Source organism: Hibiscus syriacus, unplaced genomic scaffold, assembly GCF_006381635.1.
Source record: "Hibiscus syriacus cultivar Baekdansim isolate YM2019G1 unplaced genomic scaffold, ASM638163v2 tig00111338_pilon, whole genome shotgun sequence".
NCBI classification, from domain to species: Eukaryota; Viridiplantae; Streptophyta; class Magnoliopsida; order Malvales; family Malvaceae; genus Hibiscus; species Hibiscus syriacus.
Genome location: NW_024063064.1, coordinates 5,001,082 through 5,073,170, shown reverse-complemented (window position 1 = coordinate 5,073,170; position 72,089 = coordinate 5,001,082). Strand labels below are relative to the sequence as shown.

The window sequence follows — 72,089 nt, the reverse complement described above, 5'->3', positions numbered from 1 at the left end:
TCCAAGAATTGACATAGGAGATGAAAGAACACCAGAATGTCATGGAAGAAGCTGCAGTCCAGACAAGCAATATGGCCCATAAGTTGATAAACTAACTTGGTTTTAGAGAAGAAAATGGGAAAGTTATTCCCTATATGTAAAGTTTTGTTGAAGTTAGGACTGAAAGTTGTCCCCTACATGTAAAAGTTTTGTTTGATGTACTGAAGCTTTTGTGTTCAATGAAATCTGTTCTAAGATGATCACTCTTAAGTAACACCTTTTCATACATGCATTTACATTTTGTATCTGTGCATTTTCATTTTGTATTTTTACTTTTTATATCTTTGAATTGCACATTTTGCATTCTTATTTTTCCATTTATGCATTTTTCACATTTGTATTTAAGTACTGTTATGTACTTTAATTATAAAAACATATAAATAATTCATGAAAGGTTTCTGTAACAGTAAAAACCAAGATCATTCATTTATTTTACTGTACCATCATCATGAAAACAATGGAGCAATCTTATGAGGGACTACAAGACCATTGGCCAGAACCATTGACAGGGTTACCTCGGGATACAAGGAAAGAAGCGTCAGATTCAATACCAGATGGATCAAATCAAATTATTCAGGGAATGGAATCTGATAAAGAAGAGATAACTGCTAAAGAGAAATCATGCTATCAGATTGAAGAGTCAAGAAAGATAGCATACCTTGGGGCATCCCACTTGAACCCAAAGAATAGCCTCATTAATTATTCACAATATGATAAGAGAGTCAAGAAGGCAGATGAAGAAATCAAAAACATGAAAGATATTAGTGCCCACCACAAAGAATTAGAAGCACGAGAGCTCAGCTTGGTTCCAGATTTGATTATTCCCCATGAATTCAAAATGCCTGATTTTGAGAAATATGATGGCACAAGTTGTCCCTTAATCCACCTGAGAATGTTTTGCAGAAAAATGGGAGGATATTTGAGTTCTGATGATCTATTAATTCACTCTTTCCATGATAGTCTTGTTATCCCAACAGTAATCTGGTACAATCAGTTGACCCAAGAACATATCAAGAGATGGGTAGATCTAGCTGATGCATTTTTGGGACAATATCGGCATGTTAAAGGCTTAGTTCCAACACGTATGGATCTTCAAAGAGTAAAGAAAAAAACCAATGAAAGATTTCAAGAATATGCCCTAAGATGGAGAGGAGTGGCAGCACAAGTTCAACCTCCCATGTTAGAAGAAGAAATATCACGTATGTTTCGTGATTCCCTTCCAGCGCCTTTCTTCAAGTTAATGCAAGCAAATCCGACAAACGAATTCAAGAATCTTGTGACAAGTGGAGATTTAATTGAGAAGGTAATCAATGAAGAAAACTCAAAAGTCACATCCAAGAGCCCGATGGATCAAAAAGCAAAAGTCGATCATGTGAATGAATGTTGCATCCAGAGTCCTAGTAATTACAAAAGAAAAAGAGCAAGTAACTGTTCGGATCGACCAAAGAAAGCCATGCGATCAAGAAAAACTTTGGAAGTGTTCCAAACTTCCATTTCAGACTTGTATCCTCATTTGGTTAAAGGTCAATACATCACACCAAGACCAACTAAAGTGACATCAAACCCTTCTGCTCATAGCTATGATCAAGATAGTGTTTGTAACTTCCACTTGGGGGTAAAGGGGCATTCTACAGGCAATTGTAGGCCACTGTTAAAAGAAATTGAGATGCTTGTTGACAAAGGGGTTTTGACACAAGAAATGATCAAGAAATAGGGGGAAAATGAAGAAAAGAACCCTGATCCTATTACATACCATTATAGGAGTAATGAGGCATAATAAAATAAATAAGTGGAAGTGTTATCTACCACTGTAGTACTTTTCTATTTTCAGCATCTTGTTTGAACTTGTTTTTTTCTTCCTCCACCTTTTGTGCAATAAATATGTATTGCTTTTATGGTTATGAGCAATGAATCAAATTTTAATCTTGAAATTATTGAGTATCAAGTAGATTAGATATTCTTTTAATTTTTCAAGAGTTATAGATCTATTGGCAAGTGGTAAAATTATATCTTCAATATCCCATCCAATGCCAATTATTCAAACTAAATCTTGACACTACAAAGTTTCCGAAGTAATGTCTCCACCTGTTTTTGAGACACCTACTCCAGATGTTTATCTTTTCGGGTAGAGTTGATTGATGATACTACATTCCACCATATACATGACTTCAAAAGTCACACATTTGTCTTTTCGAACACAAAACCATCATAAACCAAAAGAACTAAACTTTCAACTATTCGTGAATTTTACTGCAAGAAGATACGAGATGAGGCATCAGGGACCAACTCATTGATGATAATTTCGAGTGATTAGGGCATATTCAAAGAAGAAGGGGAAAGTGATTGATTGAAATAAATATATCATGCATTAATTACATTTTTCATGTAAATAAAGTTAATCTTGAATATTCATCCCCCTGTGGATACCTCTTTTTACAAAGGTTTCTGTGTATGAGATGATGAATGGCATTGTTTCATTTATCCTTTACTATATATATATATATATCCTTGGTTGTCCCCATTTGAGCCTGAATAATGTTTCTTCTAATTCAACCCTAACCAAGGATCACCCTCTACATTGGGGGGCAAGAGTGCTTGAAGACCATTTCAATCAAGAATAATGGAAAACCTCCAAAATGCAAAAGGAAAAGGAGGTGCTCAAAGCAATTGAAGTATTATACTTATCTAACAAAGAAAGAAGAAGAAAAAAAGAGAGAAAAAGAAAAAGGAAAATTGAATCAAGATGGGTGACTTATTGAGCCTCAAGTTACAAGGTTGATCAAGTACGAACAAGAAGAGCAAGAAATGCTGAAGATATGAGAAATTGGAAATGAATCCAAAATTTGGCAGTCTAGAGGGATCCAAATGATGGAAAATCCCCAACAAAGCAGATCCAAGTTAAGCAAGGCAAGATTGATGGCATCAGAAAGAATTGATCCTTGGTTTGATTACCCTTAAACACTTATTTGGGCCTCTTTATCCCTTTCTTTCGTAACCATAAGCCATGGTATACGTTACGTACCTGAAAAGTCCATTCTAATCATACATAGATTTCTAAGTAAAAGATGATATCTTTAGAATTCATTCCGCCTTCCAAGATTGATTTTTATTTGCAAAAATTGTTTTTTTAAAATCTTTAATGCATGTTATGAAAAATGATAAAGGGGGGGTTCAAGATGAAAATTTTTAAATAACATCTTGAAACCAAAGGAGGATTCGAGTTGAAAACCTAAAAAAGGCGGCTCGAATAATGAATGGTGCAACAATGACATAAGAGACGATCTTAAGCTCTTAATAAAGCACCGCACATCCCAAAGACGTTCCTGAGAGTAGGGAAACAAGAAGCATCTCTACAAGATGGGCATAACAACCATTTCTTCAAGTTAGTGTAAGCCAAAACGACATACTGAACCAACTTGAAAAAACCTACTTTATCAGAATCAACCTACACCTCAAATCAGTCAATAATTTTGACACTTGCCATAGGACTATGATTTTTGAATGATTTAAAAGTGTAGTTGATTTATTTGATATTTATTAAATTCATTGTTTATGATCTGATTCTATTGTGAACCTAAGAAGGGCAATACTTTGTAAAAGTCTTTCATTCTTCAATAAACAAAGGAGGAAAAAACATTTTCAAACAGGACAGTCTCAAATGAGGAAGGTCCTTGAAGCAATTATTGCTTATTCTACCTCTTTTGTAGAAAAAGAATAAACAAGGCCAGAGGAATGAAGCACTTCCCATTTTTTGAAGGCAAGTGGTCCAAGAAGCCAGAAAGTCTGGGGAATTGAACTTGTGACACTCCCCTATGACATTATTAGTAGCTCATCAAGAAAGATTATCGTTTATCTCATGTTGAGGTCGATAAGCATCACCAGACAAATTACTTTCCCCAGCCATTGATCCATGTTTCTGGCAGATTACATCACAGAGATATAGGTCCCAGTAAGATGTATTATGGGAATGAACAAGTCACTATCTGCGCTCTGGTTATACTATGATGCTGGCTCAAGTCTTGATACATCATTGCTATTTCTTCTAGGCCGATCATTTTCTTTGTCAAGATGATACCCATTATGTCCTTCAGAAGATTGCTGAATTTGAATTTAAGGACTTATGGCACAGAATAAGACATTGGAACAAATTCTACATTTGTATGCCGTACAGGATTCCAAAAGTTGAGATAACCAGTTTTACCATCAACTAAACCTGTCCATGGTTAGGGAAGAGTATGATATGGCAGTGTGTATTTTGGAGCAGCAGAAGAGATAGTTATCGTAGCAGTCATTGCAAGAAAATGCACCAATAAAAATCTTCTATTTAATCCTGATGATGTTTATTTCTTCCAGTAAGGTTGTTACACTGGATTCAATCGATAACAAGGTCGAATTCGACAAATCTACTCATCAATTGCTCCAACCGATCATCATTCAGTTCTTGCACATCTGTTTTCAAAAGTATGCCAAGACAATAAAAGGCAACTTCTGTATCATTGATCCCAGAGAAAAGAGATAGGACATTGATACCACCATGGAACATGTCTCTATACAGATCATGGTGTATGGTTTTTAGGGAAACCTAGAAGCATTTCCACCTCATCAGATTCAAGTGGAACAATTTTATTCTTTTCAACCCATACCAGATTCCATTTTCAGCACTCATCAAGAACATACTTCTGGACACTCGAAGGAAGGCCATCATCTCTTTGTCAATGGAAAAGCACCAGCACATGGAGGAAGCAGAATAAGAGAAAATTTGTTCTCAATTGGCAGAATTATGAATATAGCCCTTTTTAGTGTAGTAGCATGAAAATGCTTCGAATCTACAAATTCTGACTCTACATCGAATAAGTACTGTGATATTCCAGTCCAAACATTAACTGGAGCAAGTGCCATGTGCTCATAGTAGAAATAAGAAGACTCAATAGCATCTTCTGGAAGTGTTCTTTGAGTTATCTGATCTGGTTTGGTATGAACCCCAAAAACCAATCATTGGATTTTAAAGATGAATTTGCTCATAGTATAAATAAGAAGACTTAATAGCATCTTCTGGAAGTGTTCTTTGAGTTATCTGATCTGGTTTGGTATGAACCCCAAAAACCAATCATTGGATTTTAAAGATAAATTTGCTCATAGTAGAAATAAGAAGACCCAATAGCATCTTCTGGAAGTGTTCTTTGAGTTATCTGATCTGGTTTGGTATGAACCCCAAAAACCAATCATTGGATTTTAAAGATGAATTTTCTCATAGTAGAAATAAGAAGACTCAATAGCATCTTCTGGAAGTGTTCTTTGAGTTATCTGATCTGGTTTGGTATGAACCCCAAAAACCAATCATTGGATTTTAAAGATGAATTTGCTCATAGTAGAAATAAGAAGACTCAATAGCATCTTCTGAAAGTGTTCTTTGAGTTATCTGATCTGGTTTGGTATGAACCCCAAAAACCAATCATTGGATTTTAAAGATGAATTTGCTCATAGTAGAAATAAGAAGACTCAATAGCATCTTCTGGAAGTGTTCTTTGAGTTATCTGATCTAATTTGGTATGAACTCCAAAATCAATCATTGGATTTGAAAGATGAATTTTGCTCATAGTAGAAATAAGGAGACCCAATAGCATCTTCTGGAAGTATTCTTTAAGTTATCTGATCTGATTCGGTAGGAACCCCAGAACCATCATTGGAATTGAAAGATGAACTGCATGATCGTCTTCATTAAGAAGCTTATTTTCAAGCTTCTTCTGCTTATTCCTTTCCCAAAAATCATAGCTTGAGTTTTGCCTTTTCTTGTAATTGGGATCATTATATAATGGCTTCCTATCTTCTACCGGAAGAAGTGTGTCAGTAGTCTTAACCAGTTGATCAGCACATATAAAATCTGTCAATTCTGCAATTGATGAATCTAAACCACATCTCTCCATGGTTATTGAAAACTCAGCCTCTGAGAATCCCATTTTTGTCAAGTATAACAGTTTACTCTCCTCATCAGAATCAGAATTCATGATTTCCTCGATATCAGAAGAACTATCAATATATGTGAAATCATCCTGAAAGATCGCTTCATAATCAGATGAGTTGTTATCAGAATCAACATGTTGCATGGGTGCGGATTTTTGATGAGCTTGTACCACTGTATATGTAGTCTTGTTATTGCATCAGATTACTGTTTGCATAAATTGGTTTCTCTCCCACAGAAAAGTATATTTCAGATATGGCCTTCACTGAAAGATGATAAGCCACTGTGTCAGCCTGGAACGGATTACCAAGCTATTTTTACTTCACTGTCTGACTAAATCCCTCCAGATACAGAAAATGATCACCTCATTCAGAAGACACATATCTCAGACGTTTCTGTCAGAATGATTGAGTACTTCTTAAGTTTGTGACAACATGAAGAAAATTTCTCCAGTTACTTGACAATACTACTGTTTAGTGACACCAGAATAAGAGTATTCAAGATAAACAGATTTGGGGCACGAATAAAGCTACAAGTACCTACAACAATTCATTGTCAAAATTGGACCTCGTGGGGATCATAACATTCCAGTCAAACAGAGATTGAGAGTGAATCAGATAAATCTAGAGGGACATCTTGAGGGCTCATTTCAACCAGAAATAGAATATTGGGGCATTTTGAAGGCTCACAGCAATATGAATATTTGGGCATTCTTGGAGGCTCATCTCAACAAGAAGTAATGTTGAGCACACTTTTAACATCTGTATCAGCAAATATTGGGGCATTTTAAAGCTCACTTCAGACAGATCCATGTGGGGTATTTTGAAGACTCAGATTAACAATAAGCAAATATTGGGGCATGCTGAAGACCCTTTTCAAACAGAATCAGAAATGTTGAAATATTCTGAATATTTATCAAAAAAATGCTGGGGCATGCTGAAAACCCATTTCAATCAGAATCAGAACTGTTGATGCATTTCGAACACTTGTATTAGCCAATGTTGGGGTATGCTGAAGGCCCACAATATCCCGTGTAAAGATCATTGACTTGAACAAATATTTCCAATGAGACAGAAAGATATGAAGAATGAAAATGGTGAAACAGTGACAGTCGAGCTGACTATACATAATTGCTTCGTTCATCAGGCAATTACATTATGATCATGATGTTGAATAAATGTTTACTCAGCAAGTATGTTTTCAAATACCTAATCTTCTTAACCGTATGTCACATGACAGTGTGTTCTTTGATAAACTACATTACGGTTGCATGAATAAAGATGATCCCCAGGTAGACTACTTGATCCAAGGTTCAGTTCCTTAAGATCTCAGCATTGAATTTGGCCTTCTGTGTGTCGGTGATAATTGAAAATATTTCTTTGAGATTCCTAGCAAATAGTTTCAACCATACTATTGAGATTATGAAGCTGTTTTTCACATCAGTTTTTGCTTCCTTGATGACATTGAAAAGGGAGACTCGACTCTCATTTGTATTACTGTTATTCCCGTTGTTATTTGGGATCATCATTGCTAGCCAAGATGAACTGGGTTTTCATCTATTTTGGTTTTATCATTTGTATTTCATCCCCAGCTGCAAAAATTCCACGGATATCTTTCTGTACATTGATCCTACAGTTGATGTGTTTCTACTTCCTACAAAGATCATTATAGAAGAAAATGTGATCAGTATCACATTTGTCTTTGCCTGAGATGATATCAAGATCAGTTAGTGTCTCCTATTCAATTCGACACCAGCATATCTTGTGAATTTGACCAACTTTTTGGTCATACCAACATTACACTTGAATCCCCACTGAGTTTTTGTTCTCAAATGGTCTTGTGACAGCATTCAAAAGCTTTGAACACTAGGCAAAGAGCTTCAATGATTAAGAACATCTGAGCAGAAGCCACAAGAAAGGATGAATGTGTTGTCAAATGTTTTACGAACATCTGAGCAGAAGCCACAAGAAAGGATGAATGCACTGTTAAATGTTTTACGAACCTGCTATTCGGATACTGAACCAATGTTACGATCATATGGTTTCCATTTATTGATCCAAGATGAAATCTGTCTTCTTCAACCCCAAGATATAATGAAGATTTCTTTCCACATAAGGGAAGCAGAAATTTTAACAATAAGAAACTAGTGGAGCCAATTATGGTTGAACTACAAGTTGTTGTTAAGCATCTCGACATTATATGGTCCAAGTTGCCTTATTCGAGATTTGATTATATGTGGAGACATGAAAGGAATTGGAATAAATCTTCCTTGTGATATGTTTCAAGAGTCAAATCAGAACAAACTCTACTCTCCTAATTAATCCCTGCTGAGTCAGGCATATTTACATCTACACTCTTCAAAGATGACAAATTTTCTTTTTTAAAGATGATAGATTCTCTTTTCAAAGATGAAAGCTTTATGGAATTTCTGCACGAGTCCAAGCAAAGAAAACTGGTTTTATCCAAGACAAAATGGGACATCAAGGTCATAGTTCTGACTACAGCAAGAATTCCACAAATGAAACATTACTTTTGAGACTTTCATGAAGAAAAAAAAAGACAGCAAAGATACAAGTTGATCAGATGATTCTACAGAAATGTAAGCTTAATAGCATAAATTGCTACACTGATATCCAGAGGTAACCCTGGCAATAAATGATGAACTGAAGGAAGATCGAGTTCACCACTTTGAAGTCAAATGAAGATTGCATCAACATTCATGCATTCATAAGAATATCATTTACACAATAGACAATGCATTACATTGATACATTTGAGTGCATTCAAACATGAAGTTTTACAGATCTTCGGAATAACAAGAAGATTCATGGTAAGAAATACCTTACAAGAAGAAGGTATTCAAAACCGCAAATACAGGAATCATGCAAATATCTGAAAAAGTGATGGATGCAATCCACAAGAATGAAAATTATCTTGAGATTGGGGCATGTTACCCAATCAACATATTATTTCAAAAAAAATAATGAGAAAACGATTTCCATAGTTTCTCATTCAATATTTTCTGAAAAAGAAATTGTTGAATAGTAAGAAAACGATTTCCATAGTTTCTTACTTAGTAAACTATTTCCCACGTCTGTAAGCCCTTCAGTGCATGATGTTTCCAAAAAGCCTTCGGGAGCTTTTTGATGTTTTCAAAGCCTTCGGGTCATCTGTAAGCCCTTCAGTGCATGATGTTTCCAAAAAGCCTTCGGGAGCTTTTGATGTTTTCAAAGCCTTCGGGTCATCTGTAAGTCCTTCAGTGCATGATGTTTCCAAAAAGCCTTCGGGAGCTTTTTGATGTTTTCAAAGCCTTCGGGTCATCTGTAAGCCCTTCAGTGCATGATGTTTCCAAAAAGCCTTCGGGAGCTTTTTGATGTTTTCAAAGCCTTCGGGTCATCTGTAAGCCCTTCAGTGCATGATGTTTCCAAAAAGCCTTCGGGAGCTTTTTGATGTTTTCAAAGCCTTCGGTCATCTGTAAGCCCTTCAGTGCATGATGTTTCCAAAAAGCCTTCGGGAGCTTTTTGATGTTTTCAAAGCCTTCGGGTCATCTGTAAGTCCTTCAGTGCATGATGTTTCCAAAAAGCCTTCGGGAGCTTTTTGATGTTTTCAAAGCCTTAGGGTCATCTGTAAGTCATGCAGTGCATGATGTTTCCAAAAAGCCTTCGGGAGCTTTTTGATGTTTTTAAAGCCTTCGGGTCATCTGTAAGTCCTTCAGTGCATGATGTTTTCAAACATTTCCATCCTGCTCAAAAGAAGCCAAATGAAAAAATTATTGTCTTTTTCGTCTTTGCTCTATTCTTGTTAACACAAGGATGAGCAAAGAGGGGCAGTTGTAGACATCAATTTTTTTCCATTTAAGTTTATTATTATTATTAAAATTATTATTATTATTATTATTATTATTATATATTATTTATTAAATATTACAAAGCCCATTTACAACCGGTTACATCCAGGCCCAAACATGACCCAAAACCCTTTTAGGGTTTTCGAATCTTCTCTCAGCCGCCTTAGCTCATCACCGTTGGATCTGGCCTTGATCCAACGGTCTCCAGATACTTCCAGCTTGAAACCCTAGGGTATCATAACCCTAGGGACCACGCGGCGCCACCTCTTCCAGGTGTCTCCTCTCGCCATTGCCGACGGTCAGCCGCCCCACGTTGACGCTTCAACTGGCAGGTGACCCAATCCGTTGCAACCACGACGCCGCCGCCTCGAGGAAACTTCCAGAAGAGCCAGTTTCTCCTCCACGTCGCAGCTACCAAGGTGAGTCACCACATAGCCCGGTGACTCACCGAGAAGCCCCTCTGTGACCAGTCCATACCGAGCACCATGGTGGCTATAAAAGCCACCACCGAACCTGCAAAAATAAAAAAACACGACAGCAAGCAAAGAACAGAGAGCAACGGAGAACACGAGAGAAACGAGGACAGAAAACAGAAAAAAAAAACAGAGAGGAAAGAACCGAACAGAGACGAACCCACAACCAGCATAAAACCAAAACAGAAAACAAAGAAAGAAGAAAGAAACTTACCCTTGGAGCCTTGACCATCGTCGGAAGCACTAAACATCGCCGGAGAACAGAAAATACCTTCGGTATTTTCGTAGATTTACTCCGATTAGGAGTCTTTTAGGGAAAACAAAGACCGGAATCGGTCTTAGGGCGTTTAGATCTACGCTTTGGGGGTGTTTTTGGTAAATTCGGTCACCGTTACGGTGGTCGCCGGCGGTGGCCGGCGGCGGAGTACGGTGGCCTATGGCTGCCGGTTTCCCTCCAGCGAGGGAAACTTAGAGACAAGCGAGAGAAAAAAAAATTCTCTCGTTTGAGAGAGAGAAGGGAGAAAGGAGAATGAGAGAGCTGGCCCTTCGGGCCAGCCGTTTGGGGTTAAATGCCCTCTCCCAAACGACGTTGTTTTGGGAGAGGGGTATTTCTGTAATTACCCTCAAGGGTAAAACCCTTTCTGTAGCCATCCAAGTTTTATAATTATTCATTTTAGTCACTGAAATTAATTTCTGAACATTTTAATTCAGTTTTTGAATTTTATTTTATTATGTTTTCGTCCTTACCAGTATTAAATATATTTATTTAAGGTAAATACCTAATTTAGTCCTTTATAGTTTAGTAAAAATCATTTTAATCCGAATTAATTAAATAAGGCTAAATTATATTATTAGCACTTAGATCTTTTTATCATTCGAGTTGGAACCTTTAATTTTAATGATTATTATTTTAATCACCTATTAATAATTAGGATTAATTACATCATTAGTAATTATATTTTTATAATACTATAAATAAGGGCTGTAAATTTTAATTATTTTAATTTTTATTTATTTTAATATGTTTTAGTCCCTATTTAATTACAATTTAATTTGTATTATTATCATTTCAAATCCAATATGTTTAAATGATTACTTTAATTATTATTATATTATTATCTTAGTCATATAAATATATATAATAAATAATATTTATTTATTTATTTATTTGTTTTCTATGAAATAAAAATCCTATTTATGAACTAGATATGTTTAATTTATATTTTAGATATTTATTTATTTTTTAAAAAATATTGAAGGAAAGAGCGTCTTAAAATAACTAGAAACCCTTTTCTAATATTTTTAATTAAATAAATATCTTACTATATTAAAATAATTTTTTTTAGTTATTTATTTATATCAAAGAAAAGAGCTGTCTTAAAGCACCTAGAAGCTCTTTTCTGATATTTCTAAATAAATAAATTTCTTATTTATATATATATTAATATATTTTCTTAAAATTATAAATTTGAAATAAAAGGATTATGAATTAAATATATTTGAAATTTTTTATTCTAATATAAGAGACAATTTATAATTAAAAAGTACCAATTTTGGGCGTTGTAGGGGTGCTAATCCTTCCCTAAACGTAACCGACCACGAATCCCTTTTTATTATTAAAAAGAATGATTTTTTGGTTAAAACGCAGATCAGCTTATCTTTTAATCGATGTTTTCTTAAAAACTCTTTTAAAAGATAATTTTTAGGTATTCGACCTACCTGACCCAAAAGGCCGATGACGACTCTCAAATTATTTTCAAAACCATTTATTCACATCAATTTTCCCGTCAAGTAAAAAAAATTCGTGCCCGGACGAAAACCGGTTACGACAGCAGCAATAAAGAATTAAGCTTGCGGCTTGCCACTTAAGACTTACAAGGAAAGATAATAAGTTTCCCATCTAACAACTCCAAGTACGTATGTGCAAATAAATAAAAGTTGGCAGGAGCATAGGCAAACAAGCAAAGAAAATGTGAACGTCTGAGTGATTATATACTTAAAGCAGACAAAGCTTGCTCCCTAAGAATGACAGGATTAGCACTCTCATCGAAAACACAATGCATGCTGGTGTCCCTTAATCGCATTAGCACTCCATCAACCCCGAAGCTGTTAGAGAAACTAAGTAGCTGAAAGGGGAAATACATTGCAGCGGATTTTATATCAAGGTTTTTGTAGGCAATCACGGGAAACAAGCTCAGCATTTCTTCCAGGATGACAGGAGAGAAAATAAGAAAAGAAGGGGGGGGGGGTTAATGGGGCAAAAACATGACTGCTAGGAAAATGTCAATTGCATATATTTGCCTAATGAAGGCATTTGTAGTATTCCCACTTACCCAAAATCGCAGGAGTAGAAACCAAGAACTTGGCATGACTCTCTAGACAAAAGGCAATAAAGTAATTAGTTCTCTTCCATTATAACCATTATAACATTATACAGATTACAATCCTTTCAAAAACCAACATTTACCACTTTCACAGTTAGAAGTGACACTCCGTTATCAGCCAATTCGTCTTCGTATAAAACTACCTGCATAACAAACATGGTTACTTTTGTAACTCCTTTCTCACTATGTTTTATTACAATCTAAGAAGCTGACCTCATCATAGAACAGAATAGGCTCTCTTAATGTTTCAATGACTATTTATGTAGTTTATTCTCTATATTTTCTAAAGTGGAAGCCAAAGTAGTTGGTCAAAGGGTGTCTACATGGTCAAACAATGTCAATTCAACCGTCCAAACGTACCACACTAGACTTCTGTAATTGTGATAAGGATTATTAATGGTTGAGGGATCGGTTTGCTACGGAACAAAAATGTTATAACCATTTTGTTAGGGACAGAGTCAGAATTGAACTACGAGGAAAACAAGTTGTTTAGTTTTGAAAGAAATAGTCTTTAAAAATCAATAAACCATAGAATTTTTTTTTATAGAAAGTCACTAGTTTTATTAAAAATAGAAAATATCTAGAATTACAATGAAGATTTACAAGTATAACATAAACGTAAACAAAATTATAATTAGGATATTTTCTTATAACCATTGACACAAAAACTAGCCACCTAGATCACACAAGGACCAATTATAAGGAAAAAGTTAAAAAAAACTAACCAAAAAGCTCAAACAAAATAAAGATACGAACAAATTTGACTGCATAGGCAAACGAACCACAAAATGGATGAGGCTACTAAAAGCCACCGATAAATCGCAAATCAGAGTCAAGCAACGTGAAAAAACTATCGATGAACGCAAAATATGTATTCAAATCAATCCGAAGGTCAAAAGCAGGTAAGATCATTATGATAACAAATAAGAGTCATCTTGATCAGTCGTGACGATGTCAAATTCAACCCTAAGAAAAAAAAAGATAAACAGAATCAACAGCAAAAAAACTGTAAGTACCAAAAGGTAGAGAAAAACGTGCCATAAAGATAGAGGATAAACGTGCTATAAAGACAGATAACATGTCTCAAAGACATAATTATTCTTATTAAAAAACTAAAAAGACAAGGAAAAAAGATAACTAGCGGGCGACAACCAGCATCAAAATCAGTATTATCATCGGTTAAACAAAATTAAAGAAGAAAAAATTAGATTGATTAATAAAATTTACACAAGTTGTAAAGAAGAATAAAAAAAGGAATAAAGACAAGGAGGAAGAAAACGGCTAGGTATTTTTTTTTAATAAACAATAGAATTTAAAGGAATTGTGGTTTGATTTCGTTAATTTTAAAATTGAAGAATTTTAAAGAATAATTAAACAAAAAAACATAAGTCAAAATTTTATTTTAAAATTGAAAAGGATATAAAATATACTTAAACCGATAAATTGTAGGAATGACAATAGTTTATTTGTAATGATTTCAAAACATTAATAACCTAAAATTAATTAAACCATCAAAATCATGGAGTAATTGACCCTCTTACCTTCCACATAGATTCGTCTTTATTATTATTTTCTAAAATTTCATTATTAAAAAATTCATGGGTAAAGTACACATATGGTCTTTTGATTATATGATATTGTTTTGTTGGGTCATTTGATTATTAAAAATTATAAAATGGTCCTCCAACTATATGGTATTATTTTGTTAAGTCCCTAAACTATTAAAATTTACAAAATGATCGCTCGACTGTTCGTTATGTTCTAAATTCGTTCTTTTCTATTAAAAAGTTAGTGGTAGTCTGGGCAGGATGTTAATCTGTTGTCTGAGATATGATAATCGTTTGAGATTCTGAGATCAAATTTTATCATATCTCAAACAACATATTAACATCCAATTCAGAATGTCGTTAAATTTTTAATAGAAGATGATGGATTTGGAACATAATGAATAGTCGGGTGACCATTTTGTAACTTTTAATAGTTAGGCGACTGGAAAAAGCAATATCCTATATTCGATGGGTAATTCTGTAATTTTTTATAGTCAGATGAATCAACAAAGTAACAAGTTATAATCAGGAAACCATTTTTGTATTTTACCCACAAATAATTTATATAATTTACTCAAAAATATATAACAACTAACAACTGAATACAATCCCATTTTTATCTCTCACTCGCTAATTCCGCTTGACGGTGAGCCAGAATTAAAGGCCCTTCTTCATTATTACACGCACGCATTCATCCCTCCTCTTTTTCCTTCAATCACCACCACTGCTAGAAAATCTCTCCCCTTTCCATCTTTGCAAAATGCACTATTATTAAAGGTTAATTCCTTTCACACCTTCCTCTCTTTTTTCTTTGTTTTAATGCTAACAAAAAGAAAATAACTAAAACATTAATGGCGAAGAAAGTTTGCCACTATTAATTTCAAATTCTATTGCCATTTGTCGCCGTCTCTTGTTCAGCAAAAAAGTAGCATATTGCCATCTCAGTTGAGTTTATTATTATTATTATTATTATTTCTTTTCTGTCCGGAGCTCATAATTTTAGCTTAGCTTAACCATTTAAGCTGTAGATGAGCAATTTCTTTGTTAAATGGAAATGAAATGATGCAATTACTTTTTCGTAGCATGTTTCAAGTCTCCTTTTTTTCCTCCCTCAACTAAGTAGTAAAACTGGTAATAATTTGATGTTTACAAGTATAATGTGCTATGATTTTGTGTTCTATTCATTGTTATTTCCTTTTGAGCAGCTTGTGACATTAGACTCTCCATAGTTTTTGCTTATTTCGGTTAATTATTTAATTTTGAACCCTGTAATATTTTCTCCTCTCAGAGGTTCATTAGCTAGGTTAGATTGTACACAATTCGCTGCTGGCTCATGGTGATGGAACGCTACACAAAAGCATTCCTATAGACTGTGATCGGGTAAGCCTTGTTTTTGTTGTCAACCTCAGGCTTATATGCATACATTTTTGGGGTTTTATATTGTATGTTTGAATGATTTTACCATCCATTCTGTCCGACCTTATTAGCTGTGTTTTTCTGAAATTGCAGAACTTATTGTGGTAGTATGGTGCAGGGATGGGTCATTGCTAGCCTTATAACCTGTATGATCAACGTTGAACATATGGGTGCATCTCCATCACAGGCAAAGGGTAAAGAGGGAAACCATGTTATTCACGAAGAAAGTACATCAAAAGAGTCGCATGAAATCGGTAGCGAATATTTACTTACAGGACTTTCAGAGAATAAAGACCAATGTGATCGTGCAACGACACAAAATGAATCAGCAGAAATTACCAATGGTGTTTCTTGCTCCAGCATTCACAAACCATCTTCTGAATATGTGGCTAGAGTTTCTTCCCCAGAAAATCGGGGACTGCTTCCTAGAGGTGGCAATGAGCATGATCAGACTCAAAACTTTTGCCCTCAGGAAATTGTAACACTTGAACACAGGCATCAGCATGGGTCTGAAGCTGTTCAAATTGAAGAATCGTGTCCTGTTAAACAATCAACACCATTTTCTAAAGGTTTGTTCGAGAATTCTATTACTGATAGTTTAGGGTTGTCACTAGAAGATGTTGGAAAGGACACTCAAAGTAATAAACTTTCAAGTCCCCAAAAAGATAGTGCAGAGAGAACAGTTGGTTTCGAATCTGGAAACATATGTAAAGAACTTAATGAATCGCCAGAGCAAGGACAACAGCTTGATTCTGAAAGTTTACCGACTAGTATTGAAGAAGGCTCTACTGATGTTTTTAATCAATCATGGCAATCGAATCCTGAAGATACAAACAAGAGCAACCATCGCAAGCTTTTACAGTTACCTTCTGAAGAAATAAACAATGTTATTCAGACCAGTAAAAGTTCACTTATTGATGAAGAAAAAAATGTTATTCAAACTAGTAAAAGTCATCTTGTTGATGAAGCAGCAAACAATGTTATTCAGACAAGTAAAAGTTCTCTTGTTGATGAAGAAGCAAACAATGTTATTCAGACCAGTAAAAATTCTCTTGTTGATGAAGCACTTATTGATGAAGAAGCAGACAATGTTATCCTGACCAGTAAAAGTTCTCTTGTCGATGAAAAAGCAAACAATGGTATTCAAACTAGTAAAACTTCTCCTGTTGATGAAGAAGCAAACAATATTATTATTCATACCAGTAAAAGTTCTCTTGTTGATGAAGAAGCAAACAATGTTATTCAAACTAGTAAAAGTTCTCGTGTTGGTGAAGAAGCAAACAATGTTATCCAGACCAGTAAAAGTTCTCTTGTTGATGAAGAAGCAAATCATGTTATTCAGACCAGTAAAAGGCCTCATGTTGATGAAGAATCACAAGATGTTATTCAGACCAGTAAAAGTTCATTTGTTGATCATTTAGAGTTGCCTCAAGAATTTGCTTTAGGAGATCCTAGCATTCAACAACTAGGGCTCAATTGTGAGGACATGGCCCAAATTTCTGGTGTAGAACAACATAAAACGTCTAATAATTTTGACCAAAGCAAGGATGGACGAACTTCGAAAATGATAAATAAGGAATCTATACTAAGATCTTTGACAAGCAATGACAATGTTTTGGCATTGAATTCACAAGAGAAATCTAAACCTAGTGAGTCGAGCAATAATTTGGCTGATGGTTCTAGTGAGCCGAGAAAAAAGAGAAAAAAGAGGAGGGAAAAAAGAGAAGTTGCTGATGAATATTCAAGAATCAAGGGGCATCTTAGATATTTATTGAGTCGGATAAACTATGAGCGAAGTGTGATTCTTGCATATTCTGCTGATGGCTGGAAGGGTCTAAGGTGTGTTTATTTTATTGTTCTATCTCGTATCTCTCAAGCAATGCTGTTTATGAGTTAATTGTGGTGATAATGTAACAAAAATCCTTTTTATATTGATGTTAAATCTGATATGCTATAGATTAAGATGATGGTCAAAGCAGTGAATGAGTTTTATCCCTACAACTCATTCCAACTTTAAAGATTGTCACTTTTGAGATTTGAAGAGTAGGAAAGACTTTGAAAAAAAAATAAAGTTGAAATGTTGGATAAAATGCAAAGATGTCACTCTTTTGGAACTTAAATCGATTCTTTACACATGTGTATGTCATCAGAGAAGTCTGATAGCTCATTTCCCCATTGATAGCTAACATGTGTTTACTGCTTGTGTAACCTTCAGCCTAGAAAAGTTAAAACCAGAGAAGGAGATTCAACATGCTACATCCGAAATTCTTCGACGCAAATTGAAAATCAGAGACCTATTTCAGCATATTGATTCATTATGTAGTGAAGGAAAGCTTCCCGAATCTTTATTTGATTCTGAAGGACAAATTGACAGTGAGGATGTAGGAGAATCGTAGTGAATATCATTTTTCTTATATCAGTAGCCATTTTCTTTTCGAAGATGTCTCTATTTGTGTCTTAGAATTACAAATGATTGGACATAAACTCTTCTATTTGCAGATATTTTGCGCAAAATGTGGGTCCAAAGACCTGTCTCCTGACAATGACATCATACTCTGTGATGGCGCTTGTGACCGTGGATTCCATCAATATTGCTTGCAACCACCTTTGTTAAAAGAAGACAGTAATACTTTCCATGTCATGTTTTGAGTAATAAATGGGTTTGAATTGTTTTATTGTCATTGTTTCTTTCCTTTTTTCACACCTTACCCTGTTGATATAGTTCCTCCTGATGATGAGGGTTGGTTATGCCCTGGATGCAATTGCAAAGTTGATTGTATTCAATTGCTTAATGAATCTCAAGGAACAAGTTTTTCTCTCACTGAAAATTGGGAGGTCAATTACATATTTTCTTTCTTTTCACTACTGCGACATATATATGTTCCTCACTACCATGCTTCTTCTTCAACAGAAGGTCTTTCCTGAGGCAACACTATCTACAGATGAAGAAAATCTAGACCCTAACTTTGGACTACCATCAGATGATTCTGATGACGATGATTATAATCTCGATGATGATGAAGATTATAATCCAGATGGTTCAGAAACCGATAAGAAGGGTCGGGGAGAGGAGTCAAGTTCTGACGAGTCTGATTTCACTTCTCCATCTGAAGAATTGGAAGTACCAGGTAATGTTGATCCCTATTTTTTTTTTTTTTGGGGGGGGGGCCTTCCATATAATAACTCAAAGGATGATGATTATGATCCTAATGGTTCAGATGATGATAATGTGGCTAACTGTGTAAGCTAAAGTTGGAATTTTACATTTGATTCTGAGAATCTTCATTCTATGTTAGCAGATGACATTTCTTCCCAAAAAGATGAAGAAGACCCCATGTCTTTGAATGATGAGCTGTTATCAATAATGGAATCAGGTTCTGGAGAAGATGGTTCTGTTGTTTCTAAGAAACGGAACAATGAAAGGTTGGACTACAAAAGGTTATATGATGTAAGTGTCATGTAAAGTTATATTATTATACAAGAGACGTAAGTCAAAGTCACTTCCTGTATGATTGAGGGTATATACAGGAGACGTATGGCGATGCTCCTTCTAGTTCCAATGATGATGAAAATTGGATCAACGATGCTGCTGCACCGAGAAAAAGGTTGAAGCGTGCTGCAGAAGCGGCATCAACATCGTCAAATGGAAATGCTTCTGAAAAGGGAGTTGCAACTCTATCTGGTTCAGGTGGTAAAAAACCGAGTTCATCAACACATAGAAGACTAGGGGAAGCTGTAAAGAAGGTAAATGTAATACACTATATGACTTTGATTACTCGTGACAGGATCAAAACATTGGTATACTCCAGCTTTTGCTTTGCGAAAACTGTAGCTTAATTGGGTTAATACTTTTATCTTCTTCTGAAAATCAATCAATTCGATCGATTTTTTTCTTCCATTTATGTAACAGAAACTCTATGAGTCTTTCAAGGAAAACCAGTATCCCGATCGATCTACTAAAGAGAGTTTGGCTAAAGAGCTAGAAATAACTCTCCAGCAGGTTGTAAACTACTCATGATTTTCCTCAAAAAATTTGTTAACCTTTAGTTTTTGGCTCATTACCACAAGTTTTTGCATTGTGCAGGTCAGCAAATGGTTTTGCAATGCTCGTTTCAACTATTCACCATATATTCATGAAACCTCAGCCGACAACGTTTTGGAAAATGATATTCCCGTAGGTCCTAATGAGAATTTGGAAGATCCAGATATACAAGGCAACTCGAAATGATCAACTGAGGGGAATTCTAGATTCAACGTTTTCATGAACTGATTTTTATAGGTAGATTTTTCTGTTTATATATTCATGTCTTGTTTGTATATTTTTATATACATTTTAATAGTTAATGTTTTGTATTATATACAGTTTGATACATTTAAGACTTTTTACTGTGATTTTGTATCTTAAATATATAATATTATTCGACATTTAATTCATCAAGTAACGCTCTGCGTTAGAGTTTCGCTCTGCTAGTTAGCACGACGTCTCTCGGAACGTTGACATGTCTCTTAGTTTTTCTCAGTTCTCTAGCGTTGCTATTTCGTTTTCCTGGTTTCAATCTTTTACTGCTTTAGTGATTCTTTAATGGGGGAAATAGACCAAGAATTGGAGGGACTAAATTTGGGTGAGGAGGAGAAGGAGACGTTGGTCTTGGAACAACCGAACAATGTAACACATATCTCGTTCGATAATTTTTTTGTCGGACGATTTTTCACTGGGAGTACAGTGAATTTTCAAGCCATGAGGATATCTGTTGCGGAAGACGACTATCGGATAGAGCAAAAATACAACTGATAATTTGAGAAAATAAAAATTGAAGATAAAAGAGACACAAAATTTACGTGAAAAACCCCTAAATAATATAGGGTAAAAACCACGGGCAACGGTAGAAGAATTTCACTATGAGAAAAATAGGAATTACAACCTCTCTCGATCTACCAAGGAGAAAACAATGATAATTCTCTCTTGATAAAAAAGAGAAAACAACTCTCAAGAAACTCTCTAAATTCTTTATAGTATTGGAAGAAAGCTAGAATGCTTTGGGATGGTTTTGAAGCTAAATGAGCTAGGGTATTTATAGTTAAAACTTAAGGACTAATCTTGTAAATACCCTAAAGTGAAGGACTAATTTTAATTATCCTTTTAATTTTTTCAACAAAAGTTGGCTGCCTAATTTTGTTCAAAGCAGCCGGCTGCCAACCAACTTATACTTTCAACAATCTCCCACTTGAAGATTTGATTGGAACAATCATATCTTCACACCATTCTTTCTACCTTGTACCATCATGTTGCTTACGTTTCTGACAGGCCACAAGAGGATCGACACCAAGTAAATTTATCAGCGTTGATCGCCTTCGTCATGAAATCTACTATGTTGTCTTTGGTATGGATCTTCTACATATCTACCGTCCCTTCTTCCACATTCTCACAAATGAAATGGTATTGAACTCATATGTGCTTTGTCCTTGAATGAAATGTTGAATTCCTTGCTAGATGCAAGGCGCTTTGACTGTCACAAAACAGAGAAACATGCTCTTGATTATGCCCAAGCTCCTCCAATAGCATCTTCAACCAAATTGCTTCTTTACTGGCTTGTGTAGCTGCTACATATTCTACCTCTGTTGTGGATGTAGCCACAACTGACTGCAATTTTGAAACCCAGCTTACAGCTCCACCAGCAACTTTGAACACATATCCTATAGTAGATTTGCTTTTATCTAAATAATCTGCATAGTCAGAATCTACATAACCATTGATTAGTAAGTTTGATCCTCCGTAACATAATGCAATATTTGAGGTCCCTTTGATGTATCTTAGGATCCTCTTTACAATATTCCAATGCTCTTTGCCTGGATTCGCCATGTACCGACTAACCACTCCCACTGCTTGTGCAATGTCTGGTCTTGTGCATATCATAGAACATTAAACTTCCCACTGCTGATGCATACGGCACTCGAGACATCTCCATCTTCTCTTCTTCACTGCTAGGACTCATACTGGAGGATAATTTGAAGTTAATAGGAAGAGAGGTAGAAATTGGCTTACAATCTTGCATGTTGAATCTTGATAAGATCTTCTTCAAGTAATTCTTTTGTGAAAGCCAAATCTTCCTATTACTTCTATCTCGGTGAATTTGCATCCCTAGAATCTTGTTTGCTGATCCCAAGTCCTTCATTTCAAATTCCCTAGCCAGTTGTGCCTTCAATTCTGCAATATGATCTTTGTTGGGTCCTGTAACCAACATGTCATCTACATACAACAGCAATATAACAAAATCGTTATCACCAGACCTCTTGAAATAAGCACAAGGGTTTGCGTTAAGTATGTTGTATCCAAGGCACATAATGAAGGAATCAAATCTCTTATACCAACACCTCGGAACCTGCTTTAGACCGTACAGAGATTTGTTCAACCTGTAAACCAAGTTCTTCTTTTCTTTTTCTTCAAAACCTTCAGCCTGGAGCATGTAAATCTCTTCTTCAAGATTTCCATGAAGAAAAGCTGTTTTAACATCTAGCTGCTCTAGATGTAAGTTCAATGTAGCACAGATTACCAAAACTACTCGAACTGTTGCTATTCGAACCACAGAGAAAATATTTCATTGAAATCAATACCTTCTTTTTGAGCATATCCTTTGACCACCAGTCTTGCACGATACCTCTCAACTTGATCGTCACCATTTCGCTTGATTTTGAAAACCCATTTGTTACCAATTGGTTTCCTTCCTTGTGGTAGTGGCACAAGGTCCCATGTATTATTTTTATGAAGGGCTTCAATTTCTTCTTGCATCGCCATCATCCACAGTGAAGCATCTGAGTTGTTTATTGCCTCTTGGTATGTTGATGGCTCACCGTCCTCTGTTAAAAGGTAGTATGTAACATTTCCTTCGATAACATAATCTGAGTGCCAATTGGGACGTCTTCTCACACGATCTGATTGACGAGTTGTTGGAGCTTCAGAACTCTTTGGTTCTTGTTCATCATGTGCTGGTTCTGCTTCAGAATAATCTCCTTGTTCAACCTCTTTTTCCACATGTATTTGTGTAGTCTCTGACTTTTCAGTGCTATCATCGTCTTCTTTTCTTTGTAGCTTATCCTCTACAAAGATGACATCCCTGCTGATGATCACTTTGCGGGCAGTGGGATCCCACAAGCGATACCCCTTTACTCCATCAGCATACCTCAAGAATTTGCATTTCCTGGATTTAGATCCAGCTTTGAGATTTCTTGGGAGTTATACATCACGTACACAATACTTCCAAATATATGGAGGTTTGAATAATCAGCTCATTTTACCAGTCCACATCTCCATTGGTGTCTTCAGCTCTATTGCAGTTGATGGAGCTCGATTCACCAAATAACAGGCGGTATTGACTGCTTCTACCCAGAATGATTTTTCTAGGCCTGCATCCCTTAACATTGCTCTTGTTCTTTCTAACAAGGTTCTGTTCATCCGCTCTGCCACTCTATTTTGTTGAGGAGTGTTCGCCACTGTGAACTGTCTTTTGATGTCTTCTTTCCTGCAAAAGTCATCAAATTCTTCGCTTGTGTATTCTCCTCCATTATCTGTTCTGAAACACTTGATCTTATTTCCATAATCAAGTTCCACCCGCGCCTTGAAGTTTTTGAAAGTTGAAAATACGTCTGACTTCTTCTTGATAGGGTACACCCAACATCTCCTGGAGTAGTCATCAATAAATGAGACAAAGTATTTTGCTCCACCTAGGCATGTAACTGGTGCTTGCCATACGTCATAGTGAACCAATTCTAGAACACTTTTGCCTCTAGAATTTGATTTGTTGAATTTCAACCGGTGCTGCTTACTTGTTATGCAATGGTCACACAAAGGAAGTGTTACCTTTGTTAAGCCTGGAAGTAGGTTTTGCTCCACAAGGAATTTTATTCCTTGTTTTGACATGTGTCCAAGTTTCTGATGCCATAGCATTGCATAATTTGAACTACACGAGGCAACAGAGGCTTCTGCTTCTAGCAAAGTCTCTCCCTTCAGCATGTACAAGTTTGCTGCTATTTTTTCGCCTTTCAGCACCACAAGCGCTCCACGGAACACCTTCATGATTTCTTTCCGTGTTTCAATCGTGCTTGCATTATTATCCAACAATCTGTAGGATAATAATTTTTTCTTCAGGTCTTTCACGTGTCGCACATCTCGAACAACTTTAATTGTTGCGTCATACATCTTCAATTTGATGGTTCCCACGCCAACGATCTCTAAGGCATGATCATTGCAACTATACACAGATCCTCCTGAGACAGGTTCATAATGATGGAACCATTCTCTTCTTGAAGTCATGTGATATGTTGCTCCAGAATCAATGAGCCATATATCTGCAAATCGTTTTCTTCCTTCCACGGTGGTTGACACTTCACAGATAGAGCATCTTCATCATCTGAAGTGTTTGCGATATTGCCTTGTGGATTGGAGTTTTTATTTAGACTCCAACAATCCTTCTTCAAGTGACCATTCTTTCCACAGTTGTAACACTTTAAGTTCTTCTTGCTCCTCGACTTCGATCTACCATGTTTGTGACTACTGCTTTGGCCATGTTCTATTGATCTCCCTCTCATCGTTGTCATCGTTGTCAACGCTTCTGCTTGTTGCAGATTTACTTGTCTGTCTTCCTTGTTCTTGCGCTGATTTTCTTCTTGTAGAACAGTAGCTGCAACGTCATTGAAGACTAGACTGGTGACATTACTGTTTGTCAAGTTGAAGATGAGTTGATCATACGAATCTGGCAGACTTTGAAGTAGAAGTTCAGCACGTTCTTGTTCTCCTATTTTACAGCTTAAGGATGTAAGCTGAGAAAATAAAGTGTTCAGTGTATTTAAGTGTTCCGTCACTGAAGTAGATTCTGGCATACGGAGAGTGTACAATTTTCTCTTAAGGAAAATTTTATTGTGCAGCGATGTGGCCTCGTACAGTTTGGTGAGATGATCCCATATCTCCTTAGCTGTCTTTTTCTCTTCGATGCTTGACAATACTTCATCTGCTAATGCTAGATGAAAGTTTTCCATAGCATTCTCGTCCATTTCGATCCATTTGTTGTCATACGTGAAATCTATCGGTCTTTCACTGATAGCTGTTAGACAACTGTCTTTCCTCAGGATAGCCTTCATCTTTAATTTCCACAATGAGAAATTTCTCCCATTAAATTTTTCAATATCAAATTTCGTTGTCATAGCTTCTATTACGGATAGCTCCCACTATTTCACTATCGTGAATAGTTCTTTGGAACCTTCAAAGAATGGGTAATACCTTTTTACTTTCTTATGTTGGAGGATCCACCGTTTGGTGGCAACCACAAAGACAATAAGACAGTTATTACACATTCTAATCTGGCTCGGATACCAATTGTTGCAGAAGACGGCTATCGGATAGAGCAAAAATGCAACTGATAATTTGAGAAAATAAAAATTGAAGATAAAAGAGACACAAAATTTACGTGAAAACCCCCTAAATAATATAGGGTAAAAACCACGGGCAACGGTAGAAGAATTTCACTATGAGAAAAATAGGAATTAAAACCTCTCTCGATCTACAAAGGAGAAAACAATTATAATTCTCTCTTGATAAAAAGGAGAAAACCACTCTCAAGAAACTCTCTAAATTCTCTATAGTATTGGAAGAAAGCTAGAATGCTTTGGGATGGTTTTGAAGCTAAATGAGCTAGGGTATTTATAGTTGAAACTTAAAGACTAATCTTGTAAATACCCTAAAGTGAAGGGCTAATTTTAATTATCCCTTTTAATTTTTTCAACAAAAGTTGGCTGCCTAATTTTGTTCAAAGCAGTCGAGAGGGAATATTTCTTTTTTGGCTTTTCATGAAGAGGATATTGATCGAATAGTCAAGGAGGGTCCGTGGTATTTCAGTTCTCACCTGTTGGTTCTACACCGTTAGAATGAGGGGAAGGATTTGCTGTTAGTTTACCTTAATTGGACTGATTTCTGGGTGTTGGCAAATGATCTGCCTGTAGGGTTTATATCCCGTCAGGTTGCTACACAGTTAGGTAATTTTCTTGGGGCATTCATTGACTACGATATCTCGATTAAATATCTGGGTTATAGAGACAGTCTTCGAATTCGGGTTAGGCTTGATGTTCGTAAATCGTTGAAAAGGAAGAAGAAGATAGCATTGCCTAACGGCCTATCTACATATACCAATTTTCAATATAAAAACTTAACTTTTCTATTTTTTTGTGGAAAGTTGTGTCACGGCGAAAGTTTTTGCCCTCTGCGTGTTTTACAGGAGGAGGAGGAGTTAGTGTTTCAGTGGGATCTTTCGCTAAGAGCGCCAGCAAGGAGGAGATGGATGGGCACAGGCCCGTGGTTACGTGATGACGATACGACTAATGATCATAAGGAGGATTTCTCGAAAACTGGGACATCCTCCAATCTAGGTAGCAATTTGAAGGGATGGTCTATGAAGGCTTGGACGACCAAAGTCAATTCGTCAAAGAGGGTGAAGGATGTAGTGATTACTCAGGTTGAAGAGGAAAATTCAATAGAAAAGGGTGAAAATGCAAAGAGGTAAAAAAGTGTTGGGAAGGATTAGATTTCTAGTGTATCGGCACGCCTGTTGCCCCAGGCCAGTCGGAAGCAATGAAACTTTTAAGTTGGAATGTCCGAGGACTAGGGATGCCTTGGACAGTTCGACATCTCTGGAATATACTGAGAGATGCTAATCATTCTGTAGTTTTCTTTATAGAGACAAAACTACAGTGTTCAAGATGGAGAAAGTGAGGAAGTCTTGTGGCTTCATGAATGGCATTGAAGTAGAGTCGCAGGGCAAGTGGCGGATTGTGTTTCGCTTGGAAATCTACGTTAATGCTACTTTACGTTCGTTTTCTAGTTCACATATTGATTTCATAATTACATCAGACTCTGATGCATTTACCGAGAGATACACGGCGTTTTATGGAACCCTAGTGGAAAATCGTCGATCGAAAACTTAAAATTTACTGTGAAATTTGAATGATAGTCCAAAGGTACTGTGGTTAGTCATTGGCGATTTCAACAAAATTTTGTTTTCTTTTGAAAAGGAGGGGGCTTAATTCGAGGTAAACGACAAATGACGGCTTTTCGTGATACAACTGATGAATGTGCGTTATCAGATGTGGGCTATAATGGTGTCTGGTACACTTGGGAGAAGGGTCGGAGTGTCGCAAATGACATCAGGAAGCGTTTGTATAGGGGTTTGGCGAACGACTCCTGGAAGCAATTATTTTTGTAGTATTCCCTGGTGCACTCGTTTTTGGATCACTATCCTTTACAGCTGGAGACCACTTCTTCCAATATCGAAGAAGCTGGCACTTCCATTTTGAGGCTGCCAGATTGCTAGAAGATTCATGTGAGGAAGAAGTTAAACATCCAAGGGGTCGGTTATTGACAAGCTAAATCAAGTTCGCATTGGGTTAGATGCGTGGTTCAAGCAGATTTGCCATACTAAACGTATAATAAAATCCGACCTTCAACGGAAACTTTTTGATCTTGTTGCGCAACAACCAACGGATGAGGTTTTGGGTGAAATAGTTGACACAAAGTTGCAGATGAACTTCGAGGTAGACAAGGAAGAGTTGTATTGGGAACATAGAGCAAGGGTTAACTGGCTGAAAACGGCGACAATAAAACTGTTTTTTTCTCACCGTTGTCGACTCAGAGGAGGAGGCACAATAAAATCATTTTCTTGGAGTCGGGTTTGGGTGAGTGTGTTGATATTGATTTTGGTCTAGAGGCCCTTGCACGAGATTATTTCAACACTCTTTTCTCTACATATGCGAAGCCGATGGATGGGAGGATCTTAGAAGGTATTAAGCCCATGATTACTAACGATTTGAATCAGGAATTGCTCGCCCTTTTACTTATGAGGAAGTCACTCAAGCAGTTAAAACGATGAATACGTTAAAAGTGGCAGGGGATGGATTAGGGGCCCTTTTCTACCAGAGATTTTGGCACCTAATTGGACATGAAGTGGCTGAATTTTGTTTTGTTCTTGCTCAAGGTCATCTCGAAATGGAGCTGGTAAATCACATGTATATTGTTCTTACTTCGAAGGTGGAGAATCCGAGGATGCTGTCTCACTTCTGGCCAATAAGTCTTTGCAATGTGATTTTTAAAATTGTGTCAAAGATGCATGTCCTTCGTATGCAGTGTTCTCTAAGTTTGTGCATTGATGAGACGCAGAGCGCTTTTGTTTCGGGTAGGCTAATCTCGTATAAAATTATTACTGCATACGGACTATTACATTATTTATGAGAAAGTGCGAGGGCCAAAAGGTATACTTTGCGTTGAAACTCGACATGAGAAAAGCGTATGACAGAGTTGAATGAGGTTTTGTTTGGGCGATAATGAGCAAGATGGGTTATTCTTTTGGATGGATAGACATGTTGAGATGGTGTCTGTTCAGTTTTTTTATTTTTTTTGTCATCAATGGGGTTGTAGGGAACCGTTTTACTCTGGAGCATGGTCTACGATAGGGTGATCCTCTTAGCCTTTACATTTTTCTGATTTGCAGTGAGGGTCTTTCGGCCTTAATTCGTCAAGAGGTATTTTCAGGATACTTCTGAGGTGTTCGAATCAGTTGGTATGCTCCTTACGTATCCCACTTTTTTTCGCTGATGGCAATCTAAATTTTGGGGAAACAATAGTGGCGGTAGCTTTCTGAATTAAGGACGTTCTTCGGGTTTATGGTGGCTGTTCAGGGCAAGTACGAAATTTTGACAAGTTAGGAGTTTTCTTTAGCACTAATGTTACCGATGCAAACAGGTGCGATGTTCACCGTATTCTAGAAGTCTCTGACTTTTCAAATCTAGAGAAGTATCTGGGTCTCCCGACCATAGCGGGACGCAATAAATGGGTTGCCTTCGCTCACCTGCGTGATCGATTTCATTCTCGTATTCGTGGTTGGAGTGTCCGACTACTCTCTCAAGGTGGGAAGAAAGTTTTCATCAAAACGGTGCTTCATGCACTTCCTTTGTATTCAATGAATGTGTTTCTATGGCCAAAGAGTATGTGTGTCGAGTTTGAAAGCATTATGGCTCAATTTTGGTGGCGTAAATCTGTAGATTAAAGGGGCATTCACTGGTGTACCTGGAAGATTCTTAGTCAACACAAAGAATATGGTGGGTTAGGCTTTAGAGACATGTCAAAATTCAACATCGTTTTTTAGCGAAGTAAGGTTGGCAACTGTTAACCAGCCCGTCTTCCCTTGTGCACCGTATCCTTCGAGCTAAATACTACCTTATGGGTAATTTTATGGGTTCCAATCTTGGTTCGACCCCCTTCTTACATTTGGAGAAGTATATAGAACGCGAAGGGGCTTTTGGAAGTTGGCATGAGATGGCAAGTGAGATCGGGCAATTTCATTTCCATTTGAAACGATTCCTGGCTCCCAAATAGGGTGCCTAGTCACGTTGCTTCCCCCACATAATTCGGCGGTAAATAAATTAGTTGATTTAATTGAATCGGGAATGAATGTGTGTGTCGCGTCCATCTTTCGGTTGAGTCCGAATTGGGCTTCGACTTGAATTGATTGGGTTAGAGTCGTCATCGACCATTTTAAAAATATTTAGGCAGACCGAACACCATCTTACATGATCTGTGTTTTACCAGAAATATGTCGGGTTCGGGAGTCAGTTACGGTCAAGAAAGATTAACACCTTTGAACCGCCCTTTCGATACAATTAATTGTCGGTTGTCTTAATTTACGAAAATTAAAATTAAAATTTAAAATACTCGATTCAAATCATTTACCTTTAATTAATTAAAATAGTCCATATAAAAGAAAGTAAAAAATGTTAGATTAAAAAATATAAATACTAAATAAATTAAAGAGACAAGAAAATAAATTAAGCGAAAAATATTAAAGAAATCATTATATGTTGCACATGTTTCTTGGTAGGTCTCTCACGTGAAACTACTATTTTGTACTTGCACAACATATTACTAGTAAAAACACATGCTACAAGAAACTAGTACTCGCAAACACTCATAGCTTCTAGATTTAACAATGTGTGAAGCCCAATTGAACTTCAACCAATAAGAAGAAGAAAATCCTATAAAATCCAAATTAAAGCAGGACATTTTGAAGCAAAATACAAAATAGTTCATATCAAACTTAAAGAACCTTATGCACGAGCAGGAACAACAACTCCAGGACGAAGAGCCCAACCAGGCTTTGGCATTTCATCCTTGCGTCTAATGAAGCACTGAGGTGGGTCACGGTTCCTCCTGTCAGTGCGGGATCGGACCCTCACAACGTGGGAATGGATCGCGCATGAAACACAGTACTGCATCTTCACATACAGCTTGGACAAAGTGTAAGAGTCGTAGACGCAGACTCTTTGGACATCCCTGACAGCAACTCTTTGACCACCGTCAATGGTGTATATGGAAGCGTTAAGGATACTAGCGGCGGCACCAAGACCGAAAGCAACGCGTGCGACGTAGGTCAAAAGAGAGACAGCAGCTTGGTCGCTTCCTCTTTGTCTCTCCCTTTTGCTTACTTTTCAGTTGGGTTTTATGCCTCTCTAGCCCTTTTTTCCTCCCTTGGATCCGAAGTCTCTCATGTAAGAACCAGGAGCTATTGTTGTTCCCATCTTTTCTTTTTTCTTATTGAATCACCCGAAGTCAGATGCAGTTCAAAGCAAGGAAGAAGAAGGGCTGAGTAGCAGTAACTGGAATGGGATAAGAAGATGCCATAGATGAAACCTCCTTAAAACCCCAAATGAATAATAATAAAAATAACCATTTTTTATATAAATCCTAACACTGCACTCACTGCACCAAGATCTTTAGTAACATAGATTTGAGAGAAGCTCTTTCTCCACTTGTTTGGATTTTTTGTTGGCTCAGTTGGCTACTGTTTCGAAAGAGAGATGATTAGCAGAGTGTTTTGAGCTTGAATATGATAAGAATTCAAAAATGCTTCCTCCTTCCAGTTGTTAAGGCCCCTCTAATTATAGGGTGCCATCCGCTACTAATGCGCCGAGGCCGTTGAAGTCTCTTCAGGGTTGAGAAATTTAAGGTCTTCACTTTCATTTTCCACGACATTTGTTCCCTGATGGTTGTATGCAAGTGGTAGTGGAGTAGGTGGGTTGATTTGTTGTTTGTTTTTCAACAGAACGTGGGTGGCTGAAAAAAATAGTAAAAATAATAATAATAATAATAATAATAAATATATTTTTAAAACCCGAACAAAAACGGGTGTCTACAGCTGCCCCTCTTTGCACATTCTTATGTTAACAAGGATAGGGCAAAGACGAAAAAAAGATAACCAGTTTTTTCTGTTTCTTTTTTTCATATTTGATTTGGGGGACGACACTACTCATAGGTGATGAAGAGGTCTGGTCTTCTAAGGGTGATAAAACGGTTCCTGTGACACTAAGTCGATCCATTGGGCACGATATATTTATTCGTGAAGTTGAAATCATGGGTGACTCCTTCGTTGTGAAGTTGAGTTGAACTGTAAAATTCTGAGCACGATATCATTCGTCATGAAGTTGAAATCGTGGACCTCTTGAGTGCGATAACCCTCGTTGTGACGTTGAGACTGAGCTTTAAAGCATTGGGAAGTAGCTCCTGGATTGTCTTCCAACCCAATATACTTTGTTGGGAAGCTGAAATTTAACCTGAATGAATAATGTTTTTTTATTACTGTGTCACAAATGACTCCCTCGTCTTGAAGTGGGGTCAATCTTTTGGGTACGATATCCTTCGTTGTGAAGTTGAAATCTTAGAATGGCTCATTCGTTGTGAAGTTGAGCCTCGAATTGGATATCCTTCGTTGTGAAGTAGAAATCCAATCCAATGATGAATGTTGCTGGTGGGCACGATATCGTTCGTTGTGAAGTTGAAATCGTGGATGGCCCATTCGTTGTGAAGTTGAGCCTCGAATTGGATATCATTCATTGTGAAGTTGAAATCCAATCTAAGGATGAATATTGCTGGTGGACATGGTATCCTTCGTCGTGAAGTTGAAATCGTGGATGGCCCATTTGTTGTGAAGTTGAGCCTTGAATTGGATATCCTTCGTCGTGAAATTGAAATCCAATTTAAAGATGAATGTCACGATATCTTTCATCGTGAAGTTGAAATCGTGGATGACCCATTCGTTGGGAAGTTAAGCCTCGAATTGGATATCCTTCATCGTGAAGTTAAAATCCAATCTAAAGATGCTTGACACGATATCCTTCATCGTGAAGTTGAAATCGTGGATGACCCCTTCGTTATAAAGTTGAGCCTTGAATTGGATATCATTTGTCATGAATTTAAAATCCAATCTAAAGATGAATGGCAGATATCCTTCATCGTGAAGTTAAAATCGTGTATGGCCCCTTAGTTGTGAAGTTGAGCCTTGAATTGGATATCCTTCGTCGTGAAGTTGAAATCCAATTTTAAGATTAATGTCACGATATCCTTCGTCGTGAAGTTGAAATCGTAGATGGCCCCTTCGTTGTGAAGTTGAGCCTCGAATTGGATATCCTTCATCGTAAAGTTGAAATCCAATCTAATGATGAATGGCATGATATCCTTCGTCGTGAAGTTAAAATCGTGGATAGCCCCTTCGTTGTGAAGTTGAGCCTTAAATTGGATATCCTTTGTCGTGAATTTGAAATCCAATATAAAGATGAATGACACAATATCATTCGTCATGAAGTTGAAATCGTGGATGGCCCCTTCGTTGTGAAGTTGAGCCTTGAATTGGATATCCTTTGTCGTGAAGTTGAAATCCAATCTAAGGATGGATGTTACTGGTGGACACGATATCCTTCGTCGTGAAGTTGAAATCGTGGATGACCTCTTCGTTGTGAAGTTGAGCCTCGAATTGGATATCATTCATCGTGAAGTTGAAATCCAATCTAAAGATGAATGTTGTTGGTGGACACGATATCCTTCGTCGTGAAGTTGAAATCGTGGATGGCCCTTTCATTGTGAAGTTGAGCCTCGAATTGGATATCCTTCGTCGTGAAGTTGAAATCCAAAGTTGCATTGTTTAAAGTCCGATATCTTTTGTGTGAAGTTGAACTTGACTCTGAATAAAACTGGAAAGTTATTTGTTGAGTCCAATATCCTTCGCTTTGAAGTTAAAATTGACTCTGAATGAAACTGAAAGGTTGTTTGTTGAGTTCAATATTCTTCACTGTGAAGTTGAAATTGACTCTAAATGAAACTGGAAAGTTGTTTATTGAGTTCAATATACTTATCTGTGAAGTTGAAATTGACTCTGAATGAAACTGGAAAGTTGTTTATTGAGTCCAATATCCTTCTTTGTGAAGTTAAAATTGACTCTAAAAGCTACAAAATTATGTATGCAAAAAATCATTATTGTGATGCTCTTAAATATGTCTAAGATACATGCAACATGAATTAATTTTGTTTTATCTCTTGGATGGAGCCTCATTCTTGTCTGCTTGCTCCTACATGCGGAGGAAAAGCCTTCAGAAGATATAGTCATTCACATCTGGATGTTGAATCCCCAAAGATGCCCCAATATTCGATTTTGATCTCCAAAGATGCCTCAACATTTGATGATTCAAAGATGCCCTCATCGTTACTCATCTATTGCTTCAGCACTGACTCTAAGGATAAGCTTTATGTCGGAGAGTCACATGTCAAATCCGAAGATCCACTTTAGAAAGATTGTCTTATTTGAAAAGTGTTTTTATTCTTCTTTTATTTTCAAGATATGAAAATATCAAACAGAAGATTTTGAAAAAAATGTTTAACCAAAGATTTGAAAATATTGCCCCTTTCTAGGTTTTACAATTGACAAATCATAAAACAAGAGTTCATTGGATATCAAAGAATTAATTACACTGTTAACCCTTCAATAAATTATAGCTATTTGAAAAATGTCAAGATCAAAGCTATCTTTGGGAAATGGTAAGGAAATGATAAAAAAGTCTCAAGTTACTTTGTTTGGTCAAAAGTTTGACATTCATGTTTCTTTGATGCTCACTGATTTGATGGGGTAGCTTGTATGCTCCTCTACTGCAAGTATTCTTCGATTCCCAGCTCTCATGGTTACACTCGGATTGTGTCAAGGAATTTGTGCGATCGCCTCAGTTGCACAATTTTTTTATTCGAGCCGTCTTTTCAGGTTTTCAACTCGATTCCTCCTTTGGTTTCAAGACATCATTCAAAATTTACGTCTTGAACCCCCATTTTTTATTTTTCTCTATCATGCATTAAAGATTTTAGAAAACTTTTTGCAAATAAAGATTAATCCTGATGGGCGGGATGAAATCTGAAGATAATCTCTTCTGTTTAGAAATCCATGTATGATTAGAAGGGACTTTTAAGGCACATAATGTAGGTCATGGTTCATGGTTATGAAAGAAAAGGATAAATAGGTCCAAACAAGTGTTTTAGGGTATTGAACCAAGGATCAATTTATTCTGATGCCTTCAATCCTGTCTTGATCAATTTGAATCTGCTCGTATGTGTTCCTCTTGATTTTCTCTGGATGCTCCATGATCTTCGAGTGAAGTGATTCTAGAATGATTGTGCTTGATCAATCTCATAATTTGAATCTCGACGCGACATTTGAATATAGATAATCTTTGCATATGCGTCTTGTTTTCTTTTTTACTTCACTTTTCCTTTGTTTTTCTCTTTTTTGCTTCATTTCTCTTTTTGTTCTGATTGGATCTTCGCACTTGGCATTTAGTTTACCTTTTGGTATCTCCTCTGGATTGATGTCTTCACTCATGTGAGCAGATTTCTTCCACCTTGCCCCCCAGTGTAGAGGGTGATCCTTGGTTAGGGTTTAATTAGAGAAAAAAATAATATATGCTCAAAAAGGGACAACAAGGGATATATATATATACATATATGGATAAATACAACAAATTTGTTCATCATATCATACACAAAAGTCCTCACATAAGAGGTATCCTCAGGGGGATAGATTTTCAGGATTAATTATATTCACATGAAAACAACGTAATTAATGCATGATAGAATTATTTCGAATGAATCCTTCTTTATGCTTCTTGCTCCCAACATGTCTCAATGTTTAGACTCATTGTGAGATGCCCCAAGTTGTGTCTTAGAAGAATGCTCAGATGAACAACTCAATGCCTTAGGTTTTATTGGAAAAAATATTGGTTTTACGTCTAAAAAGACGATGGTGTGACTTTATTAACTCAAAGGTATGGGTATGACTCTTTGTATCTTCATGAATTATTATGGGTAAAGAATAGAGGGATTTTTTAGACAGGATAAGAAATGTCTGATCTTGTCATATGTCAAAAATCTATAATTCTTGAAGAATTAAAAGAATCCTTAATTTATTCGATATTCAAAGAACTAAAGATTAAAATTTGTTCAATTATTCCACCTTAGAAGGTAACATAAATTCACTCGTTTAAAAGATTAAGCTAATATGAAAGATCAAAACGTGTTCAAACAAAACAATGCTCTCAGTGCAATGGTAGATGCAATGCTCCCTTCTTTGATTGTCCATGCCCTTAAATCTATCAGGTTTTGGATCTTGTGCTTCAGTGCCTTACAGTTCTCATAGAAATATATGGAGCTTCCTATGTGGTAATTGCACACAGCTTCAACATCATAATCCGTAGGAAATGGGAACTCTTCTCTTATATCATCCTAGAAGGCTCAATCCTCCAACCTATTGAACAAACTTCCACCGTACTGATTTTAGTTTTTTTAATTGTTCAAATCTTGCTTCCATGTGGTGTCACATGATTAGGACCACTTCATCGAATCCTCCATGAATTAATTTCATGTTTATGAAAATGTTTAAAAATGAAATGTAGATGCAAAATGTAAAAAAAACATGAAATGTTCGAAGCATTGATCCGAAAACATGTCTGTTATTATAAATAATCTTTATTGGGACAAAAGTGTTATTTCTTAAGAGACAAAAAACCACCAAGCCTTCTAGACCCCGAACAGCTTCTGACAGTTTGACTCGTCTTCTGTCTTCTTCTATCACCGGTTGAATACCCTGTCCAACCGCTTCGGATTCCCTGGCCAAACAATGCAAGTGATGAGCTACTTTTTGCACTTTTTTCTGAAGTATCGAATGATTTCACCTTTGTTGAACATGTTCCCTAACAGAAACACCATTAGAGCCTTCCATCGATAGGAGTTATCCGAAGTTTATTTGCTTGTTTCTTGAATTTGTCAATAATGACCTCTAATTTCAGCTATCGTTTTTCTCTTGTTGTCTTTGAAGGGACTCTCCAGGTCAGTAACCTTTTTCTCATCTTGCTTCTGCAACCTTTGCCAACCTATGTTTGGAAAGTTGGCTTTTGATGTATTTGATTGTGGGCACCACGTCTTGAATGTGACACATAATTGCCTTGCAGATTGTCCTCTTTTTCCTTTTGATTCTTTTCTGACCATAGCCGAACATTTTTTGTTTTTCATCTCTTGTATTACAACACTTTGTCCATTAACGCAAACTATTTACATTTAACGAACATGTTTTTGTGGATCAACACCTCTTTTGAATTATGTAAATGATAAAAATGAAATGAAAAAGAACAAAATGAAGGAAAAAGTCCTACCCCAAATGCTTATTATTCCTTACCCGACATGATCTCTATCCCGCAAGTTAGTTTTGAACAAGTCCTAACCGCAAAAATTTCTAGTTCTCATGCTTTGAACAGAAAATAAAGCAGGAAATAATCTCAAAATAGCCTAGGGTTTGAAGTGAGATTTTGGGGTGGGCTCTAATTACATGTAGTCTTCCGGTTTAGGTTCTAAAAAGGGTACTCAAGTTCTCCTTGCTGGTGCCCCTTAGGCTTGCAAGACCTTTAGTCCTAAGCCCATTACAAGCTTATGTGGACTAAGTTAAACTCGAGAGGATACATTCACTTATGCCCGCACGATGAATAAATTCACACGAAGACATAAGGAATATGAATCCCGAAGGCTACTTGCTAGGCTCGCATGGAGAATAAATTCTCACGAAGGCGTCGCTTTCACCCCCACTTAAACAGGGTTCAGAGCTCGGGTATAGAGCCTTAGATGAAAAACACGTTTGACAAGCTAAAACCACTCAAAGAAATCATCAGTACAACTATTTATTTGAAAAATAATAAAAGATAAATAATTGGAATCGAATAAATAAATTAAAATTTAAACTTGCAATTTTCGCTCAAAAAGACAACTGAAAATTAATTTCAGCCTGACTCACTTACTTGTCCCCAGCAAAGTCGCCAAGCTATCGCGACCGTCTTTCGGTTGGGCCCAGAATTGGGCTTCGACTTGAATTGATTGGGTTAGAGTCGCCACTGACCTTTTTAAAAATATTTTGACAGCTCGGACACTATCTTACTTGATCTGTGTTTTACCAGAAATATATCGGGTTCGGAAGTCGGTTACGGTCAACGAAGGATTAGCACCCTTGAACCGCCCTTTCGGTACCAATTAATTTGTTGGTTGTCTTAATTTGCGAAAATTAAAATTTAAAATACTCGAATCAAATCATTTACCTTTGATTAGTTAAAATTGTCCCTAACAAATAAAAAATGTTAGATTAAAAAAAAATACTAAATAAATTAAAGAGACAAAAAAAATAAATTAAGAGAAAAAATGTCATGTTTCTTGGCAGGTCCCTCACGTGAAACTACTATTTTTTTACTTGCACAGCATATTACTAGTAAAAACACATGCTACAAGAAACTAGTATTCGCAAGCACTCAGAGCTTCTGGATTTAACAATGTGTGGAGCCCAATTGAACTTCAACCAATAAGAAGAAGAAAAATCCTACAAAATTCAAATTCAAGCAGGACATATTTTGAAGCAAAATAAAAAATAATTCATATCAAACCAGTGTTTTGAAAGCCGGACAGACCGGTTCAATTGGTTCAATTGGGAACCGCTGTCTGATCCGGTTCATTCTACACCGGTTAAACTGCTATTAGTGAACCGGAAGGAACCGTTGAAACGGCTTTGAACCGTTCAAACCGGACCGGACCGTGAAGCGATCAATCAGTTCTGTTTTTTTCTAAAAAAATTAAATCAAACGTCGTTTGTTAAACGAGCCGAGTAGAACTCGAAAACTTTAAAAGCAAGTTCAACTTGACTCAAAAACTCATGAGCTAAAAATTATCAAGTTCAACTCGAACTTGAAATATAATATTGAAACTTGAACTCAAAAAGCTCGAACTCAAAAAAAAATTAGAAGCTCGATTGAAGCCTGAAATTCGAGCTCGATTGAAGAGAAAGAATAGTTCGCTCTGTGCTCACCAAAAGGCTCCATGATTTTGAATGTCAAATTACCTCTATTATTTATAGAAGTCAGTTGGGATGCTCTTCTATGTTTCTTAGCAATGTGGGATTGTTTTGTTTTCATATTTTTACTCTTTATACTTTTGTGATGTTCTTCTATGTTTCTTAGCCATGTGAGATTTTTTAATAAAAAAATTAAACCAAAAGATATCATTTTTTATGATTTTTTAGCCCTAAATTTATTTTTTGATTATAGTTATATAATTATATTTATTATTTAATATGTTTTACCTTAAATATTATGTCGTAGTTGATTTGAATCATTTTGTTTCACTTGATTTTATGGGTTTTAACTTATATATATGTTATAACTTGCTTTGAATATGACTTGTGATATAAAAAATTGTTTTTTATTAAATGTTTTTTATATTTTTATTTAATTTTTTAAATAATTAATTAATTATGACATCGTCCTGTTCTTTCGATCGGTCTGACCGGTTCTTCCGACCGATCTGACCGGTTCGACCGATTGAACCAGTGAACCGGTAGCACGGCCGGTTCGTTGACCGGTCTGGTTCTGAAAACCATGTATCAAACTTAAAAGAACCTTATGCACGAGCAGGAACAACAACTCCAGGACGAGGACCCCGACCAGGCTGGCCAGGCTTTGGCATTTCATCCCTGCGTCTGATGAAGTGTTGAGGTGGGTCACGGTTCCTCCTGTCAGTGCCGGATCGGACCCTCACATCGTGGGAATGGATCGCGCATGAAACACAGTACTGCATCTTCACATACAGCTTGGGCAAAGTGTAAGAGTCGTAGACGAAGGCTCTTTGGACATCCCTTACAACAGCTCTTTGACCACCGTCAACGGTGTATATGGAAGCGTTGAGGAACTGGCAGGAGTACCGAGTATGAAAGCAGCGCGTGCGACGTTGGTCAAAAGAGAGACAGCAGCTTGGTCGCTTCCTCTTTGTCTCTCCCTTTTGCTTACTTTTCAGCTAGGTTTTTATGCCTCTCCAGCCCTTTTTTCCTCCCTTGGATCCGAAGTCTCTCATGTAAGAACCAGGAGCTGTTGTTGTTCCCATCTATTCTTTTTTCTCATTGTATCAACTGAAGTCAGATGCAGTTCAAATAGGAAGAAGAAGAGCTGAGTAGCAGTAACTGGAATGGGGTAACGAGATGCATTGACGAAATCTCCTTAAAACCCCAAATGAATAATAATAAAAAATAACCCTTTTTTATATAGATCCTAACACTGCACTCACTGCACCAAGATCTTTAGTAACATAGATTTGAGAGAAGCTCTTTCTCTATTGTGTTTGGATTTTTTGTTAGCTCAGTTGGCTACTGTTTCGAAAGAGAGATGATTAGCAGAGTGTTTTGAGCTTGAATCTAACTCCTTCCAGTCGTTAAGGCCCCTCTAATTAGGGTGACAACCGCTTATAATGCGTCGGGGCCGTTGAAGTCTCTCCAGGGTTGAGAAATTTAAGGTCTTCACTTCCGTTTTCGACGCCATTTTTTCCCTGATGGTTGTATGCATGTGGTAGTGGAGTAGGTGGGTTGATTTGTTGTTAGTTTTTTAACAGAACGTGGGTGGCTGAAAAAATATTAAATAATAATAATAATAATAAATAAATATATTTTTAAAATCCCGATAAAAACGGGTGTCTACAGTGTAAAACGAAGTTCTAGTTACAAGTGTGTTCAATGAGGTGGAGGTGGAACAAATACTTAGTATTCCTTTATTCAGTTTTCCATTAGATCATCGAGAATGGATTACGGAGAAGTCAGGTTTGTTTACTGTTTGAAGTGCTTATGGACTCTTGTTATGGGATGGTAATTTTTCACAAAATGCTATAGCTTCCTGTAGATAAGTCTGGGCGAGTACTTGTCAACGAAAAATCAAACTGAAGTTGTGGAAATTCATCCATAATTGCATTCCATCGTTAGAGAATCTATATGAAAAATGGATTATAGTGGTAATTGTGTTGAATCTGGGCCACATTATTTGTGATTGCGATTTACCTCAACAAGTATGGATTAATTTGCAATTTCGATGGCCTTTGGAAGTCTTAGTGATGAATTGCACAGATTGGTTACTTTGGCTCTTTTGTCATTACAATGCAAATAGGAATGCTGAGATTTTAACTACCATATGGGCGTTATGGTACGCTAGGAATATTCGTTTTCATCAAGGTAGAGTTTTGAGAAGAGAAAATTACCTATTTGTTTCAAGCCCAATGTAATGACTTTACCACGGCAAATGCTCGATTGATTACTCAGAACACGGGCACGACCAATTGTTGGAAATCCCCTGATGCATCCACGGTGAAGGTGAACTTCGATACCCGTTTCTTGCAGTCACAAAACAAATTCTGGTCAGGGATTGTAATCCGTAATTCTGAAGGGCAAATCCTAGGAGCTGGTAGAAGATGGGTAGCAATAATTACCTCGGCTTTTTTGGCGTAGGTGAAGGCAGGCGAACCATGTGGTCCAACTAGATTTGGATCTGGGTTTCATGCATGTCACAATAGAAGGGGACTCGAGAACTGTTATAGAGAAACTCTCATCCCCCGAGCCATATTTATCAGAAATCGGTCCCCTGGTCTGGGGTGTTCAACAACGTGCTCATCGCTTCCCTGCATGTCGCTTTTGATTTACCCCGAGAGAAAGTAACAGGGCAGCTCATATCTTTGTAGTAGAGGAGAGGTTCGGTATCTATCTTTTGTTCAAGTTTATTTGGTCAGGTTTTTTAACCATTTCTTTGTATGGTCCTTGTATGATATTAATTGTTTAATTTTTTTACCTTAATGATTATAGAAAAATGTCTATTATGTGTTTAGGTAGCACCCTGAAACCTGAGTTAGAAGTTTTGGGCTAACCCAAGATAGGCCTCAGATTAATTTCTAGCTTATTGGAAGGTTTAACCCAAAATAAAGTGGATTTGGGCTTGAGATAAGCCCAATAAAAGAAATGATTTTTTTAGGTAGCAGCTAAAATCAGGATGACCCATAATGTAATTAGACTCTTGTTCAAAATAAAGGTTGATCATCATTTATGAAATAGTGATCTCACGTCTGATCCCTGCTTCTCTTTTTTCTTCACCTTTGTCTTCTTCTCTCAAGCTCCCTTCTTCTTCATCATCTTCTTTTATCGTTTTCTAAGTAAAAGGTGAAAGATTTAGTTCACTTCAAGCATTTTTTTCAGCAACACCAAGGTAAGAAACGAAAGCAACATTCCTTGAGCTTTCTTTAAAGCTTTCAACTTCATCTTTCCATCTTGGTTTCAAAATATGGGTTTAGTAGGGTTTTAGGAACCCAAGCACTACCAGTTCAATTTAGGGAGTTAAACCTCCATGAGCATTTTAAATACTCCTCTGAGCTTTCTAGCAAAGTTAGTAATCCTTGCTTAGATTTTTGATAGAGAGGGAAATTGGAGAAATCTCCAAAGCTAAGGGGAAGGACAAGCTTGTTCTAGGTTGAGCCTTGGACTCTCCCAACAGCCTAGGATCATCATGTAACTCATTTCTAACTCACCTATACCATGTAGCTCATTTAGATGAGAATTGGTAGGTTGCATAGGCTTGAAGCATTTTAATGGTAGATTCATAATTTTGATGTTTCAGCATGTGTTAAGACCTATTTATGACCCTAATATCAACAAATACTTAAACATCAGTTGGGGACCTCAATGGGGCATTTGGGTATTGAAAGATAGAATTTTGCTTGCCAAGAAAGAGCACCCAGTAGCGATAATATCGATATGTATGAACAATATTGATACTATTCTGCAGTCAGGCATAAATTGGGTAGATTTATAAGAGTAGTATCGATACTCATTTATTGAGTATCGATACTCCCCATATGGGTATTGATATTGGGCTATTTTTTAAAACATCTTACCGAAATTTGGTATCGATACTCAGTTAAGTATCAATACCCCATCACCATAGTATCGATGCTCATACTAGGTATCGATACTACCTTAATCCAAAAGTCACGTCAGTCAGAGAGTATCGATATCAATAAGTGGTATTGATACCAAAGGGTTAGCATCGATACTGAAGGGTCAGTATCGATACCCATGAATAGATTTGGATAAATAAACAAATGATTAAGGGATCAGACTTGAGGTACCTCAAATACACTTGAATAATAGAAAAAAAACTTCAAGCAATAACAGTAATTAATATCAAAACATTAGAAACAATAACAGCTAGGTACATAAAACTAGCCTTGTTTGACGCTCGAGAACAATCAGAACACCCGAGTTACTCTTAGCAAAAATACGACAATTAGTGGATCCAAGTCAGTGCCACAACACTTCAGTAGCCGACTGGCGCCAGATACCGTAAAACTTGATAGAGTGGTTGGCTGGTGTAAGTTTTTGATGACAAAATTCTATATTCCCACCTGATAGACTAGAGAGTGTGAGCTCCAAGATGACAGAATCCCTCCATCACACCATGATGTCTGCCACAGTTTAGTAGATTAGGTTTCAGTATCCTATGTCGTCACATGTTTCAGACATGTGCCGCTAGTTAGCTCTTTAAATGACTACATATAGTATAATACAGTTATTACTGAGACACTGAGCTCATAAGCTCGGCGTTCAAAATGTGTTTCTGTATGCCAGTTCTTAAGGGCAGATCATAAGTAGATATCGTCAACAGATATTCCAGTGCAATAGGCCAGATCAACAGTGACTGCCAGAGTACGTCTTGAGAATTCTCTAGAGGGCATATACTATTTATGGACCCTTTTTGTATATTTAGTTGTAACTTTGATTTGTATTGGTACTGTATTTATTTTGGATATACTTTGGGAGCTCCCCATTATTCTGTAAACTCAGATTATTACTATAGTTTGTTTTAATATTATGAATGAGCTATTTCAGTGAATTTAAAAGCTGTTTTAAAGAAAAATGTTTGGGTCACTATTTCGATAGTCTCGTATGACATTATAATCCCTGGATCTTCGGGTCAAACTTGATAAGGGTGTTACATTTAGTGGTATCAAAGCATCCAGCTTTAATCGTTCATAGGACTCACGGGTTAGAGTCAGTCAGCGTCTATATATGTACATGTCTCTTAGCAGTCAAGAGTATTGTAATAACTGAAATGAGGATAATAACCCTTTTTCTTTCCAATTTTAGATAGACCCTATGGCAGACGACCCAACTTATAACCAGGATGGCAGAGACGAGGGTCATGCCTCACTGCCACCGAATATTAGTGAGGGATTTATCCCGGATACCTATGACCGAGGTGCCCCAGTAGATGTGGGAGTTGAGGAGGCGACCTTTCTCAGGGACCTTACCTCCGAGCTTAGACAGATAGCTAGGTCCTTACCTAGTTCTTCAGCTGCACCACCTCCCCTACCAGTACCCCTAGCGCAGCTAGTAGCTATACCCTAAGAGCCCCCGGTAGAGCGACTCCGTAGATACACGACCACTGAGTTCTTCAATACTGAGGATAATAGATCCTATAACCTGCGACCAGTGGCTCAGAGATATGCTCTGCACCCTCTGACAGCTACACCTCACCCCAAAGGGTATTCTTGAGTGTGCCACCGCCTTACTCAAGAGTGACGCCATAGATTGGTAGGAGATAATTGAGGTGAATATAGAGCCAGAGAGGCCAACATAGGAGAAGTTCCTCTCGGAGTTCAGGTAGAAGCACATCGGGCAGACTCACACCGATGACTTGATAGAGTAGTTCATGCACCTAAATTAAGGTGACCACTCAATGATGTAGTATGTGCGGGAGTTTCTCAGGCTCAACAAATATATTGTATAATTGATTCTGACAGAGGAGCGTCGATGTTACCAGTTCAGAGAGGGCCTTCGTGGTGATATATTATCACATCTTGCAGTCGATCCTCCTAGAGTCTTCTCCCAACTGACCCACCAGGCGAAGGCAGTTGAGAGAGCTTTGGATATGCAAGCTAGGCAGTCTAGTAAGACTTCAAGGAAGATCAGGAGAGGCTCTGAGCTAGTGAGGCCATCATAGACTCTGGCAAAAAGGCCAGAGATAGTCAGGGTTCGTCGAGACCCCCAACGCAACAGATGAGGAGGATTGGGCAGAGTTTGGACAGAGAGGGTAGATTCGAGACCCATAGGAGACTTTTAACACTTGATTCAGAAGTTAGTACCCACGTCCCATCCAAAGGTTTCACTCGTCCTGTTTGTGTGTAGTGTGGGAAAGAGGAACGTGGGGACTTGTCAGTAGGGTTTTGATGATTGCTATAGTTACGAATCTTTGGGTCACTTTGCACATGATTTTTGAGAGTTCAAAGAGTGACTTCAACTCATAGTCAGAGATCCACACCATCAGTACAGGGGCCGAAAACCATCTATGAGAGGTAGTACTGCATTGGGATAGCAGAATAATGGGATAGCTAGACCAGTGGTCGGTGCAGAGCCTAGAGTGGCCTCCAGACAGTATGCAGTATGAGCCCGAGAAGAGGTTGATGCGACAGATGTGATATCAAGTACATTTACCATATTTTCCTTTCCAGTTACCACATTGATAGACCCCGATTTCACCCATTCTTATATCTACTCTAACCTAGTTCAAGAAATAGAAATTCCAGTTAAGAACCTAGATATAGGTATTCGAGTCTCAAGCCCCCTATGTTTAGACGTCCTGGTGGATAGAATTTTTAGACGATGCCCAATAAGGATTCATGATCAGACTTTTTTAGCGGACTTGATGGAGTTACCCTTTAGGGAGTTTGACTTGATCTTGGAGATGGATTGGCTAAATGAGAATGATGCCAGTTTAAGGTGTAAAGCCAGGCAGCTTAAGCTCAAAAAGTAGTCGATGGAGCCAAGTTTGTGATGATAAGTGAGAGATCCCATCAGGCAAGGATAGTATCAGTTTTGAAAGCCCAAAAGATGACCGACCGTGGGTATGAGTCTTTCTTGGTTGACGTGGTCAACACCCGAATTTTAGTACTTACACTCAAGGATATCTTAACAATGCAAGATTTTCCCGATGTGTTACCAGAAGATTTACCGGGTTTGCCACCACGAGCATGAGTTGGAGTTCAACATTGAGGTAATGCCAGGTTCAGCTCCAGTGTCCATTGCTCCCTATCGCATGGCACCGACTAAACTAAAGGAGTTAACGGCTCATATTTAGGAGTTGCTAGAGAAAGGCTTCAACAAACCGAGAATCTCTCCTTGGGGGGCGTCAGTCTTATTCGTTAAGAAGAAAGATGGGTCGATGAGGTTGTTCATTGACTATCTACAGTTGAATAAGTTAACCACTAAGAATCGTTACCCATTCCCCATGATATATGACCTCTTCGACCAGCTTAGAGGAACATGCGCCTTTTAAAAGATTGACATAGGATCAGGCTACTACCATTTGAAAGTCAAGGATGAGGATGTGCGAAAGATAATCTTCAGAATAAGGTATGATCATTATGAGTTCTTAGTGATGCCGTTTGGACTCACCAACACTCCGGCGACATTCATGGACCTAATGAACCGCGTTTTCCACCCATACTTGGATCAGTTTGTGGTGGTGTTTATAGAAGACATCTTGGTGTACTCTAGATCAGAGGATGAGCATGATCAACATCTTCGTATCGTTCTTCAGATCCTTAGAGACAGACATTTGTATGCCAAATTCGGTAAGTGTGAATTTTGGTTATCGAAGGTTTTCTTCTTGGGCCATATCGTGTCAGCAAATGGCATTAGAGTTGACCCTCAGAAAATACAGGCTATAGTTGAGTGGAAGCCACCTAAGAATAGGTCAGAGGTGCGTAGTTTCTTTAAGTTAGCCAGGTACTATTATCGGTTTGTTCAAGGTTTCTCGATAATAGCATCCTTGTTAACCAAACTGCTTCAAAAAGGAGTTCCCTTCATTTGGAATGAGAAGCAACAGGACAAATTCGAATAGTTGAAGGTCATCTTGACCCAAGCAACAGTGTTGACCCAACTAGAGTCGAGTAAGGACTTTATAGTTTACAGTGATGCTTCATTGAATAGACTTGGATGCGTTCGGATGCAGCAGGGTAAAGTTGTAGCTTACGTATCCTGTCAGCTTAAGCATCATGAGCATAATTACCCTACTCATGACCTGGAACTAGCAGCAGTGGTGTTCACTTTGAATATTTGGTGACACTATATTTTCGGTGAGAAGTGTCACATTTTCACCAATCACAAGAACCTCAAGTATCTTCTCACTCAGAAAGAGTTGAACCTCAGAAAGCGTAGATGGGTTGAGTTGCTTAAGGACTGTGACTGTATGATAGATTATCATCTGTGAAAGGTGAATGTGGTGGCAGATGCCTTGAGCAGGAAATTAATGACTGAGTTACGAGCTCTCCTAGGACGTTTGAGTTTGTCCAGTGATGGTGGATTGCTAGCCGAGTTACAAGTCGAACCAGAGTAGGTAGCAAAAGTCAAGAGGCTATAGAGCTAAGATGACTGATTGAGAGCTCGGATGTTTAAGACATGTGTCGTTAGTCAGCTCTTTAAATGCCTACATATAGTATAATACAGTTATTAATGAGACATTGAACTCGTAAGCTCAGTGTTCAGAATGTGTTTCTGTGTATAGGTTCTTAAGGGCATGTCGTAAAGAGATATCGTCAGCAGATATTCCAGTGCAACAGATCAGATCAGTAGTGACTGTAAAAGTACGTCTTGAGTCTTCTATAGAGGGCATATACTATTTATGCCTTTTTTGTATATTCAGTTGTACCTTTGATTTATACTGGTACTGTATTTATTTTGGATATACTTTGGGTTCTCCCCATTATTCTGTAAACTCATATTATTACTATGGTTTGTTTTAATATTATAACTGAGCTATTTCAGTGAATTTAAAAGCAGTTTTTAAAGAAAAAATTTTGGGTCACTATTTCGGTAGTCCCGTATGACATTATAATCCCTAGAACTTCGGGTCAAACTAGATTAGAGTGTACATTTAGTAGTATCAGAGTATCCAGGTTTATTCATTCTTAGGACCCACAGTTAGAGTCAGTCAGCGTCTGTATATGTACATATCTCCAGGGAGTTAAGAGTACTGTAATAACTTGAACAACGATAATGACCTCTTTTCTTTCTAATTTCAGATAGACCCTATGGTAAACGACCCATCTTATAGCTAGGATGGCAAAGACGAGAGTCATTCCTCATTGGCACTGAATATTAATGAGGAGGCGAGAGTTGAGGAGGCGACCTTTTTCAGGAACCTCATCTCCGTGCTTAAATAGATAGCTAGGTCCCTCCCTAGTTCTTCAGTTGCACCACCTCCCTCTCTAGTACCTCCAGCGCAGCCAGTAGTCATACCCCATGAGCCCTCGATTGAGCGACTCCACAAATACAAGACCACTAAGTTCTTAGGTACTGAGGATGATGATCATATAGCCCGCGACCAATGGCTCAAAGATACACTCTGTACCCTCCGACAGTTGCACCTTACCCAGAGGGTAATCTTGAGTGTGTCACCGCCCTACTCAAGGGTGACGCCATAGATTGGTGAGAGAAAATCAAGGCGGCTATAAAACCAGAGAGGCAGACATGGAGCAATTGCTCTCGGAGTTCAGGCAGAAGTACATCGGGCATGCTCACATTCATGACTTGATGGAGTAGTTCCTACACCTAACTTAGGGTGACCACTCAGTGATGGAGTATGAATGAAAGTTTCTCAGGCTCAATAAGTATGTTGTAGAATTGATTCTGACAGAGGAGCGTCGATGTTGCTGGTTTAAAGAGGCCTTCGCGGTGATATATTATTGTGTCTTATAGTCGATCCTCCTAGATTCTTCTCCTAACAGACCCACCAGTCGAAGGCAGTTAAGAGAACTTTGGATATGAAAGCTAGGCAGTCCAACGAGACTTCAGGGTAGATCAAGAGAGCCTTGTGCCGGCCATCATAGACTCTAGCCAAGAGGGCCAGAGATAGTCAGGGTTCATCGAGACCCCTAATGATACAGATGAGGAGGACTGGGCAGATTTCAAACAGAGAGGGTTGATATGAGACCCAGAGGAGACCTTTAGCGCTTGATTCAGGAGTTAGTATATGCGTCTTGTTCGGAGGTTTCACTTGTTATGTTTGTGTGCAGTGTGGGAAAAGGCACATAGGGACTTGTCAGTAGGTTTTGAAGGTTGCTACAGTTGAGGCTCTTTGGGTCACTTTGCCCGTGATTGTTCGAGAGTTCAGAGATCGACTCTGGCTACTACTCAGAGATCTGCATCGTCAATACAGGGGGCTGAGGACCAGCTGTCACAACCATTTTTGAAATTTTTAGATTTTAAAAAATAATTATGACTTATTTTTAGAAAATTGAGATTTTGAATTAGTTTGAATTATTTTGGATTAGAGTAGCCATCAACCTTTGGGTTATGTAGGTTGAATACCTAAAAACGTCTTTTAAACAATTTTAAGAAAACTCATTTTTAAGACAAAAAACTAGTATACTCTTATCAAAGATTCATTTTAGGTTCGAGAGTCGATTACGCGTGGGGAATGGTAAGCACCCCCAACGAGCCCAAAATTGGTACCTAGTCGCTTATACGTTGTCGTAATAGTGGAAATTGAAATTTGAATAGAAAATTAAATTATGATCCATTTATTGAACATTATTAATTTAAAATTAATTATTAGGGAACATTCCTTAATTTGAGAAGAAATCACGGGATTTGCACATCCTTCAATGGGAAGACTATCCTATCTATTTCTCCTATATATAAGAAATGTCTGCTCATCAATATTATCAAGAAAATCATCAATAGAATATAAATTGAACATCAATAATTTCAAGAAATAAAATAACATATCATTTTAAGAATGAATTAATTATTAGTATAAAAATAAATTTGATATGTTCAAGTTCACCTATCGTTCGAATGTCGTCTTGAATCGTACTACCTCTGTAAAGTAATGCTTTTCACGCCCATTATATGAATGATGTTCTCGAAAATAAATACGAATAAGAAAATATTTTATAAATTAAAATAAATAAATAGATAAATAAAAAAATTAAACAAGATAAAATAAAATGATAATATATATATAAATAAATACCTAAAGGTTAATATATATTAGCTAAATATATAAATTTAATGAATAAATAAAAAAAAGGTTGTTTAGCAATGCGTAAAACCATGTTGTATAAATATATATTGCATAGTAAAAAATATATAACTACATGCACGCAAAATATAAATGTATGAATACATAAAAAAAAAGCATGAATTATACTAATAAAATTTTTTGCAGTGGACAAACATGAAAAAAACAGTAAACATTAACTAGGTCACTAGATTAGATTAGCAGAAATAGTAGGACTTATATATGCAATAATTCCATACAATCTCACATGTTAGACTGAAGGGACCAAAATGAAATAGTTCAAGACAAGGGGCCAAATCAAGCTTAACCCAAAATTAAAATGATTACATGAGTAATATGATCAACATTAATAAATGTGTGTACAAATACAAAATCTAAAAACACTTGAAACGTGTTTTAAGTTTCAGAAAGTTAACAGAGAGGAAAAGAGTGTTTCATCACCTCACAGGGAGAGGAGGATCGTCGTCCACTGCCACCCTCTGGTGGTCGTTCGACCTCAAACTTCACAGAGAGGTTCGTCTCAACACTGAGAACTTGGATTTGGCCTTGGTTTGTCCGAAGAATACATCGATATGGAAAATCAACACCGAAACTTGTCAATTTTTCACTCTATGATATATGTTATCGGACCGTCAGATCGACTTGGTTTCAAGATATGTTACTCCCCCTCAATCTTCTCTTTTAACTGACTTGTATTCACTCGCTCCTCTCGTTGTTCAAATCCCCCTCTCATCTTCTCTGATTTTTCGTTTCTTTTTTCTAAACTTGATCTCCCTTTTAATCCATCTATGTTGTATTGTTTATATGATGCTTCTTGTGTCAGAACGTTTGGTGGAACATGAAGCCTCAAACATAGGGCATGATTTTCCTAGATTAACACTTAATACTTCCGGACTTTTCGGGATTTTCAGTGTTATTTTAATGATTTTTTTATTTATAATTTTATGTTTTTTGGTTGAATTGACTTGCTTTCTTGATGTCGGCTGCGTGATTAGAACAAGCGACAGTTTTGGTGGCGCGGCAGCTAAGATCTCTATATAGGGTTTCTTTAGTTTACCCTAATATGAAGCAATATGGACCCTCAATAGTTATCAGATCTAAATATTGAGAGCTTGGTGGCTGGAGGGTTAATGATAAAACCTTAATTTATCATAGATGCCTCTCAGTTGGGCTTTGGTTCTTGGGCCTCGATTTTGGGCCTAAAAAATGTAAAATAAAATATTCTTAATGAAATAAAAATAATAATAAAATAATAATAAATGATAATAATAAATAATAACAAAAATAACTCGGACGAAAACGGGTGTCAACACCAGCTAGGAGTGGTGGTACTACATCGGGATAGCAGAGTCGTGGGACAGCTAGACCAGTGGCCGATGCAGAGCCTAAAGTGGCCTTCAGACAATATGAGTACGAGGAAGAGAGGAGGTTGATGCTACAGATGTGATATCATATACATTTACCGTATTTTTCTTTCCAGTTATCGCATTGATAGACCCCGGTTCCACCCATTCTTGCATTTGCTCTGACCTAGTTCAAGAAATATAAATTCTAGTAGAGAACCTAGAGATAGGTATTCGAGTCTCAAGCCCTCTAGGTTTAGACGTTCTGATGGACAAATTTTCAAATGATGCCCAGTGAGGATTTAGGATCATACTTTTTCAGCGGACTTGATGGAGTTACCCTTTAGGGAGTTCGACTTGATCTTGGGGATAGATTTTCTAACCAAGCACGATACCAGTTTAAGGTGTAAAGCCAGGCGGCTTAAGCTCAGAGCATTCGATGGAACCAAATTGGTGATGACCAGTGAGAGATCCCGTCAGACAAGGATAGTATCAGTTTTGAAAGCCCATAGGATGATCGACCGTGGGTGTGAGGCCTTCTTTGCCCACGTGGACGACACCTAAATTATAACACCTACACTCGAGGATATTCGAACATTATGATATTTTTCAGATGTGTTACCAGAAGAGTTACCAGGTTTTCCACCCGAGCTTGAGTTGGAGTTCGACATTGAGGTAATGTTAGGTTCGGTTTCGGTGTCCATTGCCCACTATCAAATGGCACTGGCTAAACTAAAGAAGTTAAAGGCTCATATTCAAGAGTTGTTAGAAAAGGGTTTCATCTGACCGAGCATCTCTCCTTAGAGAGCGTTGATATTATTTGTTAAGAAGAAAGATGGGTCGATGAGGATGTGCATCGATTATAGGCAGTTGAGTAACTTAACTATCTAGAACCGTTACCCACTCCCTAAGATAGACGACCTCTTCGACCAATTTAGAGGTGTGTGCGTCTTTTCAAAGATTGACCTACGATCAGGCTACTATCAGTTGAAAGTCAGGGATGAGTATGTGGCAAAGACAGCTTTTAGAACAAGGTATAGTCATTATAAGTTCTTGGTGATGTCGTTAGGACTCACCAACGCTCCGGTGGAATTCATGGACCTAATGAACCGTGTTTTCTACTCATACTTGGATCAATTTGGTGGTGTTTATAGACAACATCATAGTGTACTACCAATCAGAGGACAAGCATGATCAACATCTTCGTATCATTCTTTAGACCCTCAGAGACAGACAGTTGTATTCCAAATTTGGGAAGTATGATTTTTAGTTATCGGAGGTTTCCTTATTGGTCCATGTTGTGTCAGCATTAAAGTTAACTCTAAAAAAAATACAGGTTATAGTTGAGTGGGAGCCATATTAGAATGTGTTAGAGGTGCGCAGTTTCTTTAGGTTAGCTGGGTACTATCATCGGTTTGTTCAGAGCTTCTCGATGATAGCAACCCCATTAATCAAACTGATTCAGAAAGGAGTTACCTTAGTTTGGAATGAGAAGTAACATGAGAGCTTCGAATAGTTGAAGGTCATATTGACCTAAGCACCAGTGTTGACCCAACCAAAGTCGGGTAAGGACTTCACAGTTTACAGCAATGCTTCATTGAATGGACTTGGATGCGTTCTGATACAAAAGGGTAAAGTTGTAGCTTACACGTCCCATCATTTTAAGTTTCATGATCGTAATTAACCTACACATGACTTGGAGATAGCAACAGTGGTTTTTGCTTTCAAGATTTGGTGGCACTAGCTTTTCAGTGAAAAGTGTCACATATTCACCGAATCACAAGAGCCTCCAGTATCTTCTCACTCAGAATGAGTTGAACCTCAGACAGTGTAGATGGGTTGAGTTGCTTCAGGACTACGACTATGTGATAGATTATCATCCGAAAAAGGCTAATGTGGTAGCAGATGCCTTGAGCTTGAAATCAATGACCGATTTGTGAGCTCTCCTAGCACGTTTGAGTTTTTCTAGTGATGGTGGATTGCTAGCTAAGTTATGAGTCAAGCCAGAGTAGATAGGAGAAGTCAAGAGGCTATAGAGTTCAAATGACAGGTTGAGAGCTCGGATCGAGCATATTCGATAGGGCGAGGCCTCGGGTTTTGAGCTTCGTGATGGAGATGTGTTATACTTTAGGGGCTGGTTGTGCTTACCCGTAGACTCTCAATTGTGCAATAAGATTCTCCATGAAGCACACTGCAGTACAATCTCCGTACACCCAGGAAATAAGAGAATGTATCAGGAACTCCGCCGATTATTCTATTGGTCGTGCATGAAAATACTATTAATAATATTTCCTCTCTAGAACTCTAATAGTAGCTTAACTTTTCTTCAACTTTAGTTGATAGCGACAACACCAGTCTTAATGCTGGTTGTCGTCAACAACTTTTTTGCTTCATATTTTTATATCATGTCTTTGATTTTTCTTTTGTTTTTCTAGTTTTTAATAACTTTTCCTTTATGTAACATTATTATATGCCTTTTTGACACGTTTTCATCTTCCTTTTCGCACGTTTTCAATCATTTGACCATTTTATGGTCCATCATTTTTATCAAGGTTGAATTTGACATCGCCACGATTGATCAATATGACACTTATTATGATGATCTTTCCTGGTTTGGACCCTCATATTGGATTTAGATACGTGATTTACATTTGTTGATTGTTTTATCAAGTCGCTCGACTCTGATTAACAATTTATCAATGGTCTTTCAATATCTTAATCTCTTTTTATTGCTCGTTTGTCGATGTGGTCAAATATGTTCGGTATCTATCTTTCGTTCAAGTTTATTTGGTTAAGGTTTTTAACATTTTCTTTGTATGAACCTTGCGTGATATTAAGTGTTTAATTTTTTACGTTAATGTATATAGAAAAATCTCTATTATGTGTTTGGTATAGAGTCCCGAATCTCGGGTTAGAAGTTTTAGGCTAACCCGAGATAGGCCTCAGATTAATAGCTTATAGGAAGGTTTAACCCAAAATAAAGTGGACTTGGGTTGAGATAAGCCCAATAGAGGGTAAAAAGGATGTTTTTAAGTTGCAGCTAAAATCAGGAGGACCCAGAATGTAATTAGACCGTTGTTCAAAATAAAGATTGATCATCATTTATGAAATAGTGATCAAGTCTATTCCTTGCTTCTATTTTTTCTTCACATTTGTCTTTTTGTCTCAAGCTCCCTTCTTCTTCTACACTTATTCTATAGTTTTCTAAGTAAAAGGTGAAAGCTTTAGTTCCCTTCAAGCATTTTTTCAGCAACACCAAGGTAAAAAACAAAAGCAGCATTCCCTGAGCTTTCTTTTAAGCTCTCAACTTCATCTTTCCATCTTGGTTTCAAAATATTGGGTTTAGTGGGGGTTTTAGGAACCCAAGCACTTCCAGTTTGGTTTAGGGAGATTTAAACCTCTAGGAGCATTTTAAATACTCTTCTGAGATTTTTAGCAACGTTAGTAATCTTTGCTATGATTTTAGATAGAAAGGGAGATTGAAGAGAGCTTCAAAGCTAAGGGGAAGGAAAACTTGTTCTAGGTTGAGCCTTGGACACTCCCAACAACCTAGAATCATCAGGTAACTCCTTTGTAACTAACATATATATCATGTGTAGCTCATTTAGATGAGAATTGGTAGGTTGCATAAGCTTGAAGCATTTTCATGGTAGATTCATATTGTTGATGTTTGAACATGTGTTAAGACCTATTTATGACTCCTAATATCAATAAAATACTTAAACATCAGTTTGGGACCTCAATGGGGCATTTAAGTATGGGAAGATAGATTTTTCGTGCCAAAACAAAGCACCAGTAGCCATAGTATCGATACTGTATAAACAATATCGATGCTCTATGAACAATATTGATACTACTCTTAAGTAAGGCATAAATTAAGCAGTTTTATAAGGGTAGTATCGATACTCATTCATTGAGTATCGATACCAGGGCAGGAGTTTTGATACTCCCTATAGGGTATTGATGCAAGCTATTTTTCAAAACATCAAATCAAAATTTGGTATCGATACTCAGTCAAGCATCGATACCCCAGCACCATAGTATCGATAATGTCTTAATCCAAAAGCCACGTCAGTCAGGGAGTATCGATATCAACATGTGGGTATCAATACCAAAGGGTTAGTATCGATATTGAAGGGTCAATATTGGTACCCATGAATAGATTTGGATAAATAATCCAAGGATTAAGGGATCAGACTCGAGGTACCCCAAATACACTTGAATAATAACAAATAAAACTTCAAACGATAATAATAATTAATATCAAAACATTAGAAACAATAATAGTTTGGTTTACATAAAACTAGCCTTGTTTGACGCTCGGGAACAGTTAGGACACCCGAGTTACTCCTAGCAGAAATATAATTGTCAGTGGATCCAAGTAATTGTCACTTTACTTCAGCAGTCGACTAGGCGCCAGATGCCCCAAGACTCGATGAAATGGTTGCCGGGTGTAAGTTTCCGATGACAGAATTCCAGATTTTTACCCGATAAGCTAGAGTGGTGTGGGCTCCGAGATGACAGAATCCCTCTGCCGCACCATGATGTCTGCCACAGTTTAGCATATTAGGTTTCAGTATCCTATGTCTTCGCATGTTTCAGACATGTGCTGCTAGCCAGGTCTTTAAATGATTGCATATGGTATAGTACAATTATTAGTGAGGCATTGAGCTTGTAATCTCAGCGTTCGGAATGTGTTTCTGTGTGTAGGTTCTTAGGGGTAGATCATGGGTAGTTCTCGTCAGCAGATATTCCAGTGCAGCAGACCTGATCAGCAGTGACTATCAAAGTACGTCTTGAGTCTTCGTTAGAGGCCATGTACTATTTATGGACCTTTTTGTATATTTAGTCGTAACTTTGATTTGTAATGGTATTGGACAAAATATACTTTGGGAGCTGCCCATTATTATGTAAACCCTAGATTATTATTATGGTTTGTTTTAATATTATGAATGAGCTATTTCAGTGATTTTAAAAGCATTTTTTAATGAAAAATTTTGGGCCACTATTTCGGTAGTCCCATGTGACATTATAATCCCTGGATCTTCGGGTCAAACTAGATTAGGGTATTACATTTAGTTTATTGTTATAATGATAAACATTTATTCTAATTCTGGATATTTCATATTTTTAATAAAATTAGTGACTTCCATTTGTAAAAAATTGAAAATACTATTAAAACTTTAAAAATAATTTCAAACCCATATGTAGTCGTTGTCGGGTCATCTCCAACCAACATCTTTGTCATCAAAATATCACCTACCATCACTAGGGGTGAGCGTTTGAACGAGTCGAGCAGAGTAACAAATTTTGAGTTATTCGAGTTGATGAGTAACCTCTTTTACAACTCGGAGTTGACTTAAAATTTTTTCGAGTCGAGTCGAGTTTATAAAATTGGAGTCGATATGATTTTTCGAGTTTTTTTAAATTTAATTGTAAATATTTATAATAGTATAATATCATTTGATTCTAATTTAAGTGGCTTTCTATAACCATATATACAATACAAATATATTTCTTTATATTTTTTTCATATGTAATATACATATATCATACAAAGTCCAAGGACTCGACTCAAACTTGAAAATAAATCCACTAATTACTAAAAATTTTGAGTTATTCGAGTTATTCGAGTTGCATTTTACAATTCGATTTGAACTTGAAATTTTTTCGAGTCGAGTCGAGTTTTTTTGAGTAAAAAAATTCGATTTTTCGAGTCGGGTAGAATTTTGCTCACCCCTAATCATCCCAGCGCACCCATTGATATGTCATTGCCCTTGCTTTTGCCTCAAACCCCTAAATACTTAACCATTAATTTAATGAGTATAGGATTTACTTGAGATTTAACTCTTATAATCCGAATTTATCATTAAGATTTTTGAAAGGTAATTAGGAGGGCGAGGTGCGCTGCGGCTTAGTGGATTTAAATTTGGGTTTCACACAAGATTTTGCCGTTAGATTATGCAGGGGAGATTGGGTGTGCATAAGGGGTGCGGTGCGCAGGGTTGGGAAATTTAGATTTTTTTAATACTTTTTTTTTGTAAAAAAAATATAACTTTAATTATCATTATATTTTAAGAACTTAAAAATGTAAAGTTGAAAAATATTAAACTCTTATTTTTGATGAAAAATTCTTTAAGAACTAAAAATTAACATTCGATATTTATTTTTGCATTAAGCTTAAAGATAATTAATGGAAGGTATATGATCGGCCACTTATATTTGTGTTTTGTCCATTTTTCGTCATCGATTTAAAAAAACATAATATATTGTCACTCTTGTTTTTATTTAACTAGAATAAAGTCACTTTATTTTTTATTTAATTAAGATGTGGTCACCATGAGTTTTTTTTTGAATGAGAGGAGTTTTGTATATTAATGATCAATATCATATATAAAACACAACTAAGACGAGGATCTCATTAAAAAATCTCCCTAATTCTAAATGAAAAAAAAGTTCCCAAATCAAGTCTCAAATACAATAACTGTTACTCGATATAAGAACTGCTTCAAACTATCACCCTTATCACACAAGTAGCATAAATACTACTTAAGCCCGCTTGAGAGCAAAATCAAACATGAGAACAGAGAAGAATCAAGCCAGAATATAACAATTAACATATTATGTGATATGGTATTTTTGTATAATCATACATTTGTTCTCTGTTATTTATATATTCTCTCAACTTACTCATACTTTTAATAAATTAAAATAAATTTAATAATTCAATCGAATAATGTCATATGTCACTGGTGCACGTGTCGTGCCACATGTCATCATTCAGTTAGAGAACTAACTTTATTTTAATTTAAAAATAAATATATTAAATTAAAATAAAGTTAGTTCTCCAATCGAATAATGACATGTGACATGAAACGTGGTACCAGTGACACGTGACATCATTCGATTAAAGGATTAAATTTATTTTAATTTATTAAAAGGATTAAATTTATTTTAATTTATTAAAAGTATGACTAAGTTGATAGAATATGTAAATAACAATGACCAAATGTGTTATTATATTAAAATATTTAAAGGTAGTAAACTTGTGGTAATCATATCTTAATTAAATAAAAATGAAAACAACTATATATTATGTTTTTTGAAAACAATGAGAAAAATAGACAAAACACAAATATAATGATCAATCATGTAGTTAACCTGTAAACTCCACAGGTAACCACTAAACTATTGCCTATTTTCATTTTGACCACTGACGTTTCGATTTGATCAATTAGATCACCTAACTATTTAAATGCTTCAATCAAGCCATTGACCGTTAATTTTAACGGAGGTTGTGACATGTCAGTTAATAAAATTGGCATAATTATATATTCGCTCTTTAATATTTACACATTATATCAATTTAGTCACTATTTTAATTCAATTAAATAAATTTAACCCTCCATCTGGAGGTGTCGCGTGTCAACGGATTATTGTGACATATTTCTAAGTGACACATGTTACTATATGATTAGAGGATTAATTTAATTAATTTTAATATTTTAATTAAAAATATTTTCACCAATCAGGTATACATGTCACCACATGTGTAAAGGAAAATAATTATAATAAATTAATTGTTGCAAACCAATGACCCTTTTGCCAATAAGCCAAACAATCCATTTGATTTCAAGTTGCACAATTTTTAATATATTGTGTTTGAGATTATTACACATACACATATAATATGTTGACACATGACACCTTTAGATGGTGAGTAGTCTCCTTTGAAATTCTCACTAAAGTTAAGAGGGTTTTTCACGAACCAGATTCTTCTGAAATTCTGAACAGTCTCATCTTTCCCCAAGGTGAAGAGCAATTCATTTGGGAACATCACAATAGGTGGGTTTACTCCACCAAGTCGGGCTATAACTGGTTGTTATATCAATCACCTATATGGAGAGTTCTCTCTAAGCTCCGTACCCTTCCAAAGGTTAAGTTCTTTGGTTGGAGGGCGTGTCATGATGCCATTCCCTCGGGCCACAAGCTCGCGGCTATAGGAATTGGGAATGGAACTTGCTCCTTATACAATCAAGAATGTAAAACTACTATTCATGCACTCAAAGACTGCCCTTTTTCAAATGAGGTGGTGTTGTTTTCGGGTTTGAAACAGAATTTCATTGATTTTGATGTCCCTCCTGCAAGGTTTGGTTCAAAAATATCGCATCCTCCCTTGATAATGACACTCTTGTTTCTTTCCTCCTCCTTTGGAATATTTGGAATAGGAGAAATAGATGGATCCATGACAAGTAATGGAAACCGGCTAGGGATGTCGTTCAGGTAGCATGTTTACTTGGTGGTGAGTACAGGGAGTTTCACCATTCCTCCGCAATTGAACTCCCACCCAAAAGCCAAGGAATAAATGGGTAAAACCGGCGACTTGAATGATTAAAATTAATGTGGATGGCGCTTTCTCCCCCCCCCCCCCATTCTAAAGAAGTTGCTATCGGCCTGGTTACCCGAGACCATCACGGCCTGGTGATGGGAGGAGTTGCTCGTAAGTTGATCGGTGTGCACACTGCTGAATCAACTAAGGCAGTGGCCTTCATTGAGGGTTTGAATTTTAATATTGAAAATGGGTGGGATTGAGCAATCATCAAGGCGACGCACGTTCCATCATTAATTGTCTTGTAAATCCGAATAACGACATCTCTATAATAGGACTATGGCTCAATAGAGCCCGAGAGGTTCTGGGAAATTTGCCGTCTTTAAAAGATTCAGTATGTCAATCACGAGGCTAACCAAACTGCCCACACTCTAGCCAATTGGGCTTTGTCGAGGAATAGTCCTTATTAGTTTTATTATGATAAACTGGATTGTATCAAACAAAATGTTTTCACCAATGCTATTGGCATTTGATTTAATGATATCTTTATTTCAAAAAACAATTATAGTTAATGTAAGATTTAAAAATAAAAACGAATTTAATGTTTTTATTTAAATTATTTTTAAAATTTTTTTAAATAATAATATATAAATTATATTAAAAATTATTTAGAGAATCTAAATCAAAAAATAAAAAAATTTAATTAAGAAATAAAAATATTAAACTTTTTTATTTTTAAATCTTGCATTATTATAATTTAAATATATATGAAATATAACTTTTTATTTATTTCAATAATTTAATATATATATCACGTGCGAAATAATCTCAAATACAATATATAAAAAATTGTGCAAATTGAATTCAAATGGATTACTTGGCCTAGTGGCAAAGGTGAGCCCAAGAACTAGGGGTGCTTAATGAGTTGAGTTACTCGAACTCGACTCGGTCAAAGCTTGACTCGGTCAAAGCTCGACTCGAGATCTTAACGAACTGAATTTAGAAAAGTCTAATTCGACTCGATAAGTTTACAGCAGCTCGTTAATTTTTTATATTTTTTTAGTAGTTACTTTAAAAAAATTATTTCATTCGAAAATTATTAATTTACTAATAGATAATAAAAACATAATAAATAATTAATCTATTAATTTATAATATTAATATATTTTACCTATATTTTAAAAAATAAGATAAAATTTTCAGTGAACTTAATGAGCAACGAGCTAAGAACGGGCTTAACGAGTAACGAACTTAACGAGCACGAGTCGAGCAACAAATTTTTTTAATGAGCATAAGTCAAGTAAAATTTTAACAAGCTTAACGAGCACAACTCGAGCAACAAAATTTTAACGAGCACGAGTCGAGTAAAATTTTAAAGGGCTTAATGAGCAATGAGTCGAGCACTACCCAACTCAAGATCGACTCGCTCGATAAGCACCCCTACTAAAGACCCTCTTAGCCCCTGGTTTGAATCCCTAAACAACAATTAATTTATTCTAATTGTTTTCCCTTTACACATGTGGTGTCACATGTCACCATCTAATTGGTGAAAATATTTATTTAATTAAAATATTAAAATTAATTAAATTAACCTCAAATCATATAGTATCACGTGTCACTTAAAAATATGTCATAATAAACCATTGACACATGACACCTTCGGATTGGAGGGTTAAAAATATTTAAATGAATTAAAATATTTTATTAACCTCGTTAAAACTTAACAATTAGTGGTTTGATTGAAACATTTAAATAATTTGGTGTCTGATTGATCAAATTGAAACATTGATGGTCAAAATCAAAATAGGCAATAATTTAGTGGTCACACGTGAAGTTTAACCTAAACAAATCGAACACTCTTCACCTTCTCTATGGAGGCTTGGGGTGGGTTTGTAAATTACATGTGTATAAACAGAAACCATTAAGTGTCGAAGAGAGCCCGTTTATTTTGCTCCATAGCTCCGCGCTTTCACTGTCTCGCTCCATGAAGGAAGTTCACTCCTCTCTTTCCCTACTGTAAACGCTTTTTTTTTCAATCCCCTTCTTTCTTCAACCAAACAACCTCTCTCTTTGGTGAAAAATCTCATCGCCAATGGAGAAAAAGCAAGGCTTCTTCTCTGCTCTCAAAGAAGAAGTAGTTCGCGGGCTTTCCCCTTCGCGCTCCAGGTCCAAAAGCCCTGCCAGAGCCCGTTCACCCATGGCCACTCTGTTTCGGAGAAACAAAAACAACCACGGAGTCGCTTACGTGGCGCAACCGGAGTCCTTGATCGTGAGATCCGGGAGTTTCAGGCCAGTCGGGGAAGCGTTAGCGCCGCTCAAGGAAGGTCCGGATCCGGATGGAGGGGAAGTCGGGGATTCGAAACGGGTCGGGTCGGGGCTAGGACATTGGGTTAAAGGCCAGTTATCGAGGACTCCATCGGTTGCTTCGATGAGTTGTAGGAGGTCCGATCTAAGGCTGTTGCTTGGTGTCTTGGGTGCTCCTTTGGCCCCCGTTCATGTTAGCTCCACTGATCCTTTGCCGCTTTTGAGCATCAAAGACACGCCCATTGTTAGTCCCCTTTTTTCCCTCTCCCCCTGCTTCATTTTTAGCTTATAGCATTGCTTCATTTCCTCAGAAAATGGAAATCAAAACAACTTACGAGTTTTCTTTTTTTAGCAGAAAGTGAAAGTTTGGTTGGATTTTAAATTACCCATAATAGTATATTCTACTAGGTTTCTTGTTTTTATATGTTATTGTTGTTTCCGTGTGGCAGAAGGAGTTGTGTAGAGTGTTTCTTACGAGTTTCGTTGATTTAGATTCTGGACTAATTCTGTGATTTGCTTTAGATTTGATGACGTTAATGAATATATAGCAATAGGATTTTTATTTGTATTTTGCTTTAAGCTTCTTCCACTGGTGATATGATACATACCCGTATAAATAAATCTCCGGTGACTCACTGTTTGCTTAACAAGAAACTGAAGGAAAATTCCACGGAGAAATATAGTATAATTTTCTTGGCTCCAAATAGATTATTTACTACTTATAAGACAAAAATGTATAACTAGAACTGCTGAGTAGAAATTGGGTGTTAATGGCTGTTTGGATTCTGTTTGTGGAAATACGGACACACTAAACTACATGTTGGTGAAGTTTATTAGGATCTCTAATGCTAAAATTCAGAGATTTAGTAAGGCATAGTGTTAAATTTGGAATTGTGCAGGAAACTTCCTCTGCTCAGTACATATTGCAGCAATATAAAGCAGCTTCTGGCGGGCAGAAGCTGCAAAACTCCATTCGGAATAAGTATGCAATGGGAAAGCTCAAAATGGTAGCTTGTGAATATGAAACTGCAACGAGGACAGTTAAGAACCGAAATGTCTCCAGAGGTGCAGAGTCTGGTGGGTTTGTACTCTGGCAAATGAACCCGAACATGTGGTATGTTGAACTTGCGGTTGGGGGCAGCAAGGTTCATGCTGGCTGTAATGGGAAACTTGTGTGGAGGCACACACCCTGGCTTGGTGCGCACACTGCAAAGGGGCCTGTTAGACCCTTGCGTCGTGCACTGCAGGTGAGATTCCATCTTCTTACTCAACTGTTTAATATTGGTTCTCACGTTATACTAGTATTATTATTTTCTCTGATATTTTCTTTGGGTTTTGTTGTTCTTTCTTCAGGGTCTTGATCCTAGAACTACGGCTAGTATGTTTGCTGATGCACGATGCATAGGAGAAAAAAGGATCAATGGTGAGGATTGCTTCATTCTCAAGCTTTGTACTGATCCACAGACACTGAAGGCAAGAAGTGAGGGCCCTGCAGAGATCATCAGGCATGTTTTATTTGGCTACTTTAATCAGAAGACTGGACTCCTTATTCAAATGGAAGATTCACATCTGACTCGCGTCCAATCCAATGGTGGTGATGCTGTTTACTGGGAAACAACAATAAATTCGTTTCTTGAAGATTACCGTCCCGTTGACGGTATCATGATAGCACATTCTGGGCGTTCTGTTGTTACACTTTTCAGGTTTGGAGAAGTTGCAATGAGCCACACAAAAACAAAGATGGAAGAAGCATGGACAATTGAAGAGGTTGCCTTTAACATACCAGGTCTTTCTATTGATTGTTTTATCCCTCCAGGTGATTTGAGATCCAGATCCATCAGTGAAACCAGCGAACTCCCCCAGGATGAAAGAGGAAAAAGTACAAATGCATTAGCAGCACACCGTGCAAAAGTAGCTGCCCTACAAAAAGCACAAGATGGCAATGCTGACAGCATGGTTTGGAGAATGGAAGCCTGATTGAGTGACAGGCAGTTGTTCATATCGGTAGCTAGTGCAGACCAGTTGACTAATCCATCAGAGAGGTTACAAGGTAGAAGTCATTTTTTGGACTTTTGTTTATATGCCTCTATTAATCTGTAAATAGAGCATAATCATTCACAGGTTCCAACTTTCAGCAGACCTGCATGAATCCTTATACTCTCAAAGCAGAATCCAACTATGGAGTTGGAGCTCGGTTTTCCAGTTAGGGATAGAGCTAATGGAGGTTTGATTTTTAGGTTACTTTCCTTGTTTGCTTCAAGGTAGATGGTAAACCAGTTTAATTAACCATTTCATAATCTTACTAACTAATGATTATTGAATATAATGTAGCAGTATAAAGGGTACTGCTACTGATTAGCTTGAGTTTAACAGTAAATGTCTAGTTTTTAATGTTACTGTTTCTTATATGTTCATTGATGCTGAATGCAAAGTACAGCAGAAAGATCATGTTCATGTATTATTTCATGCTCATGATAATGAAACATCTGAACTACCATCTTCTTTGAATGAAGCGTTGACCGTTACACCGTTTTTGAAAATTGAATGACCTATACTATTATTTTATTATTAATAATAATAAATTAATCTTATGTTAACGTTTCTTTTTCATCCATGTTATGCATATCAAATGTTTAAAAACCTTGAGATGAGCACCTAGGCTAGTTTTATAGTTTGTTAATGGGGGTGGGGTCTTCATGTGTGTGAACTTGCTTTATGTTGCTGGTGCATGACAGCAAGCATTTAGGCTTTACCGTTTAAAAGTTGACCACCAAACCTTGACCACCATGTTCCCTGGTGGGGTCAACCACTACTTAAAAGCATCCATTTCATTCCGACAAGGAACAATATGTTTGACCAATGGGTGGGGCTTGCTTGTGTATGAAAATATCCATCTTTATTCATTACAAGTTGGCACGAGTTGAAACCTCAGCTCTGCTGAACTCAGTTTCCCCACATGTGATATTTTAACAACTAGCATCTGATCTTTTTACAGGCTTTGTTTTTCAAGTCTTTCAACAACCTTCAACTTTTTGGGCTGCCCTTTTCTTTTTGGCTAAATTACGTATTTAGTCATCTTATTCCCGCAGTTTTGTTAAGATAACTCATTTTTTTTAATTGTATCTAACGTTATATTTTGGTCATCAGTCGTTAAAAAATTAACAGTAATATTTATGTGTCTTCGTAAAGTAATATTACATTATTATTAAAAAAGATTTGCAAGATCAACAGTTATGTTTATTTTTTAACGACAAGTGATCAAAATGTAATGTTCGATATAATTTTAGTTGGATCATCAAAACGGAAATATAAATAAGTGGATGACTAAGTTTGTCGTCAGTAATTTACCTGGATTTGGACGTACATGGTTCAAAATAACATTTTAAAATATATTTATATTTGTATTTTAGTAATCAAATTTAAATATTTTTATCATTAATTAAATCATTAGGATCACCTCCTATTATATGATTATGGATGATAGTACAAGCTAACACTACATCTACTTTGTGTTTGAAAATCTCAAAATGGTTCAACATCCAACACACGAAAAAGTTTCTTTAAAATTCTAAATACTCGCTCAACAATGGTTTGCAATGATGAATTAAAAATGCATTAACACCATTGTTGAACTCTTTTTGATATTAACACCATGATATGGAGAAATAATCATTTCGTATATCTTTTAAATTATTATTACTTAATATATTATGAATTTAATTTAATTATTTTTTATTATTAAAGTTAAGTATTACCTTATGAAATACTAAATCCTCTTCGGCGTGTAAGTGCATTATTTAAAACACAAGAATCATGCACACTACCTTCTCAACCAGCTAGAACATAAGTAAATTTCAAATCAAAAGTAATGGCAGCCAATACAGTCTGTGTCGTTCCCCCTTTACGGCTACGAAATCTTCATTGAATGTTAGGTGGAACAGATGCATGAATATGAGTTCCATCTAATGCTCCCATGCAATCTTTAAAATATGGGTAAAACCTTGAATTGTTTCTTATCTCAAGAGGAGTTGACTCATCGGGTAATCTAATGGCTAATTGATATAATTTCAAAATAGCTCTCAACACAATCCTAAAGTAACGGTGAATTGTTTCAATTGATCTATAATATCTTTATCCAATCACTCGAAATCTTACATTATGACCAATTATATGTAAAAATATGATAACTTGCTCTTTAACATTCACTGATCTTATCGACCACAAAAAATTGTTCCTAGTAAGGATGTCACACATATTAAAAAATGCTATTGATTGCATCCGTATTATGTCGATACAATTCTGGTCACCTCTGTATAAAATATTATTGATGTAGTTTTCTCTTTCATAATCTCGATTCAAATGACGTTCATGAGTTATTTGCTTTATAGATTTTATTATGTGAATCCAAAAAGCCCCAAAAGCCAATGTTGAAGCAGCGACTCCCACTATTGTTTTATGAATAGAATTACGTTCCATCTACAAAGAAATTAGACGTAACTATTTATGAATTCTTGAACTTAATAATAAATTATAACCACTATTGTTTTATGAATAGAATTACGTTCAATCTTGTTGAAATTTAAGTGCTCTTTCTTTATTTTATCTCATTTTGGGTCAAGTCTACTATATCTCAATATTATGTATAAGTTTCATATGAAGTATTAAGAATTTATGCCATATATCATATGGATTTGATCCAAATATATTTATACCAAACAAAAATATAGTATAAAAAACTAGATTCATATTACGTTTAAACTTTTACCTAAGCTAAAGTTCATATTACGTTTAAGCTTTTACCTAAGCTAAAGTGGATGTAATTTATGTCGATATACTATTAAGAATTTATGTCATATATCATATATTTGAAAAACGTTCCTCATTTCTTTTTTTGATCAATGAAATATTGTAAATTCCTTAGCTTTTGAATCAGTTTAGTTGCTGCAATAATAATAGTAAAAATCGTTAACTTGTATATTTCTTATCGTAAAGAAATAATAATAAGAAACCATAGCTAGTCTAAAAATTACCACATCCAAACTATTACTCCAGAAGAAATAAACCATTACATAGTGCAACATGTAAAACTGGAAATTTAATGATGATTTGTAATCGATCTAGGCTAGTGCAAACTCATAAATGTGGTTTTCAGGGTGAAAAACAAGCAACATATTTTATAAAGCATTAACTATAATAGAAACAAGAATCACATGAAATGTTAGTATATAAATTGAATTAAAACTAAATATAGGGGATCCTAGAGCGTGAGTGCCCATGAAAAGATACATATTGCGCGCCACTCGCCAGGGAATTTTCAGTGAAGGCATTTCATCTGTCACTCATTCACGAAAGGGTTGGTACCCACAACTTGTGGGTCCCGAAAAAAATTTATGTCACAGACTCCTTGCCTGGTCCTGGACTGGGGTTTGGACCTTGGCCTGGCCAAATCATCTGATGAGAAGATATTCATCATCCAGCCTATCAAACACTTTTGGAAGCAAAAATGACCTCACAGCAATGTGAAAACACTGTAAAAAAACTCTGAATTTTATGTTGCGGCCTTGTAAAGTATTTTTTTAAGAGAAAATAACATCGGTGACTAAAAATGCCTTATAATATACGATTTTAACCAATTTTTTTGGATTTGTCAAAATGACCAACTAAATCGCAATGTGATCGATAATTCGCAACGCGATCTCCGGTATCGCAAATCAGTTTCCAGATTCGCAACGCGATTCTAACTATCGCATTGTGATTTTCTAAATTCGCGTTGCGATTTTCCGACTATCGCAATGCGAATATGTAAATCGCAATGCGAATATGTAAATCGCAATGCGAATATGTAAATCGCAATGCGATTATGACTGTCGCAACGCGATTCTGACTGCCGCAACGCGATTTTGACTGTCGCAACACTGAAATTCAAATTCGCAACAGGTTTTAGTTTCGCAACACAAATGTTTTGGGTATATAACTACGCAGCAGAAGCAACTCATAACCTAAATCCCTAAATCGCAACTTATTTCATCTCCATCTATCACTCTCTCCGGCGACATCTGTTCCTATATCCAACGACATCCTTCCCCATCCGGCAACATGTTTTAGTTTCGCAGCTCGTTTGTTTAGTAAATTAATTTACAATAATGAAATCATCTAATGTTGATCATGTTTGGATAGATTTGTGTTTTGGAGGGTCATGGGATAATGTTCATGGTGTTTTACAATATATGCCTTTACCCATGTATCTTCAACTAAAACTGTCATTAAAAAAGTTAACTTATAAAACTCTAATGTTACGTGTTGCAAATAAATTGAATTTAGAGCCCTTAAGTGGATTTAGACTATCTTATCAGAGAAAAGGTAAAGTTTATTTGTTAACCGACAATGAAGATGTTGAACGATTCATTGCTTACATTAGTGTTTCGCAAGAAGATGTTACATTGTATGTTGTTGAACCTAGAAGTAGTGAAGTTGGGTCAGTAGCGGGTAGTAATCAACTAAGTTTTTCAACCCCATTTTATGGTCCTCAAAATTTAATGGTTTCACCACAATTTCATAACCAAGCAAATTTTGTTTCACCACATTTCCAATACCAAACACAATCTCAAAACCCACAACCTTTCCCTAATCTAAATCCCAATCAACTTTCAGCACCAAATTCCGATTTTCGTATTAACTAGTTAGACGATGATGAGCCAACAGAAAAAATTGTGAGTATTAGTCGGTATTCGAAATTTGATCTTAGTCAATACCCGGACTTTGATCTTGGTCAATACTCGGATTTTGATGATGTTTCAGAAAAAGAAACAGACCCTGCGTGTAATGATTTTGATATTGATCAATACCCAAATTTTGATGATGAAACAGCCACTGCCGAGGAAGATGTTATTGATGATAATGAGGAGGAAGTTACGATTGTGAATGAACATATTGAACATCCATTCTGTAATTCATATAACCCTGAAGAAGAAAAAGAAGAAGAAGAAATCCCCGAAGAAAAGTCCCCGAAGAAAATGCCACAGGAGTATAACTGGAATATGCCAGAATTACTTCAGATACCGGAAGAAGAGTTGGTAAAAATAGCAGTTGATTGTTACACAAAAATTATTCGTATCACGAAAGATGATTGTTTTGATACAAAGGAAGACTTGAAGATAGCTTTGTATACGAAATATGTCGAAGATAGCTATCAACTAAAAGTTAACAAATCAAGCAACGATCGTTTCGAAACAAGGTGTATGATTGACAAAAACTGTACATGGCGTATGATTGTAAAGAGGATAAAAGATTGCGAAATGTTTCAAGTTAGGACTTTTATTGATAAACATACATGTTCAAGAACCCAAGTTTTTCCTCACCATAGACAGGCAAACAAAAAGGTGTTGGGTGGTTTTCTGGCTGAGTTAATGTTTTTGAATGGCATGGTATATCGGGGACATGAAATTATGACTGACATGAATGCTCGGTTCATGATTAGTATCTCATATTTTCAAGCTTGGAGAGCCAAATGTTATGCATTGGAATTGTTGAGGGGGTCGCCAGAAGCATCGTTTGCCCAACTGCCGGCTTATTGTCACAATTTAAAACTGAAAAATCCTGGGTCGGTAACTCATATCAAAACAGATAGAGATGGACGCTTTGAGTTGCTGTTTATCGCCATTGGTGTTGCGGTTAGTAAATCAATATAATTTTTTTGACTCATTTTTGTTAGTTACATGCATTTCACATTTAAATGATTATATTTCTTGTGTATATGATTTTGTAGATTCGTTCGTTTATTACTTGCATGCGCCCAGTTATTATAGTTGACAGAGCATATTTAAAAGGTCGATACCTTGGAGTAAACTTATTAGCAGTAGCCATGTATGCTAACAATGGGATACTGCCAATAGTTTACGGGTTGGTAAATCTGAAACCTCTGATTCATGGACATGGTTTATGGGGCATCTTAGGGATTGCATAGGTCCTATTAGCAATCTGACAATCATATCCGATAGGGCAAACTCAATTGACAACGCTGTTAGAAGGTGTTTCCCAGATGCTTTTCATGGACTTTGTGGTGTTCATTTATATAGAAATCTAAAATCAAGGTCTGCTGGTATAAAAAATACAAATGGACATACTAGAAGGCTGTAAAAGCTTATCGGGAAGTGGATTTTAATAAGCATATAAATTGTTTAAGACGTGTTTTGCCTCAGTGTGCTCAAACACTAGAAGATGTCGGGTTTGAAAGATGGTCAAGAGTACATCAACTTGGAGCAAGATATGGTTTCATGAAGTCTAATAGTGCAGAATCAATCAACGCTCTAAGTCGCCATTCTCGAAAATTACCCATTACTATGTTAATGGAGTTTTTTCGAGCCTCTATTCAACAGTGGTACTACAAGAAAAGAAACCATGCAAGTATTATTTCTTTAAATTCGTAACTTATCATATATTTTACTAAGTATTATTTATTTAAATTTATAGGAACATTGGAACATCGTGTTACACCATGGACTGAAAAAAAGATAACGAAACGTGTTCTGAAGTCAACGTCATGGAGAGTTGAACCATGTTCAAACACTTTGTTTGAAGTACTGAAAATAACTTAAATGGGCTTGTCGATCTAAATGCAAAGACGTGTAGTTGTATGAAATGACAAACATCTGGTTATCCGTGTGGGCATGTTATAAAATTTGCTCTTCATCTAAACGAAGATGATTCAAGCACATACGCTATGGATTGCTACACTACAGAAGTATATCGACAGACTTATGCCGAGATTATCTACCATATTCCACATCATTCTGAGTGGGACATACCAGATGACTTACAAACAGTTTTGCTACTAGCCATGGACAGAAGGCTACCTGGCCGACCAAAAAGTCACGATCGTATACCGTCTAAGGGTGAAGAGAAGAAGATATCGACATGTAGTCGGTGCAAGGAAAGTGGTCATACAAGGTTGACATGTGGATCACCATTGCCATCACAATCATATTTTCCTCTACCAAAATATGGATCATCATCAAAATCCAAAGCTCATATGGTGTCAAGAAAAAGGCAATTAAAATCGCAATCAAAATCAAAATCTCAATCACAACCGGCTTCACTTTTTGGGACTATTAACTTAAGTGATTTTTAAATGCAAACGTTATATTATGTGTAAACTTTTAATATTTTCAGTTAGGCATGTATTAGTAACTTGAGTTTGAACATTGCTATGATATGTTCAATTGTTATCACTTATTACACATTCATTTGAATATCGCAACGCAAATTTGACTATTATGTGTATTTTATGTGTAAACTTTTAATATTTTCAGTTAGGCATGTATTAGTAACTTGAGTTTGAACATTGCTATGATATGTTCAGTTGTTATCACTTATTACACATTCATTTGAATATCGCAACTCAAAAATCGCAACGCGGATTTGACTATCGCAACGCAAAAATCGCAACACGAATTTGTCTATCGCAACGCGAATTTGATTATCGCAACGAAAAAATCACAACGCGAATTTGACTATCGCAACGCGAATTTGAGTATCGCAACGCGAATTTGATTATCGCAACGGGTATTTGACTATCACACCGAGAAAATCGCAAAGTATTAGACTATCGCAACGCGAATTGACTTTCTCATTGCGATTTTGTCTTTCGCATTGTAATTTTGAGTTTAGTGTTGCGAAAGTGTACCTCCAACAAGTCTTTTGCGTTCAATATGGTGCAGATTGAAATCAATAAATCAACTTTTACATTTCAATCAATTAAACAAGCACAAATAAGAATTATTTACACATCAATATTAAACAAATCAACTTTTACAAATCAATTTTTATAAATCAATTAAACAAGCAAAAAATGATAATAATTCTTAGTTTCCTCATTAATTAAACAAATCAGACTTTTAAGAATCAATTAAACAATAAAAAAAAGTATACCCCTGACAGTTGTTTATGTACCCATACATCAATTTCACGCAGTTCACTTCAGGATTAACCTGCAGAAACCAAACATTTGCTCAAATAACACTTTCTACACATCTAAAACCAGCAAACAACAAATTATTATTGAATTCTAGGTACTTAACAACACTTGCATTTGACTTACAAATTGTTTATGGACACTTTCATAACACGGATGTAGGTAGGCAGCGTCTCGAATATATCACTCTAGCCATAAAATACCGAAACCACAAACCTACTGCACCTCTATCTCTATCGGTGGGAGGTAGAAACTGTGTACTTCCTGTCGTCAAACGCTCCAAGCACATGCATACGAGAGGACCATAATCCCCTCTGGCTTCCGACGTTTGTTGTGGCGCGATCTCGTATCTGATAACTGTAACATTGAACTTCTTTGACTTTTGTTTCCAGAATAAGTCCAATAATTAATCGCATCCAAGAATTTAGCCAAATGAGAGCTCATCCCTTAATAATATCTCTCAAATCAGACAATGATATGCAATTTATCATGCTGTCATATACTATTGTATTCAGGGATAGGAGCTGAAGCTCGACGAGAAGCTAATGAATATGTTCCAAAATAGGGATAAACACCTGCAATCATAAATAATAATTCAAATTGCGCACTTATTTATGAACACTTTAAAATATTTTAAAAAAATAAATACTAACCTTATCGACCTCCCACCATGCAGGATAAAGTTTAGCTTGTCCATTATCCAACACATATGATTCCTGTCGTTGATTCTTCAAGTAAACTACATTAAAAGACGTCGGCATAATTGTATATCGCGTATTTTTTTATTTTTATTTTTCTTCAATTTCCTTACTATTAGAAGACGTGACACCCATGCATCAATATGTTGTTTTACAAAAAAAGACATATATTAGTGAATTACATAAATTTAAAAAAAATTAATCAAAATAAAATATAAGAAGAAATATAAGACTTACCCCCATCGAAATAGCCATTGTCTTCAACCCCTAATAACACATCCCACCAAGACCGTTCAATCAACAAATGCATATCATCGTTGAGTTTGTATATGTCAGCGTAACACCTTGGCTCCGCTCATGTAAATAAAAATCAACTGCGGTCTTAGCCCAAAGGGTATTATCCAGAATTATTTCCGGTAGTTATTTCCTCTCCACTTTATCTGCCGGAATGGTACTTGCCGATAA

General features: G+C 36.5%; 3 protein-coding genes, 1 long non-coding RNA gene and 1 pseudogene across 5 annotated transcripts; 2 read left to right on the top strand and 3 right to left on the bottom strand.

Annotated features, from left to right (window-relative positions):
* Positions 1 to 12,334: 12,334 nt before the first annotated feature.
* Positions 12,335 to 12,949, bottom strand: LOC120158998. Its single transcript, XR_005519303.1, has 4 exons — positions 12,916 to 12,949; positions 12,786 to 12,845; positions 12,652 to 12,693; positions 12,335 to 12,424 (listed from the first exon to the last, which is right to left on the bottom strand). It is a non-coding gene; the product is annotated as an uncharacterized LOC120158998 (long non-coding RNA).
* A 2,864-nt stretch (positions 12,950 to 15,813) lies between these two features.
* On the top strand, positions 15,814 to 19,914 carry LOC120158996 (annotated as a pseudogene).
* Positions 19,915 to 29,804: 9,890 nt separating this feature from the next.
* On the bottom strand, positions 29,805 to 35,785 carry LOC120159027. Its single transcript, XM_039169709.1, has 3 exons — positions 35,739 to 35,785; positions 35,607 to 35,672; positions 29,805 to 30,171 (listed from the first exon to the last, which is right to left on the bottom strand). Exons 1-3 carry the CDS (start codon positions 35,783 to 35,785, stop codon positions 29,805 to 29,807), a joined length of 480 nt encoding a protein of 159 aa, XP_039025640.1.
* A 2,708-nt stretch (positions 35,786 to 38,493) lies between these two features.
* On the bottom strand, positions 38,494 to 39,404 carry LOC120159025. The gene is made up of 3 exons (XM_039169708.1): positions 39,326 to 39,404; positions 38,952 to 39,085; positions 38,494 to 38,781 (listed from the first exon to the last, which is right to left on the bottom strand). Exons 1-3 carry the CDS (start codon positions 39,402 to 39,404, stop codon positions 38,494 to 38,496), a joined length of 501 nt encoding a protein of 166 aa, XP_039025639.1.
* Positions 39,405 to 60,603: 21,199 nt separating this feature from the next.
* LOC120158960 lies at positions 60,604 to 63,330 on the top strand. 2 transcript variants are annotated; one of them, XM_039169670.1, is made up of 4 exons: positions 60,606 to 60,712; positions 60,743 to 61,200; positions 61,856 to 62,203; positions 62,310 to 63,330. In XM_039169670.1, the coding sequence occupies exons 2-4, from the start codon at positions 60,745 to 60,747 to the stop codon at positions 62,931 to 62,933; spliced, it is 1,428 nt and encodes a 475-aa protein (XP_039025601.1). In that variant the 5' UTR covers positions 60,606 to 60,712; positions 60,743 to 60,744; the 3' UTR covers positions 62,934 to 63,330. The 2 variants fall into 2 exon arrangements, with proteins under 2 accessions (XP_039025600.1, XP_039025601.1); XM_039169669.1 differs by having other exon boundaries at positions 60,604 to 61,200.
* Positions 63,331 to 72,089: the final 8,759 nt, after the last annotated feature.

Coding starts and splice junctions, on each gene's coding strand:
- LOC120159027 (XM_039169709.1), bottom strand. CDS start 35,785: ATGGAAGGCTCTAATGGTGTTTCTGTTAGGGAACATGTTCAACAAAG. Junction 35,673..35,738: donor AGGGAACATGTTCAACAAAG/GTGAAATCATTC, acceptor TTGTTTGGCCAG/GGAATCCGAAGCGGTTGGAC. Junction 30,172..35,606: donor GACAGAAGACGAGTCAAACT/GTCAGAAGCTGT, acceptor AGTAAGCAAAAG/GGAGAGACAAAGAGGAAGCG.
- LOC120159025 (XM_039169708.1), bottom strand. CDS start 39,404: ATGGCGTCGAAAACGGAAGTGAAGACCTTAAATTTCTCAACCCTGGAG. Junction 39,086..39,325: donor GCCCCGACGCATTATAAGCG/GTTGTCACCCTA, acceptor TGGGGTTTTAAG/GAGATTTCGTCAATGCATCT. Junction 38,782..38,951: donor GGGAACAACAACAGCTCCTG/GTTCTTACATGA, acceptor TACTCCTGCCAG/TTCCTCAACGCTTCCATATA.
- LOC120158960 (XM_039169669.1), top strand. CDS start 60,745: ATGGAGAAAAAGCAAGGCTTCTTCTCTGCTCTCAAAGAAGAAGTAGTT. Junction 61,201..61,855: donor GCATCAAAGACACGCCCATT/GTTAGTCCCCTT, acceptor GGAATTGTGCAG/GAAACTTCCTCTGCTCAGTA. Junction 62,204..62,309: donor CCTTGCGTCGTGCACTGCAG/GTGAGATTCCAT, acceptor TTCTTTCTTCAG/GGTCTTGATCCTAGAACTAC.